Below are 71,075 nucleotides of genomic sequence, written 5' to 3'. Positions count from 1 at the left end.
CACTTTCATCAAGAGGCTTTTTAGTTCCTCTTCACTTTCTGCCATAAGGGTGGTGTCATCTGCATATCTGAGATTATTGATATTTCTCCTGGCAATCTTGATTCCAGCTTGTGCTTCTTCCAGCCCCGCGTTTCTCATGATGTACTCTGCATATAAGTTAAATAAGCAGGGTGACAATATACAGCCTTGACGTACTCCTTTTCCTATTTGGAACCAGTCTGTTGTTCCATGTCCAGTTCTAACTGTTGCTTCCTGACCTGCATACAGGTTTCTCAAGAGGCAGGTCAGATGGTCTGGTATTCCCATCTCTTTCAGAATTTTCCACAGTTTATTGTGATCCACACAGTCGAAGGCTTTGGCGTAGTCAATAAAGCAGAAATAGATGTTTTTCTGGAACTCTCTTGCTTTTTCGATGATCCAGCGGATGTTGGCAATTTGATCTCTGGTTCCTCTGCCTTTTCTAAAGCCAGCTTGAACATCTGGAAGTTCATGGTTCCCATATTGCTGAAGCCTGGCTTGGAGAATTTTGAGCATTACTTTACTAGCGTGTGAGATGAGTGCAATTGTGCAGTAGTTTGAGCATTCTTTGGGATTGCCTTTCTTAGGGACTGGAATGAAAACGGACCTTTTCCAGTCCTGTGGCCACTGCTGAGTTTTCCAAATTTGCTGGCATATTGAGTGCAGCACTTTGACTGCATCAACTTTCAGAATTTGACATAGCTCAACTGGAATTCCATCACCTCCACTAGCTTTGTTCATAGTGATGCTTCCTAATGCCCACCTGACTTCACATTCCAGGATGTCTGGCTCTAGGTGATTATCACCATCATGATTATCTGGATTGTGAAGATCTTTTTTGTACAGTTCTCTGTATATTCTTGCCACCTCTTCTTAATATCTTCTGCTTCTGTTAGGTCCATACCATTTCTGTCCTTTATTGAGCCCATCTTTGCAGGAAATGTTCCCTTGGTATCTCTAGTTTTCTTGAAGAGATCTCTAGTCTTTCCCATTCTGTTGTTTTCCTCTATTTCTTTGCATTGATCACTGAGGAAGGCTTTCTTATCTCTCCTTGCTATCCTTTGGAACTCTGCATTCAAATGGATATATCTCTCCTTTTCTCCTTTGCTTTTTGCTTCCCTTGTTTTCACAGCTATTTGTAAGGCCTCCTCAGACAGCCATTTTGCTTTTTTGTAGTTCTTTTTCTTGGGGATGGTCTTGATTCCTGTCTCCTGTACAATGTCACGAACCTCCATCCATAGTTCATCAGGCACTCTGTCTATCAGATCTAGTCCTTAAATCTATTTCTCACTTCCACTGTATAGTCATAATGGATTTGATTTAGATCATACCTAAGTGGTCTAGTGGTTTTCCCCACTTTCTTCAATTTCAGTCTGAATTTGGCAATAAGGAGTTCATGATCTGAGCCACAGTCAGTTCCCTGTCTTTGCTAACTATATAGAGCTTCTCCATCTTTGGCTGCAAAGAATATAATCAATCCGATTTTGGTGTTGACCACCTGGTGATGTCCATGTGTAGAGTCTTCTCTTGTGTTGTTTGAAGAGGGTGTTTGCTATAACCAGTGTGCTTTCTTGGCAGAAGTCTATTGGCCTTTGCCCTGCTTCATTCTGTACTCCAAGGCCAAATTTGCCTGTTACTCCAGGTGTTTCCTGACTTCCTACTTTTGTATTCCAGCCCCCTATAATGAAAAGGACATCTTTTTTGGGCGTTAGTTCTAGAAGCTCTTGTAGGTCTTCATAGAATGGTTTAGCTTCTTCGGCGTTACTGGTCGGGGCATAGACTTGAATTACATGATATCCCATGTCTGAATATGAAATCTACTCTTAACTTCTCTTAGTACCCTGGCTATAGCTTTTATGCATTACCTTCAAACATCTGCTTGTATTGATCAATTAACGGCAGAAGCTCGTCACAGTGCTTTCTTGGAACCATACCACCCAGAGAAAATAATTTGTTGAGATTTTTTTTCATACTTTTTCCTATAGACTTCCTGGAGGCAATAGTGCTTAGTAAGCTTTTCAAAGTTTAATTGGGTCTGTAACTGCATTGGTCGACCCTAATGGCCTTAAGTATTACCAAAAGTTGCTGAGCATGGGCTTTGTAAATACATATTTTGTGAATAGTAGCTTCATGCACAATCATGGCAGCATACACAGCAAAGATAGAAGATGCCAGAAGTAGCAGCCACCCAACTCTGTTTCCCCATCCATTTGTGTCTCTGTCACCAAGAAGCTTCTCACTTTTGCTAACAAGTACCAAAGAAGACCTGCCAGAATTTTAATTATTTTTCCATATTTTCAACTTCAGGTGACAAGATGCATGAGCAACAGAAGGGTCAAAAGTGTTAGTGTCCTTAGACAAGCTTTGTTGTTGTTGTTCAATCACTGAATCATGTCCGGCTCTTCGTGACCCCATGGACTGCAGCACACCAGCCTTTCCTGTCCTTCACCATTTCCCAGAGTTTGCTCAAATTCGTGTCCATTGAGTCAGTGATGCTATCCAACCATCTCATCCTCTGTTGCCCCCTTCTCCTCTTGCCTTCAATCTTTTCCAGTGAGTTGGCTCTTTGCATCAGGTGGCTAAATGATTGGAGCTTCAGCTTCAGCATCGGTCCTTCCAGTGTATATTCAGGGTTGATTTCCTTTAGGATGAACTGATTTGATCTCCTTGCAGTCCAAGGGACTCTCAAGAGTCTTCTCCAGCACCACAATTCGAAAGCATCAATTCTTCAGCATTCCGCTTTCTTTGTAGTCCAACTCTCACATCCATACATGACTACTGAAAAAACCGTAGTTTTGAAAATCCAGACATTTGTTGGCAAAGACAAGCATTAAAATCACTTGAAAGTGAGCTTTAAGAGAAACGATGTTTGTTCTTTACGCTTTAGTCTGGCAGATGCATCTGAGCTCCCTCTGGGCAGCAGACAGCAGGTGTGCAAAGACCGGGGCAGGGAGACAGTCACCGCACTGTCAGGACAGCACCATGTGGCTGCAGGCAACCCGGGTCTGACTCATGAAATAATTGGTGACATTGGAATTCTGCTGAGAAACACTGCTAAGGATCAGGAGAGTTGACTTACAATCTCCGTGTTGCCAATTACCAGGTATGTGACCTCAGACAAGTCACAATGCCTGTCTCACAAGTTTTTCCCCATAAAATGTGCCATTTGGCCACTCATGTCCATGGAGTCGGTGATGCCTTCCAACCATCTCATCCTCTGTTATCCCCTTCTTCTCCTGCCCTCAATCTTCCCCAGCATCAGGGTCTTTTCCAACGAGTCAGCTCTTTGCATCAGGTGGCCAAAGTATTGGAGCTTCAGCTTCAGCATCAGTCCTCCCAGTGAATGCTCAGGACTAAACATTTGATCCAGGCAGCCAAGAATGAGAGGTAGGCTCTTGCTATTAGATTTTGGACTTTAAACAATTTTAGGGGAAAATTCTATTAGTTAGTCATATAAATACTATACATCTACTCCTATTTCCCTGAATCTTTGTATGAAAGCCTTTGTCTATAAGATCACTAAATCTTAGAGAAAAGTGTAAATGTTGAACAATCTGAAAAGGCAAGTCAGAGAAACCCACTTACAAAGGCTTCCATTCTGCCCAAATTTGTAAGTAATACAGTTGACATGACCTTCTGAAACTGCATGACACCCAAGCTACAAGGTCTGCTCTTCAAAGCTTCCTTCTGGCCCCACAGCCATTCCTAGGTCTGCCAAGAGGAAAAGATGCTCTTCAGCTGTCTGGATAAGGGGTCTCAGAAGGGAACCTGAGACCCTCTCCTTCCCGGAAGCCTGGAGACTGGCCAGCCGCCACCCCAGGCCCACATGACGGAAGGAGAGCCAGACTGCTTCCCAGGCAACATCACTTGTGTGTTGTAAACAGTGTCCTGCTCATTAAGAGGGTATCCTACCTGGAAGCTTGCTCGCTTCCTTCGGGACCCAAACCGTCTGTCATCAGAAACACCAACAACCCTGTTTGCCCATCAGTTCCGAGGTGATGACTTACGGGTGGGAAGACCCTTCTCGTTCTAACAGATTCCCCTGCTGTTTGGAGACCAAGAAGGAGGATTCCTACTTAATTTAACACCCACCCCCCCGAACATTGGACTGATTTGAAAAGATCGTTGTTTTGACGACCACGTTGACATTTCAAACAGAGGAGCAGCTCACGGTGGGGACGCCTTGGGCTCCGACCCAGCAAATTGGAAGGATTTCATGCAGCCAGGCTGAGTGCAGGGGCTCTGGAGCCCAGCACGGGATGCGGCTTCCTCCCTCATCTCTGCCTCCAGGCTGGGTGGGCTTGGGTGAGTTTCACCATCTCTAAATCTCATCAGCTCCTGAAGCATAAAGATCACTGGGAGGTTTATATGCAATGGTGCATTGAAGCATTTTGCTCTATGCCTTAGAGGCATACAGTGCATGGCATACCTACATAGTTATAATTGTTATTAATACAAAGAAGTCCCAAAACAGGGCATTATCAGTTTCCTATTGATTTCGCAAAACAGCCTCAGTAGTTTCTGGAATTTGATTCACGGTTGACCATGAATTACGGAAAGGGCAAAAAGATGAAATTCCTTAAAATATAAATCTCAAGGGTATGGAATAGAATCAAAGAACCCTGTGAAACTGAACACAAATCATGCTTTGTTTTCAAGGAAAATTGTGCTTGAATTACCATCCTAAATATTTCAATACACTTTTGTGAGACACATGTTTTCTTGGGATGATAAAATGTGTATTTTGCAAAAAAAAAAAAAAAAAAATAGAAAGCGTTTCCAAAAGGACTGAAATACATATTTCAGTGGGATCTTTGATCTTTGTTGCGGCATACGGGATGTTCACCTGCACATGTGGGATCTAGTTCCCAGCCCAGGGACTGAACCTGGGCCCCCTGCATTGGGAGTGCAGAGTCTCGGCCACAAGCCCCCGGGTAGGTCCCTCAGATCTATTTCTCAATGCTGTTATCCAACTACCAGCCCCCACTTAATGGAGACACACCACCAGGGTGCTGGTCACCGGGGCAAAACCCCGTCTACACTTAAGGTTTAATTTTGCACTTGGAATTCACAGTCGGTCTCACATACCAGCTGTGTGCTGAGTATGAAACAGTTCTCAGAACTTTGTAAAAACTAGTAGAAGGGACAGCCTACTGCCTTTGGAGGAGGAAATAGTGCCGTGTGTGACACTTGTCATAAATGCTGACAGAATCCAGAGCAAGGGTTTGCCTTGGGGGTGAACAGGTGAATTGGCAGTACCTGTGGTAACAAAGGTCATGAACTCCTGGGCAGAGTCTGGTCAGGGGCCGTGATAAAGGGCCGGTCATGGGGCTTGGAAGGTCCATGATCTCTTCAGGAAACCTCAGCTTCCCATTGCAACACTGCTCACCGTGGACAACAGGTCCGCTTTGGAAGAGCTGGACCCCACTGGCTGCAGCAGGGTCAGACCTGAGAAGCCGAAGACCAGGGGCACCAGACCTGGCGTCCGGTCACACACAGCCCGGAGCAGCGGTCAGGTCCTCTGCCAGCTACGCTTCTGCAGACAGCCTGGTCACCCCCAGCCGGTGGCCGAAGGGTCAGATTTCACCACCTGTTGGCCAGAGTGTCTGATTTTGCTCCAAATATCTGAATATACATTTGAAGGCAGAGTGCCCAAGTCACCTGGCCACATTTCCACGTCCACACACTGGCTGCTCACGGTCAACCCGGCAGGCACCAGGGCCTGGGGGGACAGAGAGGGGCATCCACAGTCTCCCTTCTGTCTGCAGTGCAGACTGTGTGACGGGGACGATACACAAAACAGTCAAATTCCACTGCTGAACATGAACCCTGAATGGAGGCCCGCTTGTCCCCCAGGTTTTCAGCTAAAGAGAAAGGGCTCAACCATGGGACGAAGTGGAAGCTCTGACAGCTGACCTTGTGGATCTCGGAGGCTGGAAAAGACCAGGGGCTGGGAGGGGTGGGGGAAGGCTCCCCGAAGAGGAGGGGTCCCAGCAGGGCTTTGAGGGAGAAGGGTCCGTGTAGGCAAAGTGTAAGGGTAGTCCTTCAGAACCACCACCACCCCCAAATCTAAAACCAGCCTTTCCTATTTTTCGTCAGCCTTTGTCAGCATCATTTACCCCTAAGACTCTGTGCAAATGAAAAACATTAAAAGCAATCAGTAATTAAAGATAATTACTTCAGTGGAAGAGATTTTTGTTTTCCTAACCTCCTCTCTCTGTCTGCAGAAAGGCAGCTCTCGGTTACATCTGCTGTGGGAAGACGGTGCTCTGCTTACTTTAAAGAAGAAGTCACTGTTTGATTTGGTTTCTCGTCCTCGATGTGTCAGCCCCGGTCTCTTGCCTCTCCATTCCAGGAAGGAAAAATAAAAGAACAAGGCTCTTTAAATATCAGAGTGATGGTTGCTTACATATACAGCCTCAATATTTTATACAACAGCCACTTAGGAAATGCGTATGAATCTCCCAGCTGGCAGCTTTGATTTGGCAGGTGCACCTCCACTGAACCAATCACTTCTGATTTGGCTGCAACTCGTTCGGTTCTTCTGGCTGCATTGCTCCAGTGTGTTTTTATTTCAAAAGGTCATTCACCTCTTCCACGGTTCAAAGGGACCATTTTGTTCATTTAAAGGGTGACTGTAATGATATATGAAGACAGAGCCAAGGACGTGAGTTAGAATTGTGAGTAAAGCCAGTAGGAAAACCTAGGAATACAAACCACAAAACACACCCAAAAATCAAACACATAAAAATATCATTCCTTCATTTTAAAAAAGTGAAAAAAAACAACATTTCTAAACCACACTGTAAGAGTTTTATTCTGTACTAAAATTAATAATCACACGTGCTATAAATACTTCATTTATCTATTTAATCCATATTCTGCATTGGCCACATATTCTAGTTGCCTGCTTGATTTAACTAATCCATGGCAAATAAAAACAAGAGATTTATATAAATTGGGTTTGTACCTAGATTGTGATGGAGTCCACAACTAAGCTTAAGTCTTACTTGATCAACTGAATAGTGATGTATCTTTCCCACCTCCGTGGGCAGGAGATGAAGGGGGCCTAATGAAACAGTCATAAGTGACTGTCACAGAGGTCAAGTTGTACTGCTCTCCGCACGACAGGCCAGTGGATCAAAAGACCAGTTGCTGGTACAAGGAATAGCAATTTTATTTAGAAAGCCAGTCGACTGAGACGATGAGGGACTAGCACCCCAAAGACCCATTTTCCCTAAGTTAGAACTCGGGCTTCTTTTATACTAGAAGGGGAAGGGGTCCAGTCCTGGCTCTGGTCAGCCTGCAGAGGGGATGTGTTACTTTCTTCCTTCCTGTATCCGTTCACAGGTGGGCCAGGTCAGGATGTCTCCTGTGAGCAGAACAAAGGTATTTTAGCTTAGCCCTCATGACCTGGGAGGCAGGGTTCCCAGAGATGGGCCAGTATGTAGAATTTAAGAATCTGCCTGCCAGGGTAGTGGACACGGGTTCAATCCCTGGTCTGGGAAGATTGCACGTGCTTCGGAGCAACTAAGCTCATAAGCACTGAGTCAGTGCATTGTAGGGCCCACGAGCCACAGCTACTGCGCCCCTGCGCCTAGAGCCCGTACCCCGAAACAAGAGAAGCCACCAGCAAGAAGCCTGTGCACTGCAACCAAGACCCAGCCAGACCAAAGAAAATCAACACATCAAACCCCTCCATTCTTAACAAGAAAACAATGAAAAGGGTCTTCCCTGTTACGTGAACAGCTTCCCCCTCGCCCGGGGTCGGCCCACTTCCAGGGAACAAAAACTCAGCTGTGGCTGCATTGCCTTCCTCGTGACTCAGAAAAGGCCCCTCTCGCAGCAGGCAGGAGGGCACGTGCTTCTCAAATGTAACAGGCTCACTGGCCACACTGCTTGACGGATCCGTGGCTTGGCCAGCCATAGGCTCTGTTCAGGTAACACGGGTGGCCGTCACTCGGTTGTACCATATTAAGATATTTAATTTACATGAGATTCTTTATCTCAGAATACTGTGGCTTTCACAGATGTTTGGCCTGTGAAAATGGTGAAGTTAGCGATTTATTTGTGCTACCACCCACCTGTATTTATGGAGACCACAAGGCAGAAAGCAGAACCCCTTGGGAGCCGAAAAGAACGTGAATGAGCTCCGCCACTGACTGCCGTGGCTCTTTCCAATCTGGCCCTTCCCGAGCCTGACCTTCTCGGGTGTGAAAACGCAGGCGCTAGGACCTGGGGCAGAGCTGGTGCGACCGCCAGGCTCACGCGGATGGAAGAAGGGCTGAGCGCGCTGCCTGGCGGGAGAGACGCGCTGGCCCGTCGGTGGGGCTCATCAGCGCCCTCCCCCTCGGAACCCCCACCCCACGTGGTCCCAGCGGCAAACGCCAGCACTGACCCTCGGGCCGGTGTGCTGGGCTGGGAGCAGAAGTCGGGCATCTCAACATCCGTATTTATCCACCGACTGACACCCTTGCCGTCTCTCCCCAAGCTCGGCCTGAATATGGGGGCGGGGAAGGAAGCCCACACTCCCACCCCGGAGTGCAGAGGCCCCGTGGACATGCATGCAAATGCACCGGGGTAATTACCGCCCAGCACTGCCAGTCAAGCCTTGCCTCTTACCTATGTGCTCAGCTGAAGCAGGCCCTGTTCACAAACACAGCATCCACGCCAGGACTTGGACCAAATAGCACCTCAAGCACAAACCAGAACAAACGGCACTAATTTGCTTGAACCCCAAATGGAGCCAAATTCGAAGCTTTTATTTTTGAAACTGCTAGTAGAAGAGAACCACAGCTTCAAAAACACCAGGAAAAGAGCCTCAACCAGACATTGCGACAGGAAAGATTCCTGAAATCTATTTCAGTGTGAAAATGCCATGGCGTTCTTACTCTCCTTTCTAAAACTGCTGAATCTGTCATTAACACGATAACCTACATCATCTGACGGCCCCTACATGGAGCCACACTTTATTTACCCTAAGATCTCTCAATCAAGTGGAGACATAATCAGTGTGATCAATTTAGGGATTTCTACAGTATCTATTCCTGTGACACATTAAATCTATGTCTCTATAAGAGAAGTAATTGATTTTTTTTTCCCATAGCAGGATTTTTTTTTTTTTTTTCAGTTCCAAGAACAGCTGAGGGCTGCAGAACTGAGCAGATGGCCCCACGGAAGAATCTGCTCGGTAGATAAGATAGTTTATAAGAAATATTGTACATCCTGAATAACTGTCAGACTAGGTCACTTTCGCTATTGGATTGGACTATACCAAAATATTAGGTCTCAATTTTTCCAGAGCTCACAGTAACTTTCCTGCCTAGACCTGGACTTAAGCTTGGATTTTCCCTCATTCACAGAACCTGGCCTGTGACCACGTCTGGGGATCCAGTCTTAACTCTGCTGACCGCACTGGGGTCTTAATAATTATACCACGTCTGACCTGAGTAAAAGGTTGTGGCTGCCGTTGTTGGGTCACTAAGTTGTGTCCGACTCTGTGACCCCGTGGACCTCAGCATGCCAGGCTTCCCCGTCCTTCACTATCTCCCAGAATTGGCTCAAATTTATATCCATTGAGTCAGTGATATTATCTAAACATCTCATCCTCTGTCGTCCCCTTCTCCTCTTGCCCTCAATCTTTCCCAGCATCAGGGTCTTTTTCAGTGACTTAGCTCTTTGCATCAGGTGGACAAAGTAGTGGAGCTTCCGCCTCAACATCATTCCTTCCAATGAAGATTCAGGATTGATTTCCATTAGGATGGACTGGTTTGATCTCCTTGCTGTCCAAGGGACTCTCAAGAGTCTTCTCCAGCACAATTCAAAAGCAGCAATTCTTTGGTGCTCAGCTTTCTTTACGGTCCAACTCTCACAACCGTACATGACTATCGGAAAAACCATAGCTTTGACTATATGGACCTTAGTCAGAAAAGTGATGTCTAGCAGATGCTGTCTAGGTTCTGGGTAGTAGATTCCTAAAGATAGGGTTCAAGGACTTAGCCAAGCCCTGAAGCAGAATATGACTAAGCAACTTTGTAAATCCTCAGAAAAGTACAGCGAGGTGTTTATCAGAGAAAAGAGATGCTCCTTACCAAAGAAAGAACATTATCTTGGTCTGAGAAAACGGTAGACTCTCTCCTTGCTGCCGTGACAGGCAGCCTCTACCTTGAACGGCAAATTTGCAGATTAATGAAGACAGTAAAATATGGTGCATCCTGCTGCCTCCAGCTGCAATATTTTATTCACGTCAGAGCTGTGGGAGCCTTGATTTATACGGACTTTCATTAATAGGCAAAATTCAATGTGAAGGATTCACCTCCGGGCTCCCTTAAATTCAACACTCGGTCAAACGTGATGGGTGCGCCCCTTCCTAAGGTGATCCTTCCCAAGAAGACAAAGAAAAAACAGGGGGAAAGGAATGACAAGCAGGTTAGAAAGGTGGTCAGATGAAACCATTTAAGCGGCTGGAATAAATTGTGCAGGTCCCAGTATGGCCCTGACTGTCCCAGTCATAGATCAGCATCGGTCTACAGTGGAGTCATTCTACTTTATTTCTAAAACTTTGTACTCCCAAGTTGGTTTTTTTTTTAAGAAGTATACTTGATTTACAATGTTGAGGTAATTTCTGGTGTATAGCACAGTGATTCAATTATATGTGTATATATATACTCTTTTCCATTATGATTTATTGTGTATTAAGTTGCTTAGCCATGTCCAACTCTTTGCGACCCCATGGACTGCAGCACACCAGGCTTCCCTGTCCTTCACTGTCTCCTGGAGTTTGCTCAAACTCATGTCCATTGAGTTGGTGATGCCATCCAACCATCTCATCCTCTGTTGCCCCCTTCTCCTCTTGCCCTCAGCCTGTATTAATGTAATGTATAATGTAATAAAGGTCGATTACAAGATATTGAATACAGTTCCCTGGCTATATAGTTCCTTGCTGTTTATCTTTTCTATGTAGTCCTGTATCTGCTAATCCCAAGCTCCACATTTATCCCTGCCCGCACTTTCCCCTTTGGTAACCTGAAGCTTGTTTTCTATGTCTGTGCGTCTGTTTCTGTTTTGTAAGTAAGTTCCCTTGTATCATTTTTATAGATTCCACACACGTGATGGCATATATTCACCTTTCTGTCTGACTGACTTCACTTAGTGTGATCAGCTCTAATCTGTCCCTGTCGCTGCAAATGGCATTATTTCACTCTTTTTATGACTCAGCAATACTCTTCTGTGTATATGGATATATATGTACCACATCTTCTTCATCCACTCCTCTGTCAATGACCTCTAGGTTGCACTGATGTTTCGGCTATTGTAAACAGTGATGATGTGAACACCGGGGGGTGGGGGGGGTATCTTCAGATCAGAGCTTTCTCAGGATATGTGCCCAGGAGAGGACTTGCTGGACTCTAGAATAATCCTATTTTTAGTTTTTTAAGGACCCTGAATACTGTTTTCCATGATGGCTTCGCCAATGGACATTACAATCCTACCAACAGTGCAGGGAGGCGGGGGCTTCTCTTTTCAGTAGAGACATTTAAAATCTCAGATAGCTAATGTATGGTGTCAGATGTTTGAAAATGTGTGATTTATTTTCTCCATAAATTGTGAATGCTTTCCAATTTGCCCCAAGCTTTTAAGAAGCTCTAATTGACCCAATGCAGAAATTCAATTACATATTTTATCATCATTTCTATACTCAAGTGCTTGATTTCTTTAGGTTCGGAACTTTCATTCGCTCACTCACTCATTCACTTGCTTCCGAGCCTGACAGCAGAATTGCAGGGAGGTATAAAACCATGTGCATGCGTGCTAAGTCACTTTAGTCAAGCCCAACTCTTCGCAACACTATGGACTGCAGCCCACCAGGTTTTTCTGTCCATGGGATTCTCTAGGCAAGATACTGGAGTAGGTTGCCACTTCCTCCTCCAGGAATCTTCCCGAACCCAAGGATTGAACCTGTGGTTCCTGCATTGGCAGGAGGGCTCTTTACCATGAGGGCCATCTGGGAAGCCACCATAAAACCATATAGGGCCCTCCAAATTGATTATTTTTTACTTTTCTAACCATTAAAATGTAACTCAAACTCACAGAGTTAGAAAAGGAACTCATGGTTGCCAAGGGGAGGGAACAGTTAAAGACTTTGGGAAGGTCACGTACACATTGCTATACTTAAAATGGATAACCAACAAAGACCTATTGTATAGCACATGGAACTCTGCTCGATGTTATGTGCCAGCCTAGATGGGAAGGGAGTTTGGGGGGAGAATGGATACATGTATATGTATATGTCTGAGTTCCTTCACCGTTCACCTGAAATTATCACGTTGCTCATCAGCTATACCGAAGTACAAAATGCTTTTGGTGTTAAAAAAAAAAGTAACTCCAGTACATAAATAGATCTGCCAAGAAAGGAAGCGGGTGCTAAGTGTTCTGATAGAGTAGGACAGGGCAGTGGGACCCCTTGGGATCTGAAGTCCAGCATTTTAACCTTCAGGCTATTCTAAGTCCTTGGCGATCACCCATGATACTGGCGCAGAACCCGCGGCCAGCCCCCAGATGGCTCCAGTCTGGGGCAAAGCAGGGACAAGCAGAGCCACCCACCCCGGGAGCTCACGCCGACTGCCACTCCCGAAGGAACCAGAAGGGTCCACCTTGCCTTACACAACTCCTAAGTTTAATCTGGGGCTCAGAGCGGGAGGTGGCTCAAAGGGTGGATGACCTGAGGTCACCTGTACTCTGGCAAGGCATCTCTTGAGCGTGGTGAATCGGCGCGGTGGCCCTGTGCCCAGGGCAGAGATTTGAGAAAATCACCCGTGGCAACAATGAGGCCAGGAGTCCTCAGTGACTGCCAGGAAGCTTGCTGAGTGTTGGAGGGAGAGAGATTTCATGTGTAATCCAATTTGGAACAACAACAACACCAACTGAACGCTCCCGGTTCTGCAAGGGAGAAAGCCAGCCCGAGTCTGAGGGGACCCTGATGGTGTCACTGGCCGGAGGTGGGGGCTGGCTTCCTGGTGAGACATTTATCTCATCAAGCTGTGGTCTCCACGACTGCAAATCGGGAGCCCCTACCTCAAAGGTTCTGTGAGGCTTCAAGGCCAGCACCTAAGTACTCCGCAAACCAGTTATTATTTCTATAAGCCTCTGGGTAACTGTGACGGGCCATGCCAAGCGGCAAAGGCCCCCTAAACAAGGGGGGACCCTAATTACCCTAATATAAGCTCCACAGAGACGCTCTCCAGGTTGGCCCTCAGAGTGGGGACCTGTGAGAAAGAGGTACAAAGTTGGCATCATCAGTGACAAGAGGGAAAATTCAGCCTCACAGCCTTCTTGCAGACCTTCTTGAAGTCTTCAACAAGGAAGAAATAGCAGCACACAGAAATGAACCTTAGCAGCAGGAAGGAGCCTCTCTGCGCCCCAGCTGCTGCTGCTGCTAAGTCACTTCATCGTGTCCGACTCTGCAACCCCAGAGGCGGCAGCTCACCAGGCTCCCCTGTCCCTGCGATTCTCCAGGCAGGAACACTGGACTGGGTTGCCATTTCCTTCTCTAATGCATGAAAGTGAAAAGTGAAAGTGAAGTCGCTCAGTCTTGTCTGACTCCTAGCGACCCCATGGACTATAGCCTACTATAGTAGTCTATAGTAGGACTATAGGCTCCTCCGTCCATGGGATTTTCCAGCCAAGAGTACTGGGGTGGGGTGCCATTGCCTTCTGAGCCCCAGCATCTCTGACCAGAGGGATGCAGATCCTGCTGGGTGCTAATTAGGTGAATGAACCTTAAACATAAGCCTCATTTCCCCATGGAGACCCTCCGCCTTCACGCGAATGGACAGGCTGTGGCCACTGGCCAAGGAGCAAGATATGGGTGAGGACCAGTGATGATGGGGGCAGGCTAGTCTGCAACAGGGTTCCACTCTACCTGCCCCCCAGACATCTAAAAACCTTTCCCAGGCGAGGTATGATCCCAGAATGAAGCCATCTTCCCTCAACATCCACTTTTATTCCACATATTTTATGCAGCAGGCAATGTGCTGACTGTTTTAAGCAGGTGATAATTTCTAATCCCCACAATGACCCTGAGACGTAGTATTATTGAACCAACAAGCTGGATAAGTGAGGCTCCCAGAGACTGAATCCCTGGCCCAGCTGAAGACACATGGATACATGTAGCACTTTGCTCACCCCATGTTCCTTCCTCTCCCCAGGATTCTGAATGCAGGTGGATAGAGAGCTATCCCCAGGGGTGGACTCTGAGCAGCGCTGCAGAACCAGGCCCAGGTGTGGGTCTGGTCGACCAGTTGGGTAACAGTTGCAGGGTCGGGCTTGGGGCCTTCGTTCCTGCCCTGTGTAATCGCCAATCCTCAAGCCACCCCAAATATATATTGGCTATAAGCTAGAACATACTCCTTGCCGGGCTTCCCAGGTAGCGCTAGTGGTAAAGAACCTGCCTGCCAACGCAGGAGATGTTGAGAGATGTGAGTTCGATTCCTGGGTTGGGAAGATCCCCTGGAGGAGGGCACAGCAATCCACTGTAATATTCTTGCCTGGAGAATCCCAGGGACAGAGGAGCCGGGCAGGCTACAGTCCATGGGGTCGCAAAGTCAGACACGACTGAGGGACTTCTCATGGCCTGGCACGAAGTCCTTGCCAAGAAATTCAGCTTCAGAATCGGCGCCCTCCACAGCTCACCGCCCCCCGCCCCCAACAGCCCTTCCCGTGGAGACCTGAGGCTGCGCCTGCCCTGGCCCGTTCAGAGGGGAGGACCCAGATGACAGAAACGGGGCCTGCAGAAGCCCAAGGTCCAGGGCAGAAGGCGCTCAGCCACCAGTGACAACGCTGAGCGGCATGGGAGGCTGACCGCGTGGTGCTCCGGGGAGCACGTGAGTCCGTCGGAGCCAGGAATTCCCGGAGGGAGTGAGAAAGGCCCGCGTGTTAGACAAACCGGGGACTCACACGGGGCCGACGGGACCTGTGCGGAGATCTGGAGGGCCGGGTGGCCGCGTGTGGGAAAACCCGAGGCGCTTGGCACGCCCAGAGGAGGGGAGGGGCTCGAGGGGCCGTGCCGCCAAGCTGGCGCTGGGGCTTCCTCGTAAAGGCCATCGGGGGGGGGGGGCCTGGGGCCCAAGGCAAGACAGCTGCAAGCATCTCAGACGGGAAGCTAACCAGTGCCAGGGCTGGGGGGTAGGATGTTGAGAGTAACCATCCAGGCAAGAGGCAGGAGGCGAGTGGAATTGCCAACGGCAGCGGTGACCGACGAGACGGGACAGAAACGTGGTGGAGACAACCTTCACCGCGCTGGAACCGGGCTGTGTGAAAAACTACGAAGACGTGGGCAAATTTCACATACAGGCGAAAATACGGTTTTCTTCCGGGGCGGGGGAGGGGGGAGCTTCAGTTATTAAAAGATGTCCATGACCCAAGCAAACGTCCCTATCTGATTTTGGAGACGCGCGGCGTCCAGCGGGCAGGACGGGGTACTTGACCGGATGACGAGAGGCAAGCAGAGGGCATCACTTGTGCACAGGCTTCTTCCGGGGAAGCCTCAGAGGAGGGCGGCCTACAGACGCGCCAGAGAGCCGGCCGAGCCAGGAGGGCACACGCGCCCACAGGCCCCGCGCGGCTCAGCTGCGCCTGCTCTTTAATTGGGTTAAGCGGTCCAGTGCCAGGGGAAGCGCGCCCGTCCAAGCCAGGGAAGGCTCCAGCTCCTTCACACACCTCTCCCTGGAGGGACCACGTGATGCTCGGCACGCGGAGGACGTGACTCACTCCGCCCAGGGTTGGAGACCTCAGCCCGGGAAAGGAGCTCCCGTCTCAGCCCAGACAGGGAGGGCCCCCTCCGCACATTCCGCAGGTAGACGCAGAGGCAGCAGAGAAAAGCAAGCAGCAGGACCGAGAAAGAAAGGCCGCCACTCTCCCCATCCACGCGCTTTCAGGCTGGTCCCGGGCAACTGCCAGCAGCCGGGGGGGTGGGGGTGGGGGGGAGGCGGAGGAGGGGTGCGGGGGGGCGGTGCGGAGAAGGCGGCGGGCGCGCTGCAGACGAAAAACAACAGCCCGCCCCCCGGCCGAGGCAACGCTGCTGCGCACAAGAGGACTGCCACGGTGGGGGCAGATCAAAGGGCCCCGGGCACCTCGGGGGCGGCTCCCACACTTACAAAAGCACCTCTGTGCCTTTAACTGCAACCCCGGGAAGGGTCCCCGGGTTTCACAACCGGAATGCAGTCCGCAGTGATGTGGTTTGGAAATGAACCTGGCTGCTCTTCCCACTGCTGTTTTACATATTAATTAAAGTGTTTTCCCCGATCAGGAATGCCTGCAGGCTGGCAGGGTTAAGCAAAGGCCCTTCATGCCTGCCACCCCGCAGGGCCCCTGGCTCCCTCGTGCAGGGTTCAAAGATTAAACCTCTCCCGAGTCTGCCCGGGGACCCTGGCCGCCCTCACTGGCATCATGCTGGAGGAGACACACCTCAACACAGCTTTCCAGAATTCATCCATCACTTCCTTCCCCGCCCCGAAGACGACCGAGCAGTGAAATTTAAGAGAGTTGAGTTGTAGAAGAAACAGCTGGAAGGGCGTCGATCTCTTCCTGAATCTGTAGGCATCTCATCCACGAGCCTGTTCCTTTCTTCTTGTTTCCTGTCCCAGCAGTGTCTGGAAAATTCACAAACAACTCACATTTCAAGAACAAAGGGACTACATACAGCTGATTCACTTCGATGTACAGCAGAAAGTAACACAACACTGTAAAGCAACTGTACCCTATCTTTTAAAAAAAAAAAGTGAAAAAAGAATACGTTGACTTGTCTAGATGATATATTTTTAGGGCATCATAGTGGCTCAAAGTTTGAAAACCACGGAAACCTGAACCCTCAACTTGCAAAACTGTAGACAGGCTCAGCTTCCAGCAGCCTGCTCCAATCTCTGACTCTGCATCCTCAATTTGCAACTTCTAATATTATAATATCACGTTTTTAAACTGAAGGTTTGTAGTGGTGCTTAAGATATACAATCATGCTGGGACTTCCTCATTACGTACATGTGGTTCATATATCTGCCACCAGGATAACAAAGTTAAGTCATAGTTACTGCCATAGGTTTTAGATAAGTTTAGCCTAATACATCCTTTCCAGTTCTGAATTACAATTTGGACTGTATCCATAAACTTCTTGGATGATGTTAAGGATACGTCTTTCTTTGTGATTTCAGAGAACTTTGTTTCCTGTAAAATCAAGGGTCAGGTGATTTAAATTCAACAATGCAAAATGTAAGGCTAATTGGTCATCTGTAACAAAGGCAATTCAGTGTCTAAGCCAAAGAGCAGATTATTCCAAACTTTATGTAACGTGTGGAAGTAGATAGCAATATAAATAAGGAAATCCAGTTGATTTACTGAAAATGGAGCTACTCTATTTCCCTACTTGGGATTCCCAGGTGGTTCAAGTGGTAAAGAATCTGCTTGACAATCCTTAGGTCAGGAAGATCAGCGTCTATTTATAAAATTCAAAAGAGGTGAATGAAGGTCAAGATTCATTGTAATGAGCATTTAGGGGTGCTCATTCACCCCTAAACACAGAGTGCCAGCAGAAACTCTTATCACTGTCGACTTACGCTTTGAGTCTATCTCTACAGTATACACATACCCCGCCCCCAAGCTGCAAACTTAGCATGAGCCAGTTAGGGTGTCAGAAACCCTGTACCAAACTAGTTTATTTAATGAGGAAATGTAGTCAGTCCAGAGGCAGGGCCCACTACAGCCTAGAGGACCTATCAGTCTCCAGTCTCAACCCTCAGGCTCATCCATCCTGCATTAGCTCTGCCCCTTGGCTGGCACCTCCTGGAGTCCTGGGCTGACAGCCTGAGAATGTGCCTACATCCACTAAGGCCTGCACGGGCATCGGCAATCTCTTAGAAATGTCTGTGGACTGGCGCTGGGGAGTCTCCAGCAGAGGAACAGGCTGTGTGCAGTTTCAAGCCCCTAACCCCAAAATAACGCAAGGGGATGGAGTTCATTGATCCCCCAGGATTTCTGCACCGGGAAATAGGACTCAAGCACTCTGAGGCTCCTTCCAACTCCAAGAGCCTGTGACAGTATACCTGTTTGAGACAGTCCCACTTTGCCAGGATGGAAGATTCACACAGCATTTATTGAATGCCTACTGTATGCAGGGCACCCTTCTTCTAGGGTCTGGAGAGCAGGTGTGAAGAAGGCAGACCTCACCGCCGCGGGTCACTTACGTTCTTGTAGGGAAGACGGACAGCACACAAGATCAATCAGGGAAACACACGGTCTTGGGAAGAGCGACAAGCAAGACAGGAAAGTGCATATGAAGTACTGAGGCACTGCTCAAGTTTTCATTTTAAATAGTAGCCAGGGAAGCACGGACCAAGAAAATAATTATCCTAGTCTCCCGCCTCCAATCTTTGTCCCTGAGGCAAAGATCTGGGTTCAAGTCTTTTATCCGGGAGCCAACTCCAGGAAGCCCAGCAGGGAAATCATGGGGTGGGCGGGAAGCAGGGTGCATGGAGATGTAAGAGTGAGCCCCCCTGGGGCAGTGGGGACTCAGGGTGGCTAAGGACTGGTAGGGGAACAGCTCGGATGTCCCTCCAATAGAGGACCAGGTGGAGTCGAGATCCTGGGGCCCAGGGAGCCGCCCTCTGCAGTGGGCACAGGGAGGTGTCCACGGGCAGCAACCCCTGCAGGGAGACTTTGGAAGACGCAGGGCTGGAGTCGGGGGCGGGGAGGCAGAGCCAGCGATGGAGACAGAAAGGCTTCCAGGACACAGACTTTGCCTCCAAGTGACGCGGGGACACATCTGACCTGTTTTCTTAACAGGGTCACGATGCTTCCGAATGAAGAATGAACTGAAGGGCAGCGGGAGCGGCGAGCGGGGGCAGTCTGGGAGCAAGCCAGGGGCTGGGTGGGGGCCTCGGCGGTTCTGGGGACCACACGGAGAAGTGCCGCCAGGGGAAGGGGGGTCAGGGGGTCCGAGGCAGCGTTAGGTCAAATCTGCATGACTGACAGGTCCATTGAAAGGTCACGCAGGAAGAGCGAGAGCTGGCTACAGGAGCGGGGGCGAGAGAGATGCAGGGAGGTGGACAGCATGAGGAGGCTAGAGGGACGGGAGAGGGTGGGCGGAAAACCAGTCTCTTCCTGCTGCCGTGTTTGTGTGTCCGCCCCTCTGACACCAATCCAGGACGGCACACCTGAAGTGCAGCGTAAGAATATGAAGCGTCCAACTTACTACAGTGAGGAGATCCTTGCATTTGCTGCTGATGGGGTAGGAAGTAGGTTTGGGGAGTGATGTCCGTCCTTTTCCATTAAGATGCATCGGCTTCAGGGAGGGAACACCAGACCTGCTGCCCCCTCAACCCCAACGCAAACTGATTTTATTCCCCTTCAAGTCTCCATACCTTAAAAAAATGAATGTGCATGTTATGAGGTTTAACATAATTTTCATTGAGCAAAAGAATTCAGGGAGAGAGCTGCTCAAACGGCCAATATCAGCTGGTTAGACCGTCTAAAGAAACACCTGTGTGGTTGCAGGTCTGTCACTCGGATGCTTAGCTCAGATTATGTCAGCGCTCCATGCACACACCCAGGAGATCCCTCTTGGTACCCAACAGAGTCCAAGCTCTTCTCCTTAGGGTTCTAGGCCCTTACGATTTATCTCCAGCTTCTCATCTGAGGATCCCCAGGGCCGTGTGGCCCAGGAACAAGAGGAAATCAGGGGCCCTCCCTACACATTTACGTGTAGGGAGCGGCCTGCTCCCCACACAGAGGTGGGGACCAGAGACAGGCTGGAGCAGAGTCCAGCGGAGCAGGTGCAATTAGCGACGTGTTAGGGAAGGAAGGGATGGAGCTGGTGAGACTCCAAAGACAGAAATGGATGGGACATGGGGAGGGCCACGGGGGCTATCAGAAGGAACTGCCAGCCTCATTGACTCAGAGGAAACAGTCAGCAGGCGGAACGGGTTGTCAGGGAAGACAGGGATACGCTTGTTAAGTAAGTTAGATTTAGGATGCCATTCAGAAAACCAGGAGGAGAAGAGGGTGACAGAGGACGAGATGGTTGGATGGCATCATCGACTCGATGGACATGAATCTGAGCAAGCTCTGGGAGTTGGTGATGGACAGGGAGGCCCGGCGTGCTTCTGTCCGTGGGGTTTTGCAAAGACTTGGAGGATATGACTGAGCGACTGAACAACAAGAAAATCCGACAGAGGCGGCCTGCAGGACCCTGTGAGTGTGCGATCCTGGCTTGTGGGCTGGGGAGCAGCTGCAGAAAGGCGGGAGCAGAGGCCAAGGAGGAGGTCGCAGAGGAGGGAAACACAGACCCAGGAGGTCACGGAAGGCACGCCGGGGTCCACGAGGGTCAGAGGGCAGAGGACGCAGGGAGGGCTGGAGGAGGCGGCCAGCTGGGCGGCTAGAGCCCGGGGGAGGCAGCGCCATGCGTGCGGAGGTGTGGAGCCTGCGCGCCGTGCGTGCGGAGGTGTGGAGCCTGCGCGCCGTGCGTGCGGAGGTGTGGAGCCTGCGCGCCGTGCGTGCGGAGGTGTGGAGCCTGCGCGCCGTGCGTGCGGAGGTGTGGAGCCTGCGCGCCGTGCGTGCGGAGGTGTGGAGCCTGCGCGCCGTGCGTGCGGAGGTGTGGAGCCTGACGCGCCGTGCGTGCGGAGGTGTGGAGCCTGACGCTCCGTGCGTGAGGAGGTGTGGAGCCTGACGCTCCGTGCGTGCGGAGGTGTGGAGCGTGACGCTCTGTACCCGTCTGAGCGCACTCTTCCAAACTCACACACCTGGGGAAATGGGAGCAGCTCTCCACCCAGCTCCCCCATCGTGTTCTCAGGAGAGCTGCGTGAGGATGGACGCAGAGCGGAGGGTCTCGTCGTGAGCGGCCCGCAGAGAAGGTGCTGAGGATCCATCGCTGGCGGGCAGGGCCTGCAGTCACCACGGATCTGCCCTGCTCCACCCGGAAGAGGGGGAGTCCATCCTCCTTCCAAGATGGAGCTGACGGGTTCTCTCTCAGACGCTCTCCGTGACTCTGCAGAACAGCCCCGGGGGCTCCAGCGTCCCGCCTCCACTAGTCTTTGCTCTCTACATGAGGTCCGAGGGGGGCTCGCTGACTTTCTCACCCCAGCCCCCCACCCCAGGTAGCCTGCTGCTGCTGCTGCTAAGTCGCTTCAGTCGTGTCCGACTCTGTGCGACACCATAGACGGCAGCCCACCAGGCTCCCCCGTCCCTGGGATTCTCCAGGCAAGAATACTGGAGTGGGGTGCCATTGCCTTCTCCACCAGGTAGCCTGAGAGTGACTCAAACAAACGGGCACGACGTCGCAGAGGCAGGAAGTGGGAGGGAGGGTGTTCTGCATGGGGGACAGGACCTTGTGGAAACGGGGACCCCCCCCTTCCTGTGAGAAGACAGGGTGCTGGGGGGTAGCCAAACTGGGGGAGCATGAGAAAATCCAGGTGGGCATCCTGGGGGGGCAGGAAGGGAGAACGGGTGTCCCCTGTAGGAGGCCCTGATGGCGGGGTCCCCTGGTCAGGAGGTGAGGTCTGTCTGGACTTGCCAGGCTGACTGCTGGACTCTGTAATGTGGATGGAGAGGCAGGTGGGACCACCGGGGGAGGACGGGCTGGGGGCCGGAGGAAAGGGAAGGCAGTGGTCACCGAGGGTGGGGGGCAGGGTTGGGGGGCGGGGACTAGGGGGAGGAAGTTCAGGAGGAGAGCCTCCTGCCCGGCGACGCCACCCATGGAACCAGCAGGGACACCCAGGGCTGCACACACCTCTCCCTCTGCTCCGAAGGGCAGGCCCTGAGCCTGTGAGTCAGCAGAGTGACTCCTCGTCTAGCCTGGGCTCTCGTCCGGGGTGGGGACAACCGGCCTGACTGGTGTCTGCTCCACGGGCTCCCCCGTCGGCCAGGAGACCAGCCCGGGCCTGCTCCGCTGCCAGGGCCAGTCCCCGGGGAGAGCGGGCAGGAGCCGCTGGGCTCATGGAGGACCAGGCCTGCTGCCTGCCGCTGGCTCCACGTCCTCCTGGACACAGCGGGTCACAGCCAGGCCCGGGTCAGGAGAGGGACACACACCCTGGCTCCTGATGAGCCGGGCCCTGCATCAGTTCTCGGGGGCGGACACGGGGCCTATGAGACCTTGGCCATGGGTCATGTTCAGCTCCTGAGACCAAACGAGTTGCTGGTTGATACGATCGTGTGTCCCACAGAATGTTTAGGGAATTGCAGGGAGAAGGATCTCCCGTGCTCCCTATCTGACTTATCTCCGTGCTTGTCATTCATCACAAAACTAGTGACCTTTATGAAAAACCTATGCCTGCTGCAGCCCATGGGGTCGCAGAGTCAGACACGGCAGAGCAGCGGAACTGCGCTGCACTGTGCCTGCTCCCGGTGGGTGCTGAGGGGAGGCATCCGCTGGGCTGGGCTGTGCTTATCGCTCAGTCCTGTCCCACCAGGCCCCGCTGTCCACGGGATGCTCCAGGCAAGAACACTGGAGTGGGTTGCCATGTTCTACACCAGGGTATCTTCCGGACTCAGGGATTGGACCCGCATCTCCTGTGTCTCCTGCATCGGCAGGCGGGTTCTCTACCACCTGGGAAGCCCCCACAGAAAGAATGCAGAAGGTAAAACCCCCTTCCCAGAAGAACCAAACCAACCTGTGCCCTGCGGCCTCTGCCCGGAGCCACTGCCTGGCCCTGCCTCCCGCCTGAGTCACCCAGTGAGCTGCGCTGGGTGCGGAGGGCGGCCTGCCTAGCCGTCCTGCCCGGCTGTGCGCGGCCCTCGGGGGGGCAGATATTTACTCACGGGTTGGAGCAGATTTTCAGCCACACCTGGGTGCCTCCCGGTGATCAGGAGAAAATGTGGAGCGGAAGGCAAGCATCCCTTTGACTGAGGGGAGTCTGCTTACAGGAAGGTTGAGTGGTGGGCGGGGTCAGGGAGCGGGAGCGGCTTTGCTTGCTAACTGGAAACATTTGTGGTGGAAAGCTTTCTCCAGGATCCAAGGACCCTCTGGAGGAGGCCAGACAGGGGCCATGTCCAGAGCGACTCCGGAGTTCCTGCAAACCCTGGAGGGCCCCCCGGAGCCGCCAGCCTGCACGCCCCGGTGGGTGGGGGCGGGCGTGAGCCGCAGGCAGGTGCACTGTTTTCCCACTATGACCCCGTGGCCCCAGCGGGACTCACCGTCCTTCGGGCAAGTCCGCAAAAGTCACTGAACTCAGCAAGCAGCCCAGAGGAGAGGGAGGGGACCAGGTCGCCGGGCCTCTGCGCGGCTCTAGGTGCTGCCCCGGGAAGGGCCGCCCTGGCCACTGGCCGGACGTCCTCGGTCCAGGCCGAGCAGATGAAAGCAGGAAGCAAGGTCCACTGGCCTGGAGCTGAGTGTTTTCAAAAAAATAGACTGGACGGGAGGAAGGACTCGGGTCTGCTTTGAGAGCAGGGAACAAAACCTCGGCTGCCCGCCGGGGAGGAGCTGCCATCTCCCGCAGATCCTGCGAAGCTGGAGGCTGCTGGGCCTCTTCAGGGGACGCTCAGAGGGTGGTGGGAAGGCTGTGGGCCCGGGGTGGGTGTCCCTGCTCCCCCCTCCCTTGGAAGGGGAGACAGAGGAGCCCAGGCTGGCCGTGGGGCTCGGGGTAAACCCCACCAGGCTCAGCTCCCCGATGGAAGAGGACGTGGGGAACGGCCAGGCGGCATCTCCTGGCTCCTGCCAGGACAGGACTCCTGCACGAGAAGGGACCACGTGGTCCCTGAGGCAGCGCCAGGCTGGGTCCCAGCCCAGGGCTCCTCCCTCCCTTGCAAGGAGTCTGAGAGGACTGCGACCACATCCATAAAAGAATTTTGTAAAGATAGGGTTTTTCCTAGGATTTTGCCATGTGATGCCCTTGTAAATTACTAACAACCTGGCCTTTCTCGATTTTTAAGGGGGAAAACGGTTTCCGCACACCCGACACGACACTTAGCAAGCAAATCTCTACTCTCGTAAAGTCGCCGCGGGCGTGGTTTCAGGGTATCCTCTGGCTTCGCCCGACGGTGGAGTGAGGTGGCAGGTGGAAAACACGGTCACCGGCAACTTGATGACAAGCTTATCCTCAGTTATTTTAATGGAGGTGCCAACCTCCGCTCTCCAGCATGCCCGGAAGTGCACATACCCTGAGAGGATGAGGGTCATGAGTCTTGTGTTTGGCTTTGTTTGGACAGCATGGGCCTTACTGTGCTGATGGTCACCGTAACAAGATCACAGCAATGTGATAACGACAGTTATACCCACGGATGAGGAACGTACACTGAGCCACTGATGCCATCCAGCCATGGACAAGACACAGAACCCGGCGATCTGGGATCGCGCCAACTGATCACACGCACTGTTAAACGAGGGGTGATGGACCCAGCGCCGTCAAGATCTAAACAGGCCGTGACCCGCTTTGTCTTTCAACTGGTGGCCCTGAAGGGTGGAATGGATGAGGAAGTCAAACACTGGCATAGCTCAGGGTTAGACATACACAGCAGTGACGGGCCTGCCCAAGCAGCCTGCAAACTTGCCAAGTGACCTTTAACGTGGGACTCGGGGCTTTGAGACGGACCAGCTGTGATCCTGCCGGTGAGCTCAGAGGTGCTGTCATCCTTGAGGGTGCCCATCCGCATCATCCACGCTGCCCACAAACGGCTCAGAATCAAGCTCTCTCCAGTCAAGGCGGGGGGCCTTTAGCCTACATCTCGGGATGCCCTGTTAATCTAGCCTTCTCCAAGTTCAGAAATTGGTTTCTGGTGAATACTTCCAGCTTCCACGGGACCTTGATAAAAGCCCCTCACTCCTCTACTTACAGTCAACATTTCTGGGTAAAGACACTGATTCTTGCCTTATCTGTCTCCCCTCCCCTAGAATGACAGCCTTCTCATCATTAACATAACAGATTTCAGGGGCATCAACACCTGTAGATCATGCCTCCTCCTAGGTGTCTAACGGGAACCCCCAGAACAACCAGTCTCGGCACCAACAGGCCGCAAGTCATCACCAAGCTCCCAGATGCCACACAGGGCTTACCAGGCTTGAGATTTAAAAGCCAGCATTCAAAAATCACCTTCCACACTGCTCTGATTTTATTCATTCAAAAGAGATGGCACTGGCGTTATTGCATTTCAGTTGATACAATGCCAGTAAAGTGGATGTATAAAAAACTGGTTTCTAACAAGGAGGTCAAGTTGTCCTTGATAAAAATCACTAGAGGTCCTTTTCCTATTTTCTGCACCTCCTGGCTCCGGTGCTGTGACCTCCCCACACCCTGGATGCTGTCTGTCTGGCAGCTGCATCTCAGGAGTCAGGCCGCAGCAGGCACCCGGGCATGGACTCAGAGGGTGTGCTTCCACACTCGAGTCCTGGTCCCACCCCTCCTGAGCACTGCCCCCACCCCAGGAAGTCCTTTAACCATTTTGTGCCTCAGTCTGCTCATCTGTAAAACGGGACAGTGATTCCCACCACCGAAGGTTATTAGGAACCATCAGGGAATTAATATTTGCCCAGCATTTAAAACAGCATCCAGGATTCCCCTGGTGGTCCAGGGGTTGGGACTCTGAGCTTCCACTGCAGGAAGCCGGGCTTCGATCCCTGATGGGGAAACTAAGATCCCTCATGCTGCACGGCCAAGAAAATAAATAAAATAACAAAAAAAAAATCAAGGCAATAAACAAAATAACGAAACAGCATCCAGTATGCCTGCAATGACTCTACGCTCGGTAAAGTGAGTTTTTTGTTGTTGTTGTTTTCTTAATACGTCGCCTTTTCATACACGTTGTGGCGTGGGCGGGGCGGGGGGGTTGTTTTCTGGTTTCCAGAATACAACTATTAAATGAAGATGTAACAAAACGTTTTTAAAGAGCCAAATATTTACTTAATGACTCCGAACACCAGAAGAATGGCTTGATGTCAAATTCATTATCCACACAGGAAAAAGCATCATGCAGGCGGTCTTCATTTCATAAATAATGTATTTTATTGTATTGCATATGGCTATTAAGGAGAGCATCCATGATCAATACAGACTAAATACAATGCACTAGTCTAGTTCCGTGGAGTCTGGTTCCCAGCAGTGCCATGTCGGTCCTTCTGTACAGCGGAGACAGTGGAAGACAGCAGGAGAAGTCAGTCTTTCGTCATATCACGACAGCGAGAAATATATTTAACATCTTGATCTCCAGAAACAATACGTATCCCCCCAAAAGAAAACACTGTTTAATAACTGTTAAAGTTTATATAGCAAAAAATATTTTAACTTTAAGGTAAGTCAGGCAAAATGTACAAAGACCCAATATACATTGTGAAGTTTTAACAAACATAACATTTATACATTTTGGTTCCATTCTGTAAACTAAATTAAAAATGTAAATATTGCATATGCCTTTTTTTTTTCTTTTTTGAAATGTACAAGATAGAAGAAAATTTAGTATATTATCAACTTTTTTATGTCGCTCGTTTGAAGCGGCAGGAGGAACATGACCACGGGGAGGGTGGCAGGACCACGTGAGGGAAGGGGAGTCTGACGCTGCATCCAGCAGGGTCCATGTCCAGTCCTGCGGGGAGGGGCGGTTTCCATAGCAACTCCATCCATCCCGCGTCCCAGAACTAAACCAAACCTTTAGGACACTTTATACATCTTTTTCATAAAGTCTCTCTATATACACACTGAACATGACCTTCAAACCAACATCAGATGGTCTGTGCACGGCTGTGCTGCGTGATTCCAGAAGTGAAACTTGAGAAGCTCTCAGGGAGGTCACTTTACATTCAACTTTGTCTTGCGATACAATCCTCTGTTCCGAAAGGTCAGCGTAGAAGGAGAAAGACGCTTGCATTGCGATTAAATATAGGTTTAAGACATCGAATCTTTTTGGTCTTCCTCTAGAAAAGCCTCATTTTATGAATGCATTATTCTATACTGATATATATCTATATATTTATATATATTTTTTTCTCCCCCTACCACCCCACCCCACCCCCAAAAAAAAACCCAACTCGTATCTCCAACGAATTTGCGTAACGTCTATAGGACTCTCAGAGAGGCACTGAGGATGGGCCCGTGGGAGTGGGGGCACCTAGAGCCCCCCTCACCCGCGTGTCAAGGGAGCGCAGAGGTGAGCTGACACTCTGCAGGTCAAGGGCGGTGGCTTCTAGGGACACCCTCGGTGACCGCCACAACACTGGTATTTCCAGAACACTGAGAACACACGAGGAGGGGTCCCCTCGTCGGGAACTTCTCTGACAAGTGACGTGCACTGTGAGATTGCTCTGCTTCCCCCGTGTCCCAGGATGCCTTATCAGGTCCTTTTCGTTTTCCTGTCTGTGTCTTTGTTGTCGCTGTTTGGGGCAGCCTCGTGGCCCGACACGAGTGCGTCGTCATCAAGATAATACATTTTAGAAGAGACCTGCCCAACCCTTGACCCCTGTCTTGGAACGGCTCGCATGCCTACGTGAATTTTTGGTTAGAGAAATGCAAGCTCAAGGTTAAGGACGGCAGAGACATTTGAGCTTGTCAGTAGGATCAAAGGCGTCTGCAATCTGAAGTGCCTACATAAACATCTACAGAGAGAAGCTTGAACAAGTCTCTTAAAGGTAAAAAGAGATACTCAGCCCACCCCCAACCCCGGCCTTCCCAGACCCCGCCCCTCCCACCCTCCCCCACCCCGTACAGTTGATGATTTTCGAAAGTAGCTTGCTTTCGTTACATGTAATAATTATTATTTATCCATCCATCTTCAGAGTCCAATCTCGAGTTGCATCTCCGTGGAGAGATGTCAGTCCCACGCGGGGGCTCTGTGTGGGAGTAAACACATAGGTCCCTGGGCTGGACTTGGATGAGCAGCTGTGTCCGGGGCTGGGGGATAAGGCAGATGACCGCGCTGGAGACTCAGCCAGCAGAGGGGGATTCCCCCCCACCACGCCGACCCGGCTTCACCTGGAACTGAGGTAGGACGGTGGTAGTTTTGAGCGGATGTCCGTAAACACCAGATTTTACCACTTGAACGCGAGCTGGGAGAATCTCCTAGCATGCTGCGGGATACATCTGCTGCGTCAAAACGAGGGCGAGGAGAGAGAGAGACACTGGCCACGACCAAGACTGTCCGATCTTCTCGTGAGTCACTCCTTCCGCTCATGTTGAAAACCAAAACACAAACCGCGAGAGGAGGACTGCACCACCCCCTGCCCCGGAGACCGGGGGAGACGGGCATGTCCGCGTCTGACTGGGTCACAGGTGCGTCCACACGCGACAGTCGCTCAGATCCAAAAGGAAATGGCAAGCAGCTTCCGATGTGTTTTAAAAAAAATGCTGAGCATCTTCTTCCCATGGTTTTCTGTGATGCGTGTCGTCACAGGGGTGAAGCTGGATAGGTCTTCACTCTGCAAGAGGAAGCAGACGCATCAGTAGGCTTACTGGGCGCACAGTCACCCTGGGTGGGGAGGCGAGGTCCCCTCTTCCCCGTCTTTGGTCACTTTTCAGGAAGCGATCCACTTTGGGAAGCAAACTTTTACTCACTCTGTTTTCCTAGAGACAAGCTCGATGGGTAAAACTCCCACTCAGCCTCCCTGGAAGCTGGGCTGATGGATTCACAGTGTGCTAGTGAGATCCATCAAGTGAGGGTCCCATTTTCAATGCAAGAAAACCAGCCAGGACTTTCCCCTTGGCGGGCAGAGAGGCCGTGTGGCCTGGACAGGGCCCCCTCACCGCCCGGGGCCCAGACCTTCCTGACAGAGGGGGCAGGACCACTGCCTTCCTCACGGGGCTGTGGAGACAATGAAAACCTCGCCACGCGGCGCAGCATGCTGTAAACCACACGGATGGCGCGAATGTGTCACAGTAAGACCGGGGGAGAACTAACAAGTCCACACGTCTGCCCCAGGGAAGCCCTGCTCACGGATCCTCTGCCTGTTCCTCGTCCAGTTCAGGTCAGTCGCTCAGTCGTGTCCGACCCTTTGCGACCCCATGAATCGCAGCACACCAGGCCCCCCTGTCCATCACCAACTCCCAGAGCTTACTCAAACTCACGTCCATTGAGTCGGTGATGCCATCCAACCATCTCATCCTCTGTCGTCCCCTTCTCCTCCTGCCCTCAATCCCTCCCACCATCAGGGTATTTTCCAGTGAGTCAGCTCTTTGCATCAGGTGGCCAAAGGATTGGAGTTTCAGCTTCAACATCAGTCCTTCCAATGAATATTCCCTGTTCCCAAAATGACCCTAGATTTCAAACCCTCCCGTTACACACTCCCTCCCTCTGCCGATGACCCCCTGACGGTGACCTGGCAGGATGCCCACCAGCTCCGCCGACTGCGTCCACCCTTCTGGGCTGAGAGACTAAACTTCCTCAACTTTTTCCAAATTCTCTCAGCTCACTTCTGCTGGCTCCTTCTCCAGGGGACACAGCAACCAGGAAGACTGACATGTCGCAGCACACCGCCTCTTTTCGGCTCTCAAACAAAGACGCCAGGCTGAGTACCCCTCCCCCGGTCACAGGAGCGCCCGGCAGGTCACGCGCCGTCGTAAACAGAACAGTGTCGTCCCGAGAGGCTGTGAGTTACTTAACCAGCATCTCTGCATATTACTCTAAAATCACTTAGAATTCTAATGATCTGTCCTCACCACACTCCCGGATTTACTTCTCCGTACATCTACTGTTTTTTGTTCATCTTGAGCTCTGAGGGCTAATCCCAGCAAGACAGAAATGTCCAGGGTGTCCCACGGCCGAGAGTGGGCACCTGCTCTGTAGCCAGGCGATGCCCAAACCAGAGCCAGCATAGACGCTGCTGTCTACCCACAACATAAACACTGTCACTTTTCATGACTTAAAGTTCCCAACAATGTGGTATTTTGAGACAGTGCCACTTTATCTTATTATATTAAAAAAGGCTTATGTCTTTTAAGAAACCTAATAGGTAAACTACTCGGAACATGAAATGTAATGGAGAACAGGGCCCCAGAGTTCCTCCAAAGGAAAGGTGTGGCTCCATCTATTTCAAGTTCTCAACTGAGAGCTTGAAGGTTTGCATCCCTTAATTACACAGGCAATTGTCAAAATCTACCTGAACTACCGAAGAATTGATGCTTACGAACTGTGGTGCTGGAGAAGACTCTTGAGAGTCCCCTGGACTGCAGGGAGATCAAACCAGTCAATCCTAATGGAAATCAACCCTGAATATTCATTGGACGGACGGATGCTGAAGCTCCAATCTTTGGCCACCTGATGTGAAGAGCTGACACGCTAGAAAAGACCCTGGTGCTGGGAAATACTGAGGGCAAGAGAAGCGGGCAGCAGAGGATGAGACGGTTGGATGGCATCACCAACTCAATGAACATGAACCTGAGCAAACTCCAGAAGATGGTGAGGGACAGGGAAGCGTGGCGTGCTGCAGTCCAGGAGTTGCGAAGAATCTAACACGACTGAGTAATGGACGGAACCACCACCTGAGCTGCGTCTCCCCCTAAATGAGGCTGCACTTCGTCAATCCGGCCCTGACCGTGGGAAGAGTCCTGTGGCCACCGCAGAGGCAGTCATGACCCTGTGGGTCACACTTCCAGAGAGAGTTCCGTTCAGAGTTTATTTTTATACTAATGATTAGCTAAATGTGGCTAAATCGTCTTGTGTTAACACTCAACCCCATTACCTTGAAAACAGCTAAGCAAGTAAGTTCTCTAACCCCTCAAACTCTAAACACACATTCACTGAGGGTTAACACTTGCTGAAAAACTTACTTTCCTTTACCATCTGCAGATTGACAGGGCCATGGACATTTCTGCTCTGTTTTTAAGGGTGTTTTACAGCTATGAACCAACTCCTGCCATTAGAGCGCCATCAGCTCTAATCAAGTGAACGTGTCACTTCCTTGAAGCACACAGCACAGAGCTGTCAGAACTTCAGTTTCTAAGCGTCAGCCTTCTGAAAGCAGAGCACTTGGGGGCCAGAAGTGAACTGTGTATTCCCAGTGACCTTTCAGCCTTCTTCCCAATTCTGCTCTTGAGCGGCGCCTCCGGGAGGCTCGCGGGAGGATGAGGAAGGCGGTTTCCGCTGGAATGGGAGTCACAGGATGGCTGTTTCCCGGCAGGGAAGCAAGGACCTCTTTCACAGATGCACTGCCCTCTGCAGACACCTGCGTTCCGAAGGATGCTCAGCTGTGGTCCCCAGCGAAGGGAGAAGGCGCTCTTCAAAGGGCACAAGCGCGGGCCGTCAGCAGCCCAGGGACACGGCCAGAGGTGGGGACAGCGAGGAACAGGGCTCCCCAAGACGCTGAGCCGACAGCTGGGCAGCCCCAGGCTCCCAAGGAAAGGCAGGGGCAGGGGCGTGGTCCTGCATGCGGCCGGGGGAGCCACGAGGATGCGCGCACACACTACACACGTGCCGTCACAGGGAGTGGGGTGTGCTCACAGCACGTGGGGAGGATGTGGGCAGGCTGAGGCCAGAGAGAGGACAGGCGTCAGCTCAGAGATGAGCGTCTGGGCGAGAGGTGTGCGGCGCTTCAAACGCGGATGCATCCAAGCATGTGGATGTGTCCTGGACCGAGCCAGCGGCACCACGTGGGCGCTAGCTGTCTCCCGCTGGGCCAGACAACAGCGGCCCCGAAAGACCTCCGGTCAGGGCAGGGAGCCTCCGCATGGCCCCCCGGAACGTCAGTCCAGGCCGCCCGCCCATGTCACCTGCTGCTGAAACCCTCGAGGTTCACCCTGACTCACAGGGCGATCCTGCTGCATGTGCTCTGCCAGGAATCCTGACCCAGGATCCTCAGGAGGGGACCTGCGGGAGGAAGGTGCAGGGACCGCTCAGGGGATGAGCCTGGGGTACCGGGCTCAAGTGCACTGAGCAAGCAGACTCTCTGCACTCAGGGGGGCATCCAGAACCACCCTTGGTCCTGTCGCTCCTTCCCGCAACCCGCATCCTGCATCCCGCATCCCGCAACCTGCATCCCAGGGAGAAGGGGCCAGAAGCAGGACCTGAGTCCACGGCTGCCACGTATTTATTTACTTCTGAAAGTGAAAGCGTTAGTCGCTCAGCCATGTTCGACTCTGTGCGATCCCATGGACTGCAGCCCGCCAGGCTTCTCTGTCTGTGGGGACTTTCCCAGCAAGAACACTGGAGTGGGAAGCCGTTCCCTTCTCCAGGGGATCTTCCTGACCCAGGGATCGAACTCAGGTCTCCCGCATTTCGGGCGGATTCTTTACCATCTGAACCACCAGGGAAGCTTAAAATCGCTCCTCCCCGTGAAAATTAGCCTGGTTCAGTCAACTAGGGAGAAAAAAAAACCCTCTAGATCATCACCCCTCAACTTTATTAACTATGGATTCCAGCAAAACTGTATTTATTTTATTATCCATGTTAATCCTACTACAGGCAAAGAACAAACAATTAATTTTCTGATCTCTCCACACTGCCAATCATGATATGAGACACTCTCTGAACTGAGGGGGTGCAGGGGTAACATGAGGAACAAATGTGGCCAGAACCACGTGCTACCCAGGAATACAATCACAGAGCAACATACGCTAATTCTGACTCTGCTCCTGGAGGTACTGCATCTAGGAACAGTGGAAACTTACTGACGCACGTTGACCTGGTTGTATAATTACACGCTGTACTGCTCTGAGCTTAGACACTCCTGTGTAAAGAGACCCATTCACAGAAGCATCGATCGAGAACTACTTGATTAAAAAAAAAAGTTTCAGCAGAAAGACTGAAGCTGTTCCACAAGGCACACCACACAGCCCAGCCACGCCCACCTTCTTCTTTTCACTCTGTCACTGGTGACAAATGGCATCCACGTGACGGATACAGTCCTTTCAGTTACTGTAAATCGCTGGGGACCAGGGCTAATTCCGCCCTTTCTCCTCCATTTAAAAGATCAACCAGAATGCAGATGAGCACAATGTGGTCAGCAAAGGCCCACCTCCAATTTGCTCTATTTTTTAGAGAAAGAAAGAAAAAGGAAACATATCACTGAAAAACTCTGTCCTTGAGTCAAGCAGGGGAGCCTCCAAGCCTCGGACCTGGACACACGTCACACCACCACCAAGCAGGCCTCCCAGATTCCATGCACCGTGGTGGAAAATGTGGTGAGCGGTGGGTCGAGAAGTTTTCAGAAATAAATCGGGGAAATGTGCTCTGGCAAAAAAAGAAAAAAAAACCTCAAACAGCACTCTGGAGCATGTTCTGACTCACGGCTTTTTAAAGTGATTTCCTGTGATTATTTGGGTTTGGATGTAGACAAGAGTCCCATGTGGGGCTCGTGTAGGCCTCCCTCCTGGGGAGGGACCGGGGCCTCCCAGGGCTTTGGTGAACAGCAGTGCACCAGAAGGAAAGCAAACCCAGGTGGCAGGTGCGCACGGGTTAGTGTTTTCAGGCAGGCCTGAGTAAGGGGCAGCACGGACACGTGTTTGCATGACAAAAAGGAAACATTATACTTCTTAAAATAAACACTTATATTTCCAGTAGCAAACACAATTAAAAAAGAGCTAAACCCTCTGGGGAGCCCAAACATGTCCTAGAAGTTCATTGAGACTTCTTATGACAAACACGGAATGATGGGAGAAAATAAACTTTTCAGTTACATGAGAAATTCCTAGAAAAGGCAACCTGATAATTCAGTATCTCCCCACTTTACTAAAAGCAAAAACACTCTTAGGATATACAAAAAAAAAAAAAGTAAGGTTGGGTGTGATAACAAGCAAGCCAAGGATTCTAAGAAAAACGGTTACTTAAACTTTGCAAGTGGGGTTGGGGGGGAAACTCACAAGGAAAATACGGAAGCATGGAGTCTTCCAGGACAAACGGGTGTGGTCAGTGACTTGATCAACCCAACTTGTGGAAGACCTAGAACCTTCTGGAGGTGAGCTCATCATCTCCACGGACAATTAAAATCATTTCATCCCAAATGCTTGTGATTAAAGGCATTTCCTGGCATCAAGTTGCAACTTGATGTTAATGACACAACAGGAAACAGGATGAGACAACCAAGTGTTCACGTGAGGCTGGGGTTAATACAAGGCGTCTCTCCTCTAGCTCGAGTTTAATCCTGCACATGAGACCTTCATCACCGAGGACGAGAGCCAGCAGGCGTCCCAGACTCTGCATGTGCACCTGTGTCTGTGCGAGTCAGTCACTTCAGTCGTGCCCGACTCCTTGTGAGCCCAAGGACTGTAGTCCACCAGGCTCCTCTGTCCCTGGGATTCTCCAGGCAAGAACACTGGAGTAGGCTGCCATTCCCTTCACCAGGGGATCTTCCTGACCCTGGGCTCAAACCCGGGTCTCCTGCCTTGCAGGTGGATTCTTTACCAGCTGAGCCACCAGGGAACCCCGGACTGTTTGTTAACACGCTTCAAATCCCACCCCCCTTCTCAATTATCCACAGCAACTCGGGTGAACTTCACAGTGAGTAGCCTGCACTGGCTTTATGTCCTAATGCTTAAGTGTTCATTCCTTTCCTGTTTGTTACTTGAAAGCCTGATGTGTGGATCCTATAAGCTACTCTTCCAAGGCAAGACTTTTCCAGCATGACAGGATAAACATTACTGATTCTGCGCCAACTCTCTGGGGGCTCAGATAGTAAAGAATCCGCCTGCAGTGTGGGAGACCTGGGTTCGATCCCTGGGCTGGGAAGATCCCCTGGAGGAGGGCAAGGCAACCCACTCCAGTATTCTGGCCTAGAGAATCCCCACGAACCGAGGAGCCTGGCGGGCTACAGTCCATGGGATCACAAAGAATGGGACATAGCTGAGTGACTAAGCACTTGCTTCAACTCCAAAGACCCAAAAGGCAAAAACGCCCCTGGATTGTCAGCGGACCCTTCTCCTGCACGCGTGCTCAGTCGCTCAGTCGCGTCCCACTCTCTGTGACCCCGTGGACTGTAGTCCACCAGGCTCCTCTCTCCGTGGATTTCTCCGGGCAAGAGTACTGGACTGGGTTGCCATTTGCTCCTCCAGGGGATCTTCCCGACTCAGAGACCGAACCCATGTCTCCTGCATTGGGAGGTGGATTCTCTATTGCTGCGCCGCCTGGGAAGCCCAGACCCTTCTCTTATAAATTATGAAATGTGAGGTCTTTCCTAGGTAAAACCAGATGCGGGAGCCTCGGTGACTTGCCAGCCGCCTCGGAGCTAATCAGCAAGAAAGGATAATCCTTAACTTCTCCCAGAAGTCTCGTCATTGCAGCACCGGGGACACGGCTGCCCCTTTCTGCAAATAAAAGACGGGAGGGCCTCGGGGAGGAGTCAGGAGGACTCCTTTTGGGTCCTGGAGCCTAAACCTTTACATGCGACCATCAGCTGTTTGTAAACTCCCCCAGGAGACGGAACCCTGCAGATGGTGGATCTCCGCTTGGCGTGCCTGGACCACCTCCTACCCGATACTCAGCGCGTGCCTGTTAAAGTCCTTCACGAAGCGCTGATGAGTTCAACAGAAACCAAAGCCCACTTGGTTGGTGTCAGTTCTACAGGCACAAAAGCGGAATAAAAATCTTCTCAAGGAGCACAAAAGGGACTCAGGACTGTCCGAAGCCCAGGAGAAAGGAGTGGTCACTTTCTCCTGAGAGAAGAGGTCAGCAACGCATGACCAAACCTGGCCCTTGCCCGTTTCTGGAAATGAAGTTTTATCAGAATGTGGCCCTGGTCACCCACTCAGACGCAGCCCCGTTTCTCATCCTCAACGGTGGGGCTGAGTGAGGGTGACAGAGACGTCGTGGCCCCAGAACACGAGGACGATGAGGAGGGGAAGGAAGGGTAAATTTGTGCGAGTTACAACGCATCTCCCTCTGTGTGTTACACCTCGCGGGTAGCCCCTTGGAAAACTACCTGCAAGCTTATGTGCTTTCGAGGTCTGATCCCTCCACGTACAGCCTGCTATCCTGTTACAGACCCTCCTGAGAAGGAGGGAGCAAGTCACAGTCATTTATGAAGCCACCACGCTCTTTTGGAAGCGGTTTTCCTTACGCGTCTATTCGATGTTTCATGAATAACAGCAGAATCGAATAAATCGGATTATAACTAAATATATCCTACAGTACTGCTCTTTCAACTCGAAAGGAAGTTACATACATTAGACCTGCAACTCAAAAAGGGTCCAAATCTCTTCTCTTTCTTGGGTCATTTGAAAATGCAACTCTAAGTATTACGTGTCTGCCCTCGAAAACAATAAATGTTAGTTTGGACCAAATGATAGAACTTGCATTAAAATTCCAACTATGCAATGAATGGTACAATTCTTCCCTTAGCTGTATTATTAAAGTACACTATAAAAATGTTAATACCATGTCTAGGTGAAGTTCTCAAGCCTAAATACTATACTTTTTTCATAAAGTGGAAACTATATATATATCAAACCTAGATACTACAGTTTTCCTATAAAGGACTTTCCTGGTGGCTTATCAATAAAGAGTCTGCTTGCAATGCAGGAGACCCGGGTTCAATCCCTGACTGGGGAAAATCCCCTGGAGAAGGACATGTCCACCCACTCCAGTATTCTTGCCTGGAGAATCCCACGGATAGAGGAGCCTGGCGGGCTACAGTCAATGGGGTCGCAAGAGTTGGACACGACTTAGTGCCTAAACCTACCTACCTGTAAAGTGAAAGGAATGTAGAATAACAATTTATTCAAAATATAACCATCCCCAAATATCCTGTTGTTACATAACATTTCAAATGAACTGTTCTTTCCTTCGGGTATTTAAATATTTAAGAGTTTCTATTAGGTCTTTTATGTTTTATAATTTGATTCATTTTGTTTTTATTATTGAAACTGAAATAAACATTTTCCGGAAATCTGAAATTATGCCAAACACAACTCAAACCCCCTCTAAAATATCACTGAATAGGAAACATACTTATGAGTATAGTTAAAAAGATATACCTTCAGGAATCGGAAACTCTGTTTTTTATACTTAAGGATGGTGCAAAAACTTGGGAATGTATTAAAAATAGGAGCCGTGAAAGACTTATCATATGAAAAAAAAAGGATTTAAAGAAAAAAGGGGGAACATATCCTGACCCACCGCCACCCCCCAGCCAGTGACCTGAGCCGTCTTCCAGCACTGGACACAGACTGCGGGGGCCTCAACAGTCTCGGCGTCCAGACTGTGGGTCAATCTCCCACCGACAACACATCCCTGACCAGGCGGCCGGCTCCCTTTCTTGGGGGAAGAATCCACCCGGCCTTCAGGCTGAGATCTAGGCTCTGCCTACAGAGGGGAGGCCACGGGCCCCCAGCCAGGCAGCCCCACGCTCCGGAGTCTCGGGGCACATCTGCCATCGTGGCCTTTGGTTCATTCAAACCTACACCCGTGAGTGACGTCACCAGCAACTGCAGCTTCGGGCAGCAAGTAAACAGGCCATGAATGCACAAACACGCAGGCAAACAGCTCCCGGAAAAAAATGAATAAACTTGTTTTCACTGGAAAGGAGCAGAACAGAAGCAGGATTGTTTTTTGATTGGGGGGGGGCGGGGGGTAAGTCCGGGCTGTTTGAAGCGATCGTTCTCGGACGCGGCACAGAATGCCTTGCTCAGGCGCCTTCTGCACACCCCGGGCACGGCCCGCTCGTCTGGGCGGAGGCCCCCGCCAGGTGGGCCACGGGGCCCAAGACCTCGGTTCCCTTGGGGTCACACACAGCCGCGCCCCCCAATGCAGACGAACATCTCAGTTCCTCTGTGGCTGATGAGAGCCACTTACAGCCTGATGAAAGTACCTGATTGAAATTTCAGTAACAAAAAGTGGGAGGTGCGGAGTTTCAGACCACCTTTATCAGGTTCGTTTACTGGAAACAAACAAACAAAAAAAAAGGGTGGGGGAGACAGCAGCTGATGGCCACGCCTTCCCAGGGAAGAGGGGCCGGGGTAACCCAGACTCCGGTACCCCCTGGTCTGTAGATGACCGCCCGCGCCCCGCCCGGCTTCACCTGCAGACATCAGCTGCCTGGCCGGCCAGGTGAAGCTGCCGGGTACCCTCGTCAGCCCACGGGCCACAGTGTCTTTATGTCTTCAGAACTGGAGCCTCGGCTGGCAAACCTGCTGGGAGACCTGTGGAGCCCCGGCACAGCCTGACCTCCACACAGCTCTTCCTCCACCTGCTTGCTGGGAGGGACCCCACTCACCCGGGCCCCTCGGGAGAGCCATGGGAGCCTGAAGTTGGAACCCTGGCCCCCGGCCCCTCCTGGAGGGCCCAGGGCCGCCAGCTGTCAGACACGGAGCAGGGAGGTGCCTCCGGGGGGAGGACAGCAAGCGTGAGACGGAGGACACCCAGTCCTGTCCAGACGGCACACAGACGGGACCAGCTGGGACAGCCGTGATCACAAACCCGCTCCCCTTCCCCTCTCCCCTGGAGAGAAGGCAGAGGGCAGGAACTCACACCCAGGCACGCCAAGACAGCGTCCCAAGCCGCTGAAGAGTCACAGAGAAAACACGGGGAAGACAATCAACTCAGTGTAAAGACATTTCTTACAGTAAAAGGAAGTGCTCATCGATGTGAACACATCCCTGGGCTCCAAAGGCTGGGCGGGAGTTCTCTACGACTCCCGAGAATGGAGGTGGCTCCCACCCACCTCTTCAGGAATCAAAAGGACACACGTGACTACAATGATGCCCCAAGATTACACACACAGGCCCTTCCCCCCAGCAGAGCATCGCGCAGACAAGGATGCCCCATCCCGGCAGATCCCTTCCGCCTCGTCACACTTCACAGCTTTGCGATTTTGTGACACTCGCTCTACGTGAATTAAGATAAAATAACTTATTTCCTCCATCATCCGTAGAGGGCAGCTGGCCATTTTACAATTTCTACTTGTTGTATCGAACTGAACGTGAACTGAACAGGAGGCTTCACGGTGTCCTGACCCGTAACTGAGAGGAACAAGAGTAAACCTGCCCACGCATCAGACGTGTCCGACGGATCTGACGAGACAACGCATGCATCCAGTTGTTTCCGAGTCTACGTGTGCCGTCTGCCTGCAGGGCCTGGGAGGCAGACACCGAGAAAGAAACACAGCCCCTGGCCGCATGTCCCCCGCCGAGACCCCGGGCGCAGGTCACAAAACTCCCGACACACAAACACGCAGCCTCCTGCCGGGATCCCTTAGCCACTAAATTCTCTGGAGCAACTTTATAAACCAGAGACATCAAGAGGCCCACGCGCGTAAGCGTTGTTTCCTAAGATATACACTTGACAGAGGAAACGGAATTTCATCCTTCCAGTCTAGGATGATGTCATGGCAGCCCCTAAGGGAAGAAATAACGACTAATACAGATGAAATAAATAATCAGGACGACATTGTTGCTTTTCTCTTGTTCAAATGGGCGAGGTTCGTTAAGACACTTCACTCAGACCGTTGCTTTCTTACGCATTTAAGAAAAATTAAGTAAAACTCAGCCTACATTCCAAAGATAGACTTGAATCCATGTTAAGTCCTTAAAAGTCAAGTAAGTTACAAAGAACCACACATGAGACTATGCATCAAGCATGCGGTTTCCTGAAAGACAGGCTGAAAGGAGGGGAGGGTCTTTCCCATGTGACTCACTAGCTTCTCTTGGGCTCTGACACCCTCAGCTCCAAAATCACCCCACCAGCGCTTTCCTCTTCGGGTCCCATCTCCAAGAAATAGAGGTAATACTGGCTTATCTACCCCTTTAGTTTCCCAGTCAGCTGAGGAAGGAAACCCATTTGCTGCAGAGCCTGAGCCGGGGCTCCTTTCAGGACGGCACACCTGGCGGATGGACGCCCTGGGGAGGAGGGAGTGACCGACCCAGGTTTGCAAAGGAGGGTCCCGGGTACCGAGGGGACACTGAACCCCAGGCAGCCTGAGCCGCCCGGAGCACCGCTCCCCACCGCCCGGCAGAGGCTCCCCCGGGCCCACCGACCACTGGACCCCTTCCCTCTCGGGTGGTCCCTTTAAAAAACAAAAACAGGGGCTTCTTCTTCTTGGAGGGCCTACTAAACATGTGTTACAAATCCTAAGGCGCTTCCAGACGCGTCTGCGCAGCGGAGTAGGCGGTTCTGCGGCTGCACACGGGGCCCTTGGCGCCACTGCTCACCCTGAGACAACGTCCCCCTCGGCCCTCCCCCTCGGCCCCCCATCCCCCTCCCCCAGGCCCTCCCTCGTCCCCCTCCCCCGTCGGCCCTCCACGTCCCCCGAGGCCCTCCCCCGTCCCCCTCCCCCACCCCACCCCCGGCCCTCCCCCATCCCCCTCGGCCCTCCCCACCCCAGGGACCCCGCAGCAGCTTCCCCGCCCCAGAGAACTCTGGGGTCTCTCCGCCTGTGATGCACGATCTTTGAGAAAGTCAAGAGGTGACACAGACCATGCTAAGTGGGAGAAAAAAAGATGCTCTGGGGAAATGAGAGGAAAAGCTTTTGAAACGCTGCACATGTGGGTCCAAAGCAACGGAACTTCTGCCTGTGCTGCTGGGCAGTAACAGTCTTCACGGCAGGCGCCACATGTCACGGGCGGCTGTCCGGGGGTCCCCAGCGCCCTCTGCTCGCCCCCGGCCGGCTGCACAGGTCTCCTCCGGGCCCTGGGACACACCGGCGACTTTCTGCCCCTGGGCCTTTGCCCCTCTAGTCACAGCCCACACGGACTCTCCCCGTAAACACCCCCGACCTCGCCTCCTCTTCACCTTCTGCCCCCCTCTCCCCTGTTTAGTTTCGGGAACACTTGTCATCACCTATATTACTTCATGCTCTGAACACACGTCAATATCAGATTTATGTCCTCAAGGTAGGCTTGAAGATTCGGTACCTTTGTCATTTTTTTTGGGGGGGGGGGGTGGTTGTTTCTTTTTTGTTGGTTTTTCCACTTGGAAGCCAAACCTCTTTCATCCCAGCCTGCACTTTGGTATTTTTCAAATGGGTGACAGAGTTTTAAAGTACACAGCATGTCGCGATCTGCATCTCTGTTCCCAGGTGGCCCCAGTGATAAAGCAACCGGCTGCCAAGGCAGGAGACATTTGAGACGTGGCTTCAAGCCCTGGGTCGGGAAGACCTCCTAGAGGAGGAAATGGCAACCCACTCAGTATTCCTGCCTGGAGAATCCCATGGGCAGAGGAGCCTGACGGGCTACAGCCCATGGGGTCACAAAGAGTCGGGGACACGACTGAATCAACTTAGCATGCACACAGCAAGCTAGCTGAATCTGAAATCTGAAGGCAGAAGGACCCTCCCCAGCCTCCGTCTCTCCTGCTCCCAAGCCCACCTTCCCCTCTTCCCAGGAGCCCCTGAAAGGAAGTTCCTGTCATTTGTTTGCTTGCTTTTTTGAGGGGAAAAAAAAAAACAGATAAAACACACACTTTCTAAAAAAGGCTCAAGTCAGGGTGTGCCAAGCAGTTTCAGGCGTGCCTAAAGAAAACAGAACTCGCCTTAGAAAGCATCCGGACGTCTAAAAACTGAGCAAGGTTGAAGCCTGACCTATAGATAGAATTGTGATTATGTGAAACGTCTACAGATCGTTTATCAGAAAAATATTAACTGAAGTCAAAATGCTGACTCCTCACGGACAGCCACAGCCCTGAACACACCGCGCACTCATGACCGCAGCTCCAAGCGGCAGGGCCAGGGGACCGGGACATGCCCGGGTCCAGCTGCCCCTCGCACGGACCGCAGGGGAGCGTCTCTCTCCAGCAGGAGTTGTGGGCAAGCGGAGACTCAGAAGGCAGGGGAAGGGATCCAGGGACCTAGCGAAGTTTCTGGGGCTGGACGGCAGAGACGACACATGGAGTGATGCTGGGAGTCATGAGGCTAGACGGCCCAGAGCTCAGAGGGGCTGGCAGCAGAATCAAACCCGGGGGTCCTCAGAGAAGAAAACTGATGTGGAAATTCCACTTCCCTGGATGGACCCCAAGTGAGTGTGTTAGGGGAGCAGAGGGGGCGGGCGGGGGGAGGCACTCTAAGTTGTGATTGCACTAGAATTTTCCAGCGGCAACGGTCCATCCTGTGTCTCTGGCCAAGAACGGCTCAAGCAGGAACGCAAAGATGAACTCTGAGCATCCCAGCTGAACGGCCGCAGACTCAAGTGGCAAAGATGCACGCTCATCACCCAGAATTATTCTAGGGGCTGAATAAAACGCTCGCTCCACGCCGGGGAAACGTGGGCATTTTACTAGGGTGCAATATTTCATTTGGAACCAAGTCTGCTCATAAACGAGCACGACCCACAGGCTAAACCGCTTGCGGTAAGAAGCAAGAAGTAAACGGGCATGAAGTTCTGCCCCTGATTCCGGGCTCAATCCTCAACACCACAACGTCTGTCGGCTTGGAAGCAACGTGAACTTTAACCTTGGAGAGAAAATGCTCATTTCGAACAGCCGTCAAAATAAACGAAATCGAAAGAATGTTTCAAAATCCATGAATGCTATTTACGGGAGTGTGGCGGTATTTCATATTGAATATTCACATCATTCACTATTAAAGTCTACTTTTTTTTTTGTTTACTCAATCAGTTAAGGTGGGTTTTCTGAAATGGACTGAGCTAAACGTCCACTCCTGTTTTATAATATTCGAAAGAAAAGAAGAAACAGATACTGCAGTTTTGCTACTATTTGGTGAAAATCCATCTAAATATTTTCAACTGAACTGTACGTTTATTAAAAGTTTAACTGGTGAAGTAAGAAGAGTTCCTTGTAGCAGTTTTGCCAAGCCTATTTGATAGAAATATTTGATTAGATATTTGTTTAAAAATTTGGTATAAATATAACTGAGCTTATGAGTTAAGAGCTTATGAGTAGTCTATGGCTTTGTTTTCCGTTTCATTTGCATAATATGGAAAGTGTTATTTTAGGTCTCTTTCATGCTGGAAAACAATTTTTAAAAGTACCTACATCATATAAGAATAAAACAGAAGCATGGCACCACCACAAATCACATTAACAATTTATCTTTGAAAAAATGCATGCAGGCTGTGGTGTAAGAAACAGACCCCTTTCCTTTTCTAGGCGTTCCCATTGCCTTAGCAGTTCAGGGGTTCTGGGCTGTAGCCCCCCATCCCTCATCTTCAAACAAAGTCAACCTGTACCACAGCCTCTAATTCACTCCCTGCTTAATCCTGCTTATTGCCTGGAGTTTCTAAAACACTACCTGCACAGTCTTTCAATTTACGGAGAGCATCCTGGCCTAATTTCAAAACTTCTCCCCCACCTCTCAATTCCCCCATCATCCATCCATCCATCCACCCACCATGGTCTCCGGAAGCCCTATGAGAGGGAAGCAGCAGGGACCACGTGGGGCCTCCGCTGGGCCTGGCAGGCCAGGGAACAGGTGTGTCCCTCCCAGGATAGGTCAGGGGCTTCTCCATGGTGTGACGCGGTCACTGACCTCAGCCTCCACGTTCCATGGCTTTCCGGCACCAGCACCGGGCCGGGCAGCCAGCGCTTCGTCCCGGGTCCTCACAGGAGGGCTGGTTTTCAGGGGAGGTGCCAGACCTCCTCCAGGGAGACACTGCGGCTTTGATTTACAAACACGCGCATCTCGATTGCCATCCGCTTCCCACCTAACTGGGGAAGTGCTCCCCAGAGCCAGCGCCCCAAGACAAGGCCCCTGAACTCAGCTTCCATCAGATCCCAAGGGGCAGTTTCATCACTCCATTCACTCCCGGCCTGTTTAGCCCGCGCCGGGTGACAGCAATGCTGCGGGAATCGCTGGTGCACACGCTCCTGACAGCAGGCGCCTGACCCCCAGGCTGCGTCTGCCAGGAAGGAAGTGGTCTCTGCTCAGATGCTGGGGAGACTGACAGCTCGTGTAAACACCGCCCTGACCACTCCCCAGGGCGCGAGGCGGCAGAGCCCCGGCCACCCTTTCTTCCGAGCGTGGAGAGCGGCTGTGTGAACTGTTACATATGTTTACATCTTCCTGTCTGCCTTTTGAAGGGGGCTCGGAGTCAACCCTTAGGAAGACAGCGCCTTCTGAAAAATCATTTCTCATTCTATAACAATGAAGGTAAGTAAATACACTTGTTTCCTCAAAAAAAAAAAAAAAGAAAAAAAATCTCAAAACCAAGAAAGGCACTGGTGAAATGATCCCTTCTGGAGGAGATCACCTCTTAGCACCACTGAAGGGTCCGCAGGCAAATTCTAAAATTGTTCATTTTCGGACAGACTCATCACCCAACAGAGTGATGGCTCATTTCTTAGGAAACTGTTAACGGACTTATCCATAATGAGGAGTATATGATATTTCACTTAGAAAAGGAATGCATCTTAAGGACCCCTCACAGAATGATGGAGACCACAGACCCACTAGATGCTGGCTCAGTGGACCAAGGTGACCCACCAACAAAGAAAAAGGACCTATGTTGTCCCAGATTGTAGAGGTCTTCTGATCTGAATTACCCCAAGAACGTTCTTTCTTCCTTCTCTCTCTCTTTTTTCTTACAAGGAAGCACATGAGTTTGACTGACCGCTGAGCCCTTGCCCTCTGCACCCCCAGGAGATGCTGCCCACGTGGGCGTTGGGCCATCACCCTGATTCCAAGCTGCTTCCTCATCTAAGTGTCTGCTTTCTCTGCTTCTGTCCACCATCACACCTCGTAGCGCATGCACGAAGCAATTTCCTGAGAGGCTCCAAAATAAATAAAGACTAGTAAATAGCACTTCTACAGACAATGTCTCATCCCAGAGGGGGCAGGCCCTGTCGGAAGAGCAAGGTCTTCATCACCAGACAAAAGCCCGCAGAGACACAGAACATCCCATTCCTTCCTGAGAATGTTTACAAACACTGCTACCAACTAATTAAACCAGTGACCTTGCAGAAGATGCCCACCTCCCCTGGCCTCTGTTTTCACAACCTTCAAATGCGTTTCATCAGACCTGAGGGTTCTCCACCCCTTTTCCTCAAAGCAACCTTGGATTTTTTTTTTTTTCCCTGACTGTTACCACACTGTGTGGAGAGACTTCTCATCTCAAGCATTTGGTGTTGCAAGGGGGAGGTATCTTGTCAGACATGATATACAGTTTGTTTCATGAAAACAAAGACAGCTGAGGAATACAGGTGTCCACTCTGCAGGTCACTGGAAGTCCAGGAAGACACCCTGGGATCCCCAGAACAGATGACCAACCAACAATCCAATTCAACTCTGAAACCCACCAACACCACCAGAGCCTTGAAATAATATTGAATCCTGAGCTCTTCAATCTGGCGGGTGTGGGAACCATTTTAAAAAATAAGGGAGCTTTCTGACACTAACACAACATTATCAGTCAATTACAGGCCAACAAAAATGGGAAAAAAATTTTTTAATATATTTTAAAAAAAAATGAGGGTGCTTTCCTTTATCATCCAGTCTTCCTGCTTAGCTGACCCATCTTACTTGAATGAATAATGTGTGGAAGAAAAGACAGGGAGATTCAGTATCACCAAGTGAAGTAACAACCCAGCTGTTAACCTGAAAGCTGCCTGAGGCGAGTCTACAGAAAACCCCAAGGTCACTACAGCAAATGAACTTCCCAAGCAGACAGCGTGTAGGGCCCGCAGAAGACGGGACATACTGGCCGGCAGTCAGGTGGTAAGACGGCATCTTTGCGAGGTTCAACCCACCACCACCCGTCCTGGCTCCGGGATTCCGAGACAGGTCGCTGGGACTCTTTGAGCTGCAGGCTCCTTATTCCAAAAACGGGGACCCCGGCAGCTCTGCTCTGAGGTAGGGCTTTTGGAGTATCACGTGAGACTCTAGGTATTAAAACCTCTGAACACTATAACATGACAAAAAGCCTACTCTTTGAATTTTTAACACTTCTTTTGACTGAAAGGGGAGAGAGAGGGACATGCAATTATCTTTCAACACTGACCAGAATAACGGTTGCATTTTCATCATCTCAGCTTTAGTAGCAAACTTTCAGCCTCATTCACTGCTTTTCAAGTTTTGGGCATTACTAGTTAAACTTATAATTTGGAGGCAAAAAAAATGGGCAGATATAAGTAAGGACTTTTGAATTTGCACTAAGTACTAGGTCACGTTTATAAATATCAAAGATTATGCATTGATTCTATGTAAAAATATAAGTCATTATATTAAGATATACATATGGATTTTAAGATAATTATTAAAATCACTAATATAATGAACTCTATACAGAACCTATTTTTTTTCACATTGAAAGAATTGGAATTTAACATTGTACTATAGTAATTCACTCAAGTTACCTGTACCAATACCTAATGGATAGACTAAAGTCACAGTTAACACTACAGATATACTTAAGGTCACACAGTTTTAACATGATTAGAGAATATTATTATTCCGTATTGGAGCTTGAATTATGAAAAAAATATCCACATTAAGCCTCTTGGAGCACAACTGGATGAGAAATTATGAAACTAAACACATATACGCACACACACATCACCCCCAAATAATAATTTTTATGGAAAGCTGGGTACTCTTTAATCAAAACTGATACTAAAAAGCCCAGTGTTTACAAAATGCTATGCGTGTAATCATTCATTAATGTATGTTATAGACCACCATATTTGACCAAATATTCCAAATTAAGCACCATAAGCAAAGAGCATTCTCTAAATCCTGTCTATGGGCATAAATATCACCCCTGGAATGAGAATGCAGGGCCACACGTGAAGACACCTTTGCCTGATCAACTCTGGACAGGTAAAAGCAACTGGATACAAACTTAACATTTCCTAATCCAACAGAAAAGAAATCAGAACCTCTAACTTGACTGTTACAACACTTGTAAACATGCAGCCTACAAGTTTTAACCCAATTGCATTTCAGCGGAATTCAATCAATTCCATTCTGATGCAATGAATTTAATTAAATGAGACCCCCCCCCCCACCTCGCAAGCACAGACGTATCTTGTATACTTTGCACCCACAAAGCAAACGCTAGTTTCCAACACAGACTCCAGCTCTCTCTGTCCACACTTCCTTCTGTGCTCTTTAATTCCACGCACAGTTAATGCAAGTCTGTGCCAGCCAGCCAGAAAGACATGGAAGAGTCAGGAGCAATTACTAGACTCAGCATTTCCTCGATCTTGACTGATGACTTCACCAGTTCTCTCCAGAAACAAATCTACAAATCTATTGTAGACGAGCTCTGTCTACAATATTCAGCCTTGAGTGATTCAGAATAATCACTGCCATCTTGAAGAACACATCCAAATTGATGAACTTAACACAGAAAGAATCGTCGCACTGAAATGTGGAGAGCGCTGTTCTCAGGAAACCTACAACCTGATCAGTAACGGGTTTATAACCACTGATTTTGCAGGTTCAGAAAATTGTTCGGCAGATGAAAAATGCCAGCATTAAAAGCCTTCCCCAACTTGCATGGAAAAACATTCTACTCATGTCTGCAGCAGATAAAGTCTACAGAAACTCACCTACTACAGGGGCCCTGGCGAAGACCCCGTGGGGGCTGAGGGGGCAGGACTCTCTCCCGCTGTTTTTCCTGCTCCGTGTACTTGGCAGAGCAGATAAAAAGAGTCCAGGTACATTTTCCCTTAAGTTTCTAAGGTGAAATGGGAACACTCGATTCTACCCCAAAAAAGCAAAACAAAAAACCCTTTCCACCTGCCAACTCTGATACCAAAACCCGGAACTCCACTTCTACAGAAAATGCATTAGTGGGAATCTTAACAGAAAAGCCATTATCCCCGTGCTGGTCCTGAAACTTCTGCAAGTTCTTTGCAGAAAGAGACGCGTTTTAAATACTAAGGTCTAAAGAAAATAAAGCATTAATTATCTATTAAAATTCCTTTTCAGGAGGGTGGTGGGCCCACGGAAGAATGAAAGAATCAGACACTGGAGGTGTTCCTGACCAGCTGGGACAACCAGACAAACCAAAAACAGCGCAGGAGTGGCCACTCTCATTGAGTCAGCCCCGAGGAGCGAAGTCGCAGTCAAACAGTGATGACTCAGCAGCTCCAAGTTTCAGGGTTCTCTTTTTCTCTTGATGCTCCCCAGATGAAGGGCCAACACTGTCAATCTGAGAAATCTACACTCCAGTTACACATTTTCATCTTGACAATTTCTCTTAATATATGACCACATCATAAAAGGTCATCAGAAAGTGCGGTCCTCATGTAGTTTCAGGATTAGAATGCTATTTTCCTTCGCTATTACTCTACTATGTAATTTAAAACACTACTACATGACAATTGATAATTATCTATGAAAAAAAAAAAAACACCTCAAGTGAAATAGAGATGGGAGTAAACAATGGCTCTTAGAGACTGGAGTGAAACCAAATAGAAGAGGCCTGCATTTCTCAGGAAGGTACTGAGTCCACGTTCAGACAACTATGAGGGTTTTGGGGTTTGTTTTTCATTTAAGAACACGCATCAACAGAAGTGTCTTTCCTGCACACACTGGGGGTTTCAAGGTAGTAAGCATCAACAGCATCGCGGGATTTACTGGCATACTTCTCTAGAGGAGCTGAAGCCCTCTGGATGTGGACAAGCTCCTGGACCGCCCCGTGGAGCACAAGAGGAGAGGGTAATAAGGGCCTTGCTTTGCAGCCGGAGAAAGTGAGACAGAGGGACTCCTCTCGTACGTGACTCAGCAAGGTCGGCAACTAGAAACCTGGTTTCCGGATCCCTGGGTCACTGCTCCACACGCCCTGCCTCCTTCTCTGAAGTACTGTTTTGGTAAAGGCTTCTCTTTCCATAAAGGAACTAGAACAAGTCACATGACTTTCATTCAGGAAAGCCTGTGTGTGTTTTCATCAGCACCTTAGTTGTCTGCTCCTGGGAACAGGGTGGGAGCCGGGCACATGATTGGCTTATTATGATAAGAGCAGGCCAACCAAAGCGGAAAAGCAAGATCGACAGAGAAAATAAAGTGTGTGTGGTTTGTCAAGCCATCTCCTTGGAGTTCTAAAAATATTCAGGTCCCCTGCTTGAAGACTTCAACAGACAACAGTTTTAAACATAAATTATGATGGTGTTGCTCTCTTATCCCACGATTCTTTCTGTGGGATATGAATAAATAGTCCTTTTATCAAACAAATTTAAATACAGATGCTTTCAGGGTAATTCTTATCTAATCTGCCTTGTACATACACACACACCAATTTTAGAACAAAAACCTCACTAAAGAGGAATACTAAAATAGCATAGCTTATACAGTATAGGACAATCTATAATCCTAACAACCAAACATACAAAGTTAATTTTAAAAAGCGGCTTTAATGCTCAGTAAATTCAGCAGCAGCAGGTCTGTTCCCAAACAACACCGTAAAGATGGCTTAGACTTTTCCACAAACACACCCACAAAGCACAGGATAAGTACCTTCTCCCTGCTCCCAAGTGAGATGCATAATTTAGAGTTAAAATTTCATCTTCTCTGGACAACCTACAAAGACATAAACACACGTCTGGGTGTCAATCTAAGGGGTACTAACTTTTTAATTGGCTCCAGCACGGAAACTCCACCCCCAGCCCCAATTCTACTGGAAACATCCAAGCAGGAAACGTTGCTGGAACCTTAACTCTTTTTTTTTTTTTTTTTTGGAACCTTAACTCTTTGTCACCGCTTATCCAAACGCCAGACACTGCCCACGCGACCCCGAACGATTCCGACTCCGTGGAGCTCACGGAGCGTATCCACGCGGAGCCCGAGGAGCTGAGTGTGGAAACACAGCCACTGCTGAGGCTCAGGGCAATGCACCCCATGCACTCAGGAAGCTCACTTTCCGTTTTATCTTCAAAGAAATGCTTTGCAAGTCTTCCCTCCATAAATCATGCTCTCAAAGAACACTTATCTCCTGTGAACTTCTTATTTATGAGCATCACAAACCAATGTCTCTGCGCAAACAGGAGTGAAATAAAAGTGGACGCTTCTTTCTGGCTCCACAGAAACACAAGGAAGCTTCGCTCCCACCCCCCACCCCGTTAATCAAAACGAGAGCCTCCTCTTCCCTAGGCCACTGTTCTCTGTGCTCAAATTAGTCTACCAGAAATCCATTTAGCGTGTAGGCCTTTTTGAAAGAAAGGAAAAAAATAATATGGTTTGGACACAATGGATCAATTGTAGTTACCTATTTTGTTTAAAAATAGTCTTTTCCCGTTCTTAAAAGGGTGTTTACCATAACACTCACAGAGACTTTGGACAAACGGCAATCCAAAGCGATTTCAGTGACCACAGAATTTACAAGCTGTTTTGATTTCAGAGCCCTGAATCCTATAGGTTGAGAGGAATGTTATACTGGTGGGAAATAGGGGACAAAACAAGCCAGACCAGGCCTCTCGCTAAACTTATCTCTTGCAGTTTAAAAGTTTCTCTCTTCTGAAAAGGGCATTATAGCAGCAGTGAATCATGTTTCTGAATGTATCTACTTTATCCGAAAGGCCTTGGATTCCTTCAGGCCGGGAGGCACACACTCCAGCTCACTCTTCCGCTAACTGCGAGAACCGCCTCCCAGGGCCCTCCTCAATCCACTCCGGGTTTTTCCTGCCTGCTCTACCAGAGGCTGTAAAAGGTGTTGTGTTCTCAGGCTGTTTTTTTCTGATGAGAATCAGATTTCAGCAAGATGTACTCTGGTGTTCACTCTGGTCTATACCCCTTCCTGTGCCTGCGGATTTCTCCCCCAGTCAAGTCTAGTTACGCTGCTGTGTTTATCCAGCCTGTGTCTTGGATGGCACCTAATAATCCTTCAACTCCCAGACACACCAGCAATTTTTCAGACGCACCTGTAGGGCTTAAGTGCCTCCAAGAAAAGCGACCTTCAGCTGAGCATCACCATTTACGGGGCACATCCTGACGGCTTCCAACTTGCGTCATTAGATGCCGCAGGGCCTCGTCCCTGAGAGTTCTCTGTGCCTCTTTTCATCTTGTAGTCAATGATTTTAGAAAAAAAGCAAATCGCTTTCCCTCTATTGTATGAGAATAACAGGGTATCCACCCTACAGCTATAACTTTAATTTTTTTTCTTCTTTAAGTTTATTTTATTTGGAGGATAACGTCTTTACAATAGTGTGTTGGTATCTGCCATACGTCAACAAGAATCGGCCACAGGGGTGCATACGTCCCCACCCTCTTGAACCCAGCTGTAACTTTAACTCCCATGGATTCGAGAAAACACATGCTGGATTTACCCCGCATCAGATGCATCTGTTTGCTTTCAGAACACAAGGTGTACAGATCCCCATGCTGAGCCCATCATCACCCTGCAACCCCGGCAGACTGCTGACCTCAGGCCAGCATCTGAGCACTGTTCACTACTCTGTCCTCCGCGGTTCCCATAGCGCTTCTATCTTCCTGCACGGAAGCAGCTATAAAATTAAGGAACTCTTTGAGCCCACCCTCCCACCTCTCCTCCCCCTCTCATTCGGGGTCTGAGACAACCAGGTCAAGGCAAGCACACCTCCGTCCCTGCGGATCTGCGAGGAGCCGGGGAGTAACCACACTGGGCGCCACCCCCTGGGGCTGCCCGCTCCTGAAACCACCCATGTGGCATCTTTCACTGTCTTCTCTCAAGTCCAGACTCTCATCGCCTGGGCAACAGGGAAAATGCTGGTGGCTGGGCTCCGCCCACTGGTCGCTTTCCTTGACTGCGCCTACCTAGGCTGACCCCCCAGGTCATTTCTCAGACCTGCTCCAGTGGTCTAGCTGGGGCAAGTGCCCCCAACTCTACCCCCAGTCAGCCTCCCCTTCCCTCCCGCCGCAGCACAGCACAACAGGGGAGCTTCTTAGGAAGGCACGGGAGCCACAGCCCAGACCCACTGCGTGGGAATCTCGGGGGTTCACCCAGCCCCGCCCCCCCTGGCCTCAGACTCTCCAGGTGATGCCCAGGTGGGCTCAAGCTCCAGACCTGGGTTTCAGAAGCATCACCCTTTCAGCCCCCTAGAGAACAGGCACGTCTCTGGTGGAAATGCTCCCACGGTCCCCACGTAAACTTGAAATGGCTCAGGGCTCCCTGCAACGGCCAGCCAAAATGGATGCTCGTTTCCTAAACAACTTTCGGCCTGTTTTTCTAAACTTTGAGGCTCAGCAAGAATTAGGCCGGCCAGGCTCCAGGAAAACAAAGAGAGAGGTGACGTCCGCGGGCCTGGGAGCCGCCAGTGGGTGGGCGGGTCCCTCCCCCCTCCCAGCAGAAGTTTCCCACTTCACAGATGGGAGGACCCCCTGGGCCACCTCCCGGCGGAGTGGCTGACCCCCCCCCCCCCAAGGTGTTCACAAACGGGAAGAGGAGGGGGGCTCTGGGGCCAAAGAAAACAGATCTGTCTCCCAGGTCGGAAGACTCACTGTTGAACTCAAAGGCGACCTGAGCGCTCTCGCGAGGTCTTTGGGAAAAGACAGACACTGGGCCAAACGCAAAACAAAGTGAGAACCCTGTGCCAGAACTTGGGCACTGAGGTCAAGGTACCCCCGAAGGGAAGCAGTTTCCAGACGACCCGCCAGCCCGCCCTCCTCCCGCCCCCAGGCCCTCACCTTTCACCACCGTGGCCTCTTTCAGGTGATGCGTCAAGAAGTCGATGCTGGCGTAGGCGTTGGCCGCGGGCAGAGCACCGGGGCCTGGCCCCCCGCACACCCCGGCGGGGCTGGCAGCGCCCACGGCGCTGATGAGACCCCCGAGGCTCCGGGTGCGGCCCCAGGCGCTCCTGTCGCCCGTCTGCCCGTGTGGGTGCTGCTGCAGGGGCGGTGACAGCCCCGGCTCGTCCCTCACGTCGATGGCGATGTAGTTGAGGCCATTCTGGAAGCCGGCGGACGTCTCCCGGCGCATGGGCGAACTGTTGCCCCCGGGACAGCCGACCAGGCTGCAGCCGGGCTGAGCCGGCGTCCAGGCCCGCGCCTGCTGCGGCGTCGGCGGGGGCTGGCGCGGCGACGAGGGGGGCTCGTCGCCCCCACCCAGGCCGCCGCCGCAGCCCCCTTCGCTGCCTTTCCTGAGAGAAACGTTCTCCACCGAGGCCGAGTTGTGACGCTTGGGGGTGTGAGCAAAGGACGGGGACACGGGGGTCACAGTGGTGGTCGAGGAGAAGGTCTCGGAGCTGTGGCGACGACGGCCCCCCTGCGGGTCCGCGCGGATGACCTTGGCCCCCCGGTGCGGGTCTGGGGGCTGGCCGGCCTGCAGGAAGGCCTCGACCCCCGACACCTGATCCATGAGGCTCAGCCTCTTGAGGCCGGACACGGGGCTGCTCACGCGGGCACCGTCGGGCTTCGGGGGCGCAGCGATCGGTTGCGGCGGGGTGGCGGCCACGCCGAAGGCCATCTCGGTGTAGTCACCGTTGTCCCCCGTGCCCGAGGACGAGGAGGAGGCCGCGCCTGGGCCCTGGGAGGTGGTTGCCGCAGGCAGGCGGTACAGCTCGCCCGGTGGGGGCGGCGGGGGTGGCGGCTGCAGGGCCGAGGAGGGAGCGGCCGGGCGAGGGGGCAGCGGCGGGTACACGGAGGCCTCTGGGGACAGCAGAGCGTCCAAGGAGCCCACGGGGTCCCGGCCCTGGGCGCCCGGCTGCGGCGACTTGGGCGAGCTGAAGTCGAGGTTCATGTAGTCGGAGAGCGGGGAGCGCTGCCGGCTGTCCCCACTCGTGCCCGGGGTGCCGGAGCCCAGGGACGAGGCCGGGCTGCTGGCGGACAGCAGCGACGACGAGGAGGCGGCCGAGGCCAGGAGCGGGGGCGCGGGCGGCGACAGGCGCGCGCCGGCCTCCCCGAAGTCGATGTTGATGTACTCGCCTGGACTCCTGGGTTCGGGGGGCAGCGGGTACTCGTGCATGCGGGGCAGGGCCGGCAGCCCCTCCAGAGACAGGCGCGTGGGCCGCACTGCCCGGCAGCGCTGAGCCAGGAAGCCGTCGGGGCGGCTACCTCCGCCACCGCCTGGCCTCCCAGGCGAAGGCACGGCGGGGAGGGGTGGCTGGGGGTGGCCGCTGCCAGCCGCCGTGGCCGGGAAGGCACTGGACGCCTGCGCGGGGCCGGGGGCCGGCTCCAGCGGCTCCTCCTCCAAGACCCGGCCCACGGGCGAGCTCATGAGCACGTACTGGTCGCTGTCGCCGTGGCAGGCGTGGGGGGCCTTGTAGGAGCGGGGCAGGGAGCTGTAGCAGTAGCCGGGCACGCCCCGCAGAGTCTCCCCCGCAGCAGAGAAGAAGTCGGGCGGGGTGCCCGCGGTGCCCGCGTCGCTGGGGGACATGTTGAGGTAGTCCCCGTTGGGCAGCAGCTTGCTGTCGGCGCTCTCCATGGACAGCTTGGAACCGCACCACATGCGCATGTACCCGCTGTCCTCGGGGGAGCTCTCGGCCGGGGAGCCGGTCTTGTAGCCGCCCGCGGTGCCCGGGAAGGCCCTGCCGGCTGCCGACGCGGGCGTGGGCACCGCTGGCCCCGCAGGGGGCAAGGCGGCAGGCCCGGGGCGTGGCTGCAGGATCTGCTTCGGGGCCGACACGCTGGTGGGGCTCATGGGCATATAGTCGTCGCTCTTGCAGCTCCCGCTGCCCGCCCCCAGGAGGGCCACGCCGGGGGTCATGGGCACGTAGCCGTCGTCCGCGCCCAGATTACTGCTAGAGCTGCGGTGCGAGCCGATCTCGACGTCGCCGTAGTCCTCGGGGTACGGGTGGTAGGCCACCTTGGGAGAGGACGCGCTGCAGGACGGGCACAGGCGGCCGGAGCTGCCCGAGAAGGTGGCCCGCATCAGCGTGTACTCGTCCAGGGACGCGGAGGACGGCTGGGGCGCCGGCCGCTGCCGGGCAGGCGTGGTCAGCGAGTAAGTCCGCTTCCTCAGCCCTCGGTCCAAGTCCGGGGCGCCGTCCCCAGAGACCCTGCGGTAGGCGCGGCCGCCGCAGTGGCTCAGCGGCCTCTCCATGGTCATGTAGCCGTACAGCTCACCCGCGCTGCCATCCCGCGCCGGGGGCGTCTCGGCGATGGACTCGGGCGTGTTGCTCCGGAGGCCGCAGTAGACCCTCAGGTCCCCGGGGCTGGAGCCATACTCGTCCAAGGACATGAAGCCGGGGTCGCTGGGGGAGCCCGAGGCCGAGGCGCTGCCGCTCGAGGGGCGCTGGGGGTGCAGGGGGTGCTGCAGGTGCGGGTGTGGGCCGGGGGGCGGCGGGTAGGAGCCCGAGCCGTGCCCGCTGCTGGACGACAGGCTGCCGGGGCTGGTGGCCGCCGGGGGCGAGTGCGCCACGGGCATGGACATGGAGCGGCTGTGCTGCAGGCCGCCCCCTGCCGGCGCCAGCGCCGCCTTGCCCGCGCGGCCGCCGCTCAGCGTGTGCGAGCGGCTCAGAGGCGCGCGCACCGGGCCCGGGCTCAGGGGGCTGCCCGCCACCGACACCGGCCTGCCGCCCGCCGCCGCCGCCGCCCCGGACCCCGCCCCGGCCCCCGCCGCCGCCGCCGCGCCGCCGTCGCCCTCGCTGGCCGTGCGCACCCGGCACGCGCTGCACTTGGCGGCGGGCGGGGTGGCGGCCAGGCTGTCGGTGCGCGAGCGGCGCACCAGCCCCGTCTGGCTCGGGGGCAGGTTGACCAAGTGGTGATGGCGGCGCGCGCCGGGCACGCTGATGGGGTGCGTGGCCGACGAGCCGGACGACTGGCTCTTGCTGCGCGGCCGGAACTCGAAGAGCTCCTTGAGCGCCTTCATGGCCTCCAGGATGGTCTCGTGGATGTTCTGCGCCACCACCGAGTCGTCCGCCTGCATCCACAGCTCGCCGGGGCCCGTGACGGCGGAGCGGCCCACCTCGATGAAGAAGAAGCTGTCCGAGTGGCCGCAGCGGCGGATGCTCATGAGCTGCAGCGTCACCGACGGCTGCTCGCAGTTGAGCTTCACGAAGCCGATGGTGCGCGCCGACAGGCACAGGCGGTAGACGCCCGTCAGGTTCTTGCTCTGGCCCAGGCCCTTGGGCTTCAGGTTCACCTGCCACACCTCGCGGTAGGCGGCCGTGGCGGGCGCCACCAGCCCGTAGCTGTCATCGGCCGCGGCGGCGCCCGCCGAGCCGCCCAGGGCGCCGGGCAGGGAGGCGCTGCAGGACCCAGAGGTGGCGGCGGCGGCGGGGGGCGCGTCGCCGGCGCCCGCGCGGCCCTCGCTGACCAGGTCGGTGAGCGCGCGGTACCAGCCCTCCTGCTCCTGCTCGTTCTCGGCCGCCACGGCGAAGTACTCGTCCCTGGTGTAGAGGGCGATCAGGTACTTGTGCTTGGCGTCGGCGCGCTTGTTGATGTTCAGGCAGCAGTCGAGCGCGATGACCCGCTTCGGGGCGCCCGCCTTGCTCCGCCACTTCTTCTCGCTCTCGTAGTACTCGAGCCGCGGCGGCTGCGGCGCCGGGCCCCCGCCCGCGCCCGCCTCGTCGCCGCCCGCGCCGGGCCCGCGCAGCACGAAGAAGCGCTTGTGGCCGTGCTTCTGCTTGCGCAGGTAGCCGCACTTGCGCACGCTGTGGTTGTTGTTGTTGTTGTTGTTGTTGAGGTTGGGGCCGTCCCCGCCCGCCGGCCCGGGGGGCCCGTGCTCCGGCGGGCTCGCCATCGCGGGCGCTTCAGGCCGCGCCGCCCGGCCCGGCTTGGAGGGGCCGGGGGCGGGGGCTGGGGGCCGGGGGGGGCGGAGCGCAGGGGGGCGCGGGCGGCTCCCCACCACCTCCTCCTCGCCCGCCGGGGCCCGCGCCCCTCGGGCCCAGGAGGTGGGGAAGGTTCGGGGAGGCCCCGCGGGGGCCGGCACCCGCGCGGTGGCGCAGCGCCCTCCGCGATCCGGGGCCCCAGAAGGTGCCCGGTGCGGGCGGTGGCCGCCGCCCCCCCTTCCCCGCGGCCCGGCTTGCCCGCGGCCGCTGCCTCCCGGGCTCTCGGGCGGCGCCTGGGGGACTCGCTGGCTGGGCCGAGAGTCGGGGTCCCCGAGCCGCGGGGCCGAGCCTAAGGCGCGCGCGGCCGCACGGGTCCCGCCGCCGCGCTGCGCTCCGGGGCGCCGAGGTGCGCCCGGGGACTCGGGGTCCGCGCCGCCGCCGCCGGGGCTGCCGCTGCCGCCGCTGCTGCTGCCGCTGCCAACGGCGACCCGGGCTCGTCGCGGTCCCCGCCGCACAGTGAGTAACACATCGCGCACCGAGTGACTGAACTAAGAAGAGCAAAACAACATGTGACTCGGCGTTACGCAGGCACACACGGCGCGGCCGCCCCGCCCCGCCGCCCGCATTGGCGCCGCGCCCCCCGACGGACGGCGCGCACGGCCAATGGGCGCGGGCCGCGGGGAGGGCGGGCCGCGCGCCCCCGCCCCGCCCCCCTTTCTCCCGGGGCCGCGTTTCCCGCCGTCCCCTCCCCCGCCCCCTCCCGCGGGGGGCCCGGGCCGGGGCGGGGCGCGGCGGGGCGGGGGCGGCCGGGCCTCATTAATCAGAGGCTCGTTGCGGAGGCCGGCGGAGGAGATGCCACCCAGGGCGGGAAAAGGGGCGCGCGGGAGGGGCGGGGGCCGGCCGCCGCGCGCAGGGCCCGGCCCTCCCGCCTTTGACTCAATTAATTGGGCTCCGAGCTTCCGCCGGGGAGGGGACGCTGCAGGGGACGGGGGCCGACCGAGATCAAGGGGCGAGACCGCCAGCCCGGGCTCGGGGCTTGGGAGGGGGCGGTGGCACCCCCCCTCCACCGGGCCCCGCACCGCCTTGCCGCCGCCCCACTGGCTGGGGCCTGGAGGAGGCAGTGAACTTGGCTGCCCCTTCGAAATTCCCTACCCCCCGGCACACACTTGGGCGCGCGGATCCGGTGCCCGGGCTGGGGGTGGGCGCGCGCCCACCACCACCACCCCCGCCTCGGCGTGTTCGCGTCTGGGTGGTTCCCGTGGTGCCCGGCCCGCGGCTTGTTTACGAGCATCCCATTAGTCACCGGTGAGCTCAGGATCGATAGCAGCTTCGAGCCCCTTCCTGGAAAGGGAGCCGGGGTCGGCAAGGGGCGCGGATGGGGCGCCCCCAACCCCGGGCCGCGCGGGCCCCAGGCGCTCCCGGGGTCCCACCCGCTCAGGGCTGCCCTTCCCCCGCACCCGATCGTGGGCCCTTTCCGGGGCGTCATCAGCGCCATTCACTTGTCAGGTTCTCGGGAAGTTGAAATCGTCTGTTTGGATGTAACAGGAGAAAGGGGAGGACGAGCGGGCGGAGAAGACTGCAGTTTTCATCGTGCCGGGAAGAGGGCGGGCTCCGGCGAGCCGAGCCGGGTCCCTGCGGCCGCGGCCCGCCCCTCGCCGGCCCCCGGCCCCGCGCGCCGAGGCGCGGGAGTGGGCGTCTCCGGACCTGCGCGCCCGCAGCGGGTGCCGCATGAAAGATGCCCTTGGATGCTTTAGATATTTCCATCTACGTGGCTTCTGTGACTTTCAAAGTCGATTACAAATAAGGACCTACCATATAACGCGTCTCCTAAATGACTGTGAGGGCTGCTGCTGAGGGTGGGAGGCCCCGAGTTCAGATCTCAGCAGGCTACTAATCCTGCGGAAACTAAAAAGGCTATAGACGCAAGCCTTGGTCGGGTTTTTTGGTTTGTTTTTAATTGTGTCTTCATGAAATAATTTTGAAACAAAAAAAAAAATTTTTTTTAACTGCTGGAAGTTTGCCTTTGAATGCCGTCTATACCTTACAAAAGTCTTCGTTTTCAATGTCATGGAGTCTTACATTTAAGAATAATAATTTAAGATTGTAATTTTTGAAAGAGTGATAAATATTTTAACATGTTTGTAAAAATGGGACCTGAAAATTCTGCTAGTTAATATTATGGGCCAAGAGATCCCTATTCACCAAAAGATAGATCGCAGTAGTTTTGTTAGTTGCTATGTAAATTATGGTTACTGCTGAGTAACTTAAACAGAAGAAGGATCAATGACACAAAAGTCATCATAGAATTTGCCTCAAAGAGGTGTGTTCAAAGTCAATCCTTCATTTTGAACAAACCATGCTTTACAAAATAATACTTCTAGGAGTGGCGGAGCTGGTGCGGGTGCGTGCACGTTTCTGTGTGTGGCCATGGGTGTGTACGGACATTTGTGTGTGTGTGATTGTGTGTGTGTTCTATTCGTTTTAGATCTTGCTGTCCCTTTTATAGTAACAGATGTTGCCTAGCAAGTGTCCACCCAGCAAGGAGAGTTGATGGGGCTTCTCATCTGGGAGCTTCAAGACCATGTGACCCAATTCTGTTGGCCCTGTGATCATTTCCAGTAAAGGGGCCTGCCTAAATGTTCAGTAACCCTAACAAGCAGAGGGTGATTGTGGAGTAACCTCTTTCCAGCATCATGCCATAATAATTTCTTCAAAGAAAGGATTTTTCTGCTTGATTTTGGCTTTTCAAACAAAATTAAGCTTTCAAATACTCATTGAATATTTAGTTGCTGTGCCCTTCGGATGTCAACAAGTCCATCTTGGGTTGTTTCCCGCCCCCCCAAAGCTGTTCCAATGGGTGTTCAATACCAGCGTTCCAGTAATGGTGTCAGAAGTTCTCTGCTAGCAGCTGACACCCCCGTATACTAGTCGGTCCCTGGTTAGGGACAGACAAGCCAGGGCGAAGAATTTGTCTTCTGTAACAGTGGTGTTCTCATACTCTAGGATCACAGAGCTGCAGCAAAACTGCAAACTAATTGTCATTCTGAAGTCCTAGAACCTCTAGCTGCAAGTGTGGGAGTACAATTTCCATTCTCATTAAGAAGTCAGCCCGTGAAACCAGCAGAAAGGAACTCTGTAATTAGAAACATCCCAGTCTTCCTCAACGAAGGAACTGGTTGTCTTTCTCCCTTTCCATTGCCAAATAAGCTATTTATTTATTTAAAGCTTGTTTGACACCTTGTGATTTTTCCAACTGTTCTCCAGCAAAAGTCAGCTAATAACATCTGCCAACCTGTTCCCTGTGCAGGGCTGGGTGCTGCTTGCGTGGCCTGTTGCCAGCTAGAGCCTGGATGAAATTTTTTCCCATGGCCCAAAATGGATAACAAAATGGCCATATCTTCGAACAAATATTGCTTTTTGTTTGGTTGGTTTTATTGTTGTTTGAATATAAAATCTTACACAGTTTTTTTTTTTTTTTTTTTTTTTACCAAACCAAAAAGTCCTTTCTGGAATAATTTAATTACCTTTCATAGAGTAGTCAATTTCATAAAAGTATGATATTAAAAATATATAATAATTCATAATACAAATAATAGTAATAATAATGTGTGTTAGTCGCTCAGTTGTGTCCGACTCTGACCCGGTGGACTGTAGCCCACCAGGCTCCTCTGTCCATGGAATTCTCCAGGCAAGAACACTGGAGTGGGTTGCCATTCCCTTCTTCAGGGAGTAATAATAATAATGAACATTAATCTTCTTCTCTGTTTCATATAAGGAAGCATATATAGCAGGAGAAGTGTTAACATGAGAGTTTTTTGTTTTTAATTCTTAACCCTGTAGCTGTTTCACACTATTTTTTGTCTTGATGGACTCTTTATGAACTGACTAAGCTGATCAGTCAGTGAAATATTATATAAGCAGTTAGAGTAGCTTTAACTTAAAATGTATTTTAGGAGTGGAGATTTTAACATCAGAGGTCTATGTCCTGGTCTTTAGAAAGAGCGGCAGCATTCCATCAGGTTTGCTGTATTAAATAATGTATTTCAGTTGCTCATGTAATACATGACCCTTCCTGTGATGAATGAACTCCAAGGACAGTCTTTGCCTCATCTAGGATCCATATGGGGACTTCTTGCACTTTAGCTGCCGGTTTTTCCTCACAAACACATTTGCTAATATGTTTCAACTGAAATTTCACAAGGGTTTTGTAATATGCCAGTGCTGTGCAACAGAATGTTTTACATGAAAGAATCTAACTGCTGTTCTGATCATTTACTGTCAAGGGGTGGCTTTGCAAATGTTTGAAAAAGCAGGATTTGTTCATAGGCTGTATCGTTTTCTTGGAACTGGTAAAGCTTTCCACTTCAGTATTTGCTCTTTAAAAATCCTGATGCATTTTTAATAATCCTTTTTAAAAAATATTCTTTTGGGGAAGAAGAGTTTTCTAAAGTAAATGATTTCTTATGTGCCTGTAGTCTTGACCAACCTACTCTGACGCTCAAGAATTACTCTGAAAAGTGTATAAATTGAATTAATACTGCTCAGAATAATGCTCAGTTATGTGGTAAGCACCAGGACAGCTAATCCAATATTTAGAACATTTTCATTTTTAAAAGAAAATTATATTGAAGAAATATTAATATTAACATAATATAAACAAGCAATCACATAGTGACTGCAGTCAGTGACTCAGATTTCTTATTCATTCATCCCTGAATTCTGTTGTGTTTGAATTTGGAAAATATGTTTCTAGGTTAAAACACGCACACACTTTTTTCCCGTAAAGACTTTCCATGACTGAAATTAAAAGTTTACATTAATGGGTATATAACATTACTGAATCATCAAGACAAGCAAAAACTGTTCCTTCGCAGAAAATCCCTCTTCCTTGGAATTCTTGGACCTGAAATATAATATACTTACGTTTTGCACGACTAAATTGATGTCCTGCTATGTAGCTGCTGAGTTGAAGTGTTGTTTATGTTCTATTTGTTTTGTTTTTTCCTATCAGATCAGAATTAAAGTGTCTGCTTCTCAATATGTACTTCCTGAGCAGATGACATTAAAAAGGGGCGGGGGGGGCTCTAAAATGACACAGCTCTATTTTCTGGGAGGGGAGGGGGTGAGCGGTGAGGTCAGCGGGGAGTGCCCTTGAACACAGCCCAGATGTTAAGGAAGGAGAAAGATCAGCCGGAGTTCATTGATTCCTCTGTTGCACTCTTTGCTACGGGAGCCAGCTTTCGCCCTGTTTTTGCAAACCGCTCAGGAGGTAAATAGGACACCGGCTGCCCGCTTGTCGCCAGATGCTCTGGGGTTTGGGGCTGTAGTCAGGAACCTTCCACTTTTCTGCCGTCGTTCACGTGCTGCTTCCAGCTCGCCTTTCAGTCTGTTTTCTAGAGTTGTTTTGAAACCCAACCTACAGATAAGAGAGGAAACATGACCCGCTCTTGTGAATGCTGCCACCAACTGGCAAGCCTTCCTCCCAAGGCAGGAGCAGCTCCCCTCTGAGCTCACACGGCCAGAGAGGTGCCTGCTTTGGGGTAAAGCTGCTTGCAAGCTCACCGACCCTGGCTGGGCATGAGTCTTCACATTTAGAGTCGATAGAAACTGCTTGACATAAAAGAGAAATAGCATCACGGAGTCACTAAAGACAATGTCAGATAACAAATGAGGAATGACTGTGTTAGGAAGCTTGATAATTCTTTCTTTTCTTTTTGGATTGAGTATCAAGCTGATATGGTCATATTTTCTAATATAGCTTATATCTCAATTTGCATCTTTAGTTACCAAGATCAGCTATTATATAAAAAATGTATATCATTCTCCTTTAAGATTTTAGAAAACTACCTAACCAACAAATTAAAAATAAGAATCTAAACAAGATTATTTTCAAATATTTCTTGGAGCAAACCTCAGGGTTACAATCAGGATACAAACTTTTGGTTGTATTTCTTACCTATCAATGTCTTTTTTTTGTTAAGAATAAGCCAAAATCATCTCGAGAGATTTTGAAAAGTAACATTTGAAAAAGTATGGAGGAAAGAAAATACATTTTCAGAACTATCAATAACATTTTAAAAGCTACAAAAGACAAATGGCAGTGAAATGTCAAATGTGCCTACCTTTTTGATTAATTTGAACTTATGAACTCATAGCTTATTTATCAAAGTTAAAAGTATAAATTATACCTTCTTTCATAATTGCTCTAGTCTCAGTTTTTAGGCAGTGCCAATGACAGGGATATTCAAGTTAGTGATGGTATTTGAGCTAATTTATCCAAATAGTGTGAAGGGATCAGAAGACATAATTTATTTGCTACCAAGTTTGTTCTTCAGGTACCTTTAACCTGGATGAAAGAGAAAAACAAAACCACAGCTTAATCCATAAAATAGCAATGATAATAATAATAGCAACTAATGGGCGTGGTTTATCAGTGTGTTTACATGTTATGGCATTTGATTTTCACCAGTCTGTGAGAATCAAATCAAATAATATAATTTATATTATTGATATTAATATAATTAGTATAATTATGTCTGTGCTCAGTCGCCAGTCGTGTCCGACCCTTTGCGACCCCGTGGACTGTAGCCCGCCAGGCTCCTCTGTCCATGGGATTCTCCAGGCAAGAACACTGGAGTGGGATGCCATTTGCTTCTCCAGGGGATCTTCCAGACCCAGGGATCAAACCAAAGTCTCTTTTATCTCCTGCATTGGCAAACGGGTTCTTTACCACTAGCAATATAATTATAACTATATTATAATAACAGTATATCAATATATTATTGTAATGTAATAAATATGTATCATTTTCCCATAATGCCAATGTTATAAATAGATGATTCTGACACAAGCGATCGTCCAGGTAGATCTTTAATTCCCCTTCTGGGTCCTATGAGCCCATATACAATGTTTAAGAATGACTAGCTATTTTTATGAGTGGGATATTTTTTGCCTTGTTTAAATCACTTAGAACACAAATGATATTAACTCAACTGAAGTAATTTGAGAAAAGAGGGATTCGTGAGGTTCACGAGAAAATAATTAGAGCAACAACTTGTGAAGTTAAAGCAGATGCCACTTATCACCATTTCCCGCTGGCTGTTCCATGTTAAATGGAGATTTCGGTTCATATAAACATATTCTAAGAATCACTACTGGGTGAGCTTACATCAGCTTGCATCTCCGTGTCTACTAGTTCTTCACTGAAATGTCAGCCTATCACCTTGCTCAAAGAGTGAGAAAAATAAGAATTATATACTGAAATTTTCTTGAAATTACATTTGATATAACAAGAATATCTTTTTAGGTAGTAGTAAGGATTAAAAAGCCATTTTTTTCACTGCTGTTGAGCAGCACACAGGAAATGAAATATATTGGTATTTTACTTTATTATTCTGTTTTTATTTTGGCAAGTTTGTCCCTGTTTTGAAAACTTCTACAGGCTAAAAGTAGATTCAAATTCCAAAATGGCAACTGTATCCCTCATGGTATAAATTTAAAAGGAAAGGAATATGCAGATTGTTAATGAGTGTCATTGTTAAAAGTTACGTTACTCTTTACTTATAGAATAATAGAAAAGTAGGATTATTCTTTATTATGCAGTTGAATTTATATCTTTCTCAATTCAAGAGATAAAAATCAGCAAGCATCGAATTACTAAATGTATGTTAACTATTTGTTTAAGCATCAAATGTGTTAGGAATTATCTAGAACATAGGTTTTTGCCCCTTGGGTTTACTATCTAAATAATAAAGCACTATTTTCCTTCAATGATCTACATTGGAGGAGTTTCTCTTTTTTTGTATCTTTTGTTACAATATTGTCACATGTAATTTGGAAATAAAAATTGTCTGTTATTACACTGATCGTATGACATTTTTCTTAATTTTCTTAATGCTATATTTTAGTTTGTAATGTTGCTATTTTAGTCTTTTCTAATTAATAAGATACGGTATATAAAGTGATTTTCATATTTAAACCCAGGAAATTTCATAAAGTTCCTCATATCATATCTTATAATGTTCAGGAAAATTCCAGGAAAAGGAGATAGGAAGATGTATTAACAAAAAAAAAAAAAAAAACAGAAATGAACTTCATATTGGTTACTTGGAACGATCTTCTGATTAGAATCCTGTTTTCAGTTAGAACAAAGGGGATACATGGGAAGAAATAACAGGTAAACTGAGGCAACTTTAGCATTAATCTTGTTCGAAATGGATGTTTATTTCCTTGATGTTAGCTGTTGAGCAGTTCACACTCAGGTTGACTTGCAGGGACCCTGACCCCTCAGAGCACTTCCACCTGGTCACACAAGAGCGCCGTGGTTCCTCAGCCATGTGTAGCTAGCGCAACAACCCCGATTTTGATGGTATTGAATTCCTGTCCTTCATGTCAAAATGTTTCCTAACTGTAATTAAAACTATTTGCTGTCTCACTGCTGTTTTCCACTGGTTCTTTTTTTTTCCCCTTCTTTTAAATTCTTAAGCAGGCTCACTTTTCTAAGTGCTATTTGCAATCTCCAACTACTTTCAGAAGAGGGGGAAACACGTTTTTGTCTCCACAAGCTGACTTTTTGAATACTGTCCTCAATCCTGACTGGACTACAGCTTCACATGTAACAAGGCATCATTACAACATTTTAGTGATAATAACAAGGAGATGGCAGCCCACTCCAGTATTCTCGCCTGGAAAATCCCATGGATGGAGGAGCCATGGGGTGGCGAAGAGTCAGACACGACTGAGCGACTTCACTTCACTTCCCTTCAACAAAATGCCGATTTTATAAACAAGGCACATCTGTTTAAGAGAGATTTAGAGTGCTTAAATCCACTCCGCTGGGAATGAAAATAGGGGGGAAAAAGAAAGAAAGGTCTCTTTCATTTAGTAGAAATTCATTTCAACTAGTCAAACATTAGTAATTCTATTAAGCATATTTTAAGTTAATTTTTTAAGCTAACATTGTGGACAGTGATCCCGAAGTTCTATAATATGAGGACCTACCTGCTTTGTAGGAAACGCTATTAAGAAATGGTTCCCAGTTACATCATCTGGTGATAAATTCATATTAACCCAATAAAGTAGTTGATTGTATCAGATTTATCAATGTCTTAAACATCTGTTTTGTGCTAAAGTGTGTGTGATCCTATTGACTCCAAAATGCAAATCTGCATCAGCCACCCAGCTGTGCCTCTTGGGAGGGGCTGCCTTCCAGGGGTGTCTCCCGTCCCCACACCGCTTGCTGGGTGAGTTGGATGTGCAGGTCCCTGGGTCCCCTTGACACTGGCCCCTTCTGGGCACTGAGCTTGTAGCAGTTGCCCTAAGAGATGAGGGCTTCCCTGGTGGCTCAGTGGTAAAGAATCCACCTGCCAATGCAGGAGATGCAAGCGATGCAGATTCGATCCCTGGGTTGGGAAGATCCCCTGGAGGAGGAAATGGCATCCCACTCCAGTATTCTTGCTTGGGAAATCCCAGGGACAGAGGAGCCTGGCGGGCTACAGTTCATGGGGTCTCAGAAGAGTCAGACACAACTGAGCGACTCAACAACAGCAAAAGGAACAAGGTGATGGATGGCTCCCTCCAGGACAGACAGCAGGCTTGCTTACTTCCTGCTTCGAAGAGGTGGATCCCCACGCCCGGTGAACCAGCCAGGACACCGCAGCCCCCGCTGCGGGGACAGCCACTGGGATGCCCCGTGTCACCCCCATGATGCTCAGGGAGGGGGCGAGAGGGGTGGAAGTCACGGACCCCCAAAGCTCACCTCCTCTTCCAGCGAGCATGTCTCTGAGTGACCGGCTCGTAAGGAAATTGCAGTGAGATCTCAGCCTCCCCCAGGGAAGCTCAGAGAGGAGGGGGGAGAGAGCCTGTGTGTACACAGGCGAAGCCGAGGGCTAGCGGCCGCTGGGACAGAAATAGATCCAGCTTCACAGGCGAGGTTGGTGTACGCTAAAGCGGGCATTTTATCTCATGTCTCAGGAAGATAGACTACTTGATAAATGATGTTGGCATAACCGGAAAATATATCTGAAGACACAAGAAAATTGCATCCCTGTCTCCTTCCACGAAAACGTCAGGTGAATCAAAGATGTACATGTTAAAACATGAAACCACAAAATGCAGGAGAAAGGGGAAAATGATAAATTTAACTTTCTGAAATAGAATTCTGTGCAGAAAAATGCAGTAAAGGCAAAAATCAAAGGACAGACAGGAAACTGGAAAGAAATCACAGACATTATCAAAGAGGAAGTGCTAATTGTGTGTTTATTTCATACGTTCAAGGATCCTGTAAAGGCAGCAACAAAGAGACCACAAACTCGATATAAAAAAGGGTAAAAGATCTGGACACAAAGGTCACAGTGATGAAAAGAAAGGCAAGAAAGTCTTAAATCAATAACAGCCTGCTTCACCTTTCTCAAAATAAGATAAATGCAGATTAAAACCACAGTGTGGTACAGTCATTTATCCATCAGATTGGCACTGATCAAGAAGTTGGATCACACATGAGTCTGTCAGGATGTCAGGAAAGGTTCCCATACAAGGCTGCTTGATGGTACAAGCATCCACGCAGGACAATCCGACTGTGTCTATCAAAGTGACAGATGTCCGAGCTCCTTGACTGACAATTTCATGTCTAAGAATCATTGGTACGTATGGGGAATGATTGCCTTGCAAGAGTATTTATTGTAGAGGACAGAACCTGATGTGCACATGAGAAGTAGTATGTACTGGAGGACCTTCATTCCAGTCTCGTCTGCAACAGCAGAAATTTGGAAGCAAGTCGAAGGTGAGCAATTCGGGACTGGTCAAACCATATATGAATGCAATACTATACAACCGTGACATGTCAAAGTTTTATTCATAGCATAACATCTTAAGGTGTGGGTTAAGCAGGGAAAATATAACACAAGGATCTGTTAAATATTCAGAGGTGTAAAAGTAATGTATTTTAATGTTTAAGGATTCTGTAGACCTTAGTGAGGTCATGGCTGTGATCTGAGTTGTTGAAAGGTTTGCTAGGTAGGCTGTCACAGAGGATTGGACTGGAGGTATCAGTTTGGGAGTGCAGGCATATAGCAGTATTTATCCATGGGATGCACTAAAACCTAGACATCATATTAAAAAGCAGAGACGTCACTTTGCTGACAAAGCTCTGTCTAGTGAAAGCTATGGTTTTTCCAGTACATGTATGGATGTGAGAGCTGGACCATAAAGAAAACTGAGTGCCAAAGAATTGATGCTTTTGAACTGTGGTGTTGGAGAAGAATTTTAAGAGTTTCTAGGACAGCAAGGAGCTCAAATCAGTCAATCCTAAAGGAAATCAGTCCTGAATATTCATTGGAAGGACTGATGCTGAAGCTGAAGCTCCAATACTCTGGCCACCTGATGTGAAGAGTCGACTCACTAGAAAAGACCCTGATGCTGAGAAAGATCGAGGGCAGGAGGAGAAGGGGATGACAGAGGATGAGATGGTTGGATGGCATCACCGACTTGATGGACATGGGTTTGAGCACGCTTAGGGAGGTAGTGAAGGACGGGGAAGCCTGGTGTGCTGCAGTATTTGGGGTCGCAGAGAGCTGGACATGAGGTAGCAGCCAAACAACAACAATGCGCTAAACTCGCAGCGAGAGATGAGATCGGGAGGAGAGCCCAGACCACACTCAGGTTTCAAAGTCAGGGTCAGGAAGGGGAGCCAGCAGAGGACACTCGGGAGAGGCAGCCTTTGAAGCAGGGAAAGCAGCAGGGTTTGGGATCAGGAGAAGGCGTGGAGGGGAGCCTTGGGGATCGCGATGCTGAGTGACCCAGGGAGGCGGATCTGGTTCCTCAGATGAGGTGTCTGTGGAGAGGAGGAGGTCGGAAGGCAGCCCAGAGAAGACGGGAAAGGTGAGCCTTGGCCCTGAGGGTGAACTTGAACGAGGGAAGCTCTTCCGTGATGGGTTGCAAGTGCTGTCCTGGCAGGAGCAGCGGGGACGAGGGAGGACAGAGAACTCTGAGGGAAGCTGCGGTGGACAGCCAGCGGCATCCTCGGGAGGGAAGGGAGGTTCAGGTGATGCAGACTCGGGTGGACGGTGACTGGGAGCTTGAGAGAACCACGGAAGAGCTCAGGAGATGCCGGAGGAGGCAGAGCTGGTTGGAAGACAGCTTGGCAATTTCTTACAAATCCATGCCTAATCATAGCGTACCATCCAGGAGTCAGGCTCCCTGGAATTTTCTCAAAGGAGTCGAAAACTTAAGTCCGTGTAAAATGCGAACACAGATGTTTATAGCGGCTCTCCTCATAATTGCTCAAAATGGAAGCAATCAAGACTACCGTTCACAGGTCAATGGATAAATAAACTATGGTACATTCACAGAATGGAATATTACTCACTGATTTCTTTAAAATGAACTCTCAAACCATGAAAGGTGTAAAAGAACATGAGATGCATGTTAATAAGTGAAAGAAGTCAATCTGGAAAAGCCACTTACTGTATAATTCCTACTATATGACATCCTGGCAAAGGCAAAACTAAGGCGTCAGTGAAAAGAAACAAACCAGCGGTTGCTGGGGGTGGAGGATCAGTGGTCAGGCAGAGCAGAGAGGATTTTTAGGTCAGTGAAAGTGAAACTGCACTTGATGTGAGGATGGGTCTGTGTCATTACACATGTATCCAAGCCCATAGACTACTGAGCTCCCAGAGTTAACCTCAGGTGATCTATGGACTTCGGGTGATTATAATGTGTCAGTATGCATTCACTAATGGTAAACTTGTATCAGTCTGTTGAGTGAGGTGATAACAGGAGAGACTGTACATGGGGAGTGGGGTGGGGGAAACCTCTAAACCCTCCTCTCAATTTCGTGGTAAACCTCAAATTGCTCTAAAAAAATAAAGTCTTAAATTTTGTCTCAAAACTATGTCCCTGGAGAATGTTACTACGTGTCACAGAACCATGTATTGTAACATGGCTCTTTTATGTTATGTAAATTCTACCTACAAGAACGCACCTTGACTAAAGCTCTTCACCTCTACCGAGAGGGGTCAAGTAACTCCGTGGTTACCCTATAGCACTAAAGAGACAAACTAAAGCATGATCTTGCCTCAAAAGATGTTCTTATTTCAAAAAGAGACCAGAAATGGATGGAGAAAATTAAAAAAGGGAAAGCGAGGCTGAAATGCAAAATGCTGACCTTCCCACATTAAGGAGAAGAGAACCAGGTAGTACCCTAATCCCGCCAGATCCAAAAAAAAGTTGAACCAGCCAGCCTCTCCTGGGGGGGTTCTGGGAGGTGCCAGGCCCTGACTTTGAATCACCCGGGATGCCCTTGAACAGAAGGCATCGGGACCCACGCTCCTGCATTAACAGTGTCTGGGGGGACACCCTAATTTGATTGCCCAAAGAGGCTTTTAACCCCCAACCACATAATCATTTCGTAACAAACACACGTTTGTCCTCCCCATTGACCTCCTGCAGCACACGCTCACTTTCACCTGAGGCTTTGCAGCCACTGAACCTCCGTGTGTAAACACGTGTTTGCTGAGACTGTGGATGATTTCTATTGCCGCGTAAAATGCTACCTCTGAATTCTGATTAGATTACTGAAGGAATAATTGCTTAGGGAAGAAAATCTTTAGACTACAGAGAAGTGAATGGAGGAAAACCAAAAGGCAAGAGTGTCCCACCCAGAGGCAGTCATTGTCAACGCTTTCAGGACATTCTGGCTGTCTTTTTGTATGCGTGTGTGCTACTGTGCAAAATGGAAACCATTCTGCTTTAAGATGTTCCCAGTGTCATCAATGTCTTTCAGCTACATACCCTTCCATTTTTTTCACCGCAATCACCTGGTCCATTCACCAGCCTGCACTCGCTGCCCACGGGCCACCAAGCTCGGCATGTTTGGGAGAACCAGATCGGCCCGTGAGCATCGTCACCACTGTCTGATGGTCGGTGTCCCCGAGGCTCTGTGGCCTCAGCAGATGCTGTCCGTGGATGGGGACAGTGGTCCACACATTCTACTGCACATCTGTGAGCCTGCTGCACGCAGGAGCCCTGGCTAATGAGGACCCAAAGAGGAAGGACACAAAACCGAGCCAAGGAAATAGAAGACACAGCGGGGATGGTCCCAAACACTTCACCATTCCCATTTTATATGCGGTGAAACTGAGGCATAGACAGTGCTTAATCTGCAGTCCCACAGCTGGTGAGGAACACAGCGGAGATTCGGGGCCATCCCACCCCAAAGCTGTGTGGCCACAGGCGGGCTCAGGATGCATGCAGCCACTGTAATGTTTTCACGTTCCCACCATTAGCTGAGCAAAAGGCCGGCTGGGTCCTCCTGAGTGCAGCGTGATGAGCTGTGTGCTGGAAGAGACATCACAGTAATGGTGCACCGATGAAGCCGTGCTCACACCAGGAGGGACTTCCCTGGTGGCTCAGATGGTAAAGAATCTGCCTGCAATGCAGGTTCGATCCCTGGCTTGGGAAGATCCCCTGGAGAAGAGAATGGCAACCCACTCCAATGTTCTTGCCTGAAAAATCCCATGGACAGAGGAGCCTGGTGGGTTACTGTTCATGGGGTTACAAAGAGTCGGTCACAACTGAATGACTAACACACACACCTGGAACCAAGATTAGGGTCCTAGCTTCCCCCTCCCTTCCTTCCTGGGGAGAAGCTCTGGGCGAGGGAGATGGGG

At 50.9% G+C, this 71,075-nt stretch overlaps 1 protein-coding gene and 2 long non-coding RNA genes across 3 annotated transcripts; 1 reads left to right on the top strand and 2 right to left on the bottom strand.

Annotated features, from left to right (window-relative positions):
* Positions 1–18,193: 18,193 nt before the first annotated feature.
* On the bottom strand, positions 18,194–21,122 carry LOC122447203. Its single transcript, XR_006271164.1, has 3 exons — positions 20,805–21,122; positions 19,259–19,427; positions 18,194–18,254 (listed from the first exon to the last, which is right to left on the bottom strand). It is a non-coding gene; the product is annotated as an uncharacterized LOC122447203 (long non-coding RNA).
* Positions 21,123–25,975: 4,853 nt separating this feature from the next.
* IRS2 (insulin receptor substrate 2) lies at positions 25,976–56,392 on the bottom strand. Its single transcript, XM_043477956.1, has 2 exons — positions 52,388–56,392; positions 25,976–28,396 (listed from the first exon to the last, which is right to left on the bottom strand). The coding sequence occupies exons 1-2, from the start codon at positions 56,379–56,381 to the stop codon at positions 28,392–28,394; spliced, it is 3,999 nt and encodes a 1,332-aa protein (XP_043333891.1). The 5' UTR covers positions 56,382–56,392; the 3' UTR covers positions 25,976–28,391.
* A 1,162-nt stretch (positions 56,393–57,554) lies between these two features.
* LOC122447409 lies at positions 57,555–58,606 on the top strand. The gene is made up of 2 exons (XR_006271218.1): positions 57,555–57,714; positions 57,916–58,606. It is a non-coding gene; the product is annotated as an uncharacterized LOC122447409 (long non-coding RNA).
* Positions 58,607–71,075: the final 12,469 nt, after the last annotated feature.

Source organism: Cervus canadensis, chromosome 9 (assembly GCF_019320065.1).
Source record: "Cervus canadensis isolate Bull #8, Minnesota chromosome 9, ASM1932006v1, whole genome shotgun sequence".
Lineage (NCBI taxonomy): Eukaryota > Metazoa > Chordata > Mammalia > Artiodactyla > Cervidae > Cervus > Cervus canadensis.
This window is presented reverse-complemented; position numbering and strand designations above follow the sequence as displayed.

Excerpts from the sequence above, each read along its gene's own strand:
- IRS2 (XM_043477956.1), bottom strand. The coding sequence starts at position 56,381 with ATGGCGAGCCCGCCGGAGCACGGGCCCCCCGGGCCGGCGGGCGGGGAC.